The 67,962-nt window shown below is 48.9% G+C and overlaps 1 protein-coding gene across 1 annotated transcript; it reads right to left on the reverse strand.

Annotated features, from left to right (window-relative positions):
- Positions 1–24,679: 24,679 nt before the first annotated feature.
- SERINC2 (serine incorporator 2) lies at positions 24,680–60,680 on the reverse strand. Its single transcript, XM_015411695.1, has 10 exons — positions 60,537–60,680; positions 54,072–54,233; positions 53,059–53,246; positions 51,033–51,112; positions 45,616–45,753; positions 42,219–42,388; positions 39,223–39,313; positions 37,001–37,145; positions 34,101–34,313; positions 24,680–25,314 (listed from the first exon to the last, which is right to left on the reverse strand). The coding sequence occupies exons 1-10, from the start codon at positions 60,573–60,575 to the stop codon at positions 25,176–25,178; spliced, it is 1,365 nt and encodes a 454-aa protein (XP_015267181.1). The 5' UTR covers positions 60,576–60,680; the 3' UTR covers positions 24,680–25,175.
- Between the last annotated feature and the right edge of the window lie 7,282 nt (positions 60,681–67,962).

A 67,962-nucleotide genomic window follows, 5' to 3' on the forward strand; every position in this document is an offset into this window, starting at 1 on the left:
AATGGCCAGGCTTGTTGCAATGCTTTGCACCATGTGTTGGCATCCCCTGAAATCATGTCCCGTTGACCCTCCAGGAACGGCAAGGGAGAACTGTCATAACCGAATGCAGCTTTGAAAGGGGACATGCCAATGGAGGTGTGACACGTGTTATTGTAACAGTACTCAGCAAGAGGTAGTAAGTCACACCAGTCGTCCTGTTGGTAGTTAGTAAAACACCTTAATTATTGTTCCAACGTTTGGTTTACTCGTTCAGTCTGCCCGTCAGTCTCTGGGTGATAAGCACTACTCAGGCCCCTCTCCACCCCCATAATCTCCATCAGCTCCCTCCAGAACTTGGAGACAAATTGTGTACCCCTATCGGAGATCACCTTTTTAGGTAGAAGAGGGAGGTGTACAATGTTAGTGAAGAATGCTTTAGCCAGTGCTTTGGCAGTTGGGAGTGAGAGGAACGGCACAAAATGAGCCTGTTTTAAAAACAAGTCAACTACCACCCAGATGACCGTTTTGTTCTTGCTTGGTGGTAGGTCCGTGATAAAATCCATCAGTATTACTTCCCATGGTCTGTTGGGGGTAGGGAGGGGATGCAACAGTCCCGGTGGCTTTCCCCCCCTCGGCTTGCTCATAGCACACATTTGACAGGTTTGCACAAGCACAGTCAGGTAGTCAGGTCCTTTTGCATGTGCGGCAACCAGAACTGACGTTTGAGAAGCTGCAGTGCTTTTACAAATCCCAAGTGCCCTGCCAGTTTCGACCCATGTACCGCTTCCAGGATTTTACTCCGCAGTGTGATGGGCACATACAATTTACCGTCTTTATACCAGCACCCAAATTCTTTTATTTTCTTTAACAGGAGTGGCAAGTTCTGTAAAGGATCTTCAATCATAAACATTACATCATCAGCAAAGGCTCTATATTTATAAGAGAAACCCTTATTAGTTAAGCTTTTTATTGTTTTATCTTCTTTGATTTGTTTCAGCATTACTTCTAAGATCCATATAAACAGTAGCGGGGACAGAGGACACCCTTGTCTCATCCCCTTCTGTACTTTGAAATATTCAGTTATATCTGAGTTAATTACCAGTGCTGCTTTTCCTACCTGATTCTTTTAACTGGAGGTGCTGGGGATTGAACCTGCGACCTCTTGCATGCTCTGTCATAATCCCTCTTGCTAGGAAAGGTGCATGGCAAAATGGGCATTATCTCTAGTGCAGCATGCAACCTTGAGCTACAAGGAATGGCAGGATATGAATATTTTGATCAATAAAATAAAACTGTGTAGCTACACATTAATTTTGTATGGCACCATCACACTACAATGTGGCAACAAGGATCATTCTTCACCCATCACCATCCAAGTTCGTTCATGGTCCTGGCATAACCCAATCACACTGCCTGCCACATCCTGGCAAAACAGGATATTCGTGCATAGCACTTTGCTACAGTCAAGTAACTTCTTTGGTCCTTGCTTAACAGCGATAGCCAAAAGAAAACCCATGTGCTGCACAGTAAGGCAGGCTCATTAGACCTCATGGCCTGGAGACAGTCTGAAAAATCTATGGACCTGAGTACATCTCAAAGGCTTTTCCAGAGTGATTAACTTCATTTGCCACATGGCTATTCACTGAATTATTTTCCAAAATACACTTCTCTGTGATGGCTCCTTTCAAACTATTCTTGGGAACAGTCACATTTTTATCCCCCCCCCCCCAACCTCTGGACAGAAAAAAAGATTTCATAGGAGAAATGTTCACCAGTTACAGTGAATACATGTACAACCTGCCTGTACATGCATACATGTGTTTATAAGAGCCAACATGCATTCACTCTAAAAATCACACATTCCTGTCCTTGCGTTGACTGTAACATGAGAATTACTCAACACATGAGTAAAGAAAAATCAAATGCACATTATGCATTTAACATTCACTGTTAAACTTGTGAAGAGGGGCTAAATGATTTGCTCATGGTTGTATTTTGTATGCCATTCAAAGGCAACTGGGATTAAAACACTGATTCTCAAGAAGAGGGGATTGAATATTCACAGCGCATCGTTTCGCTTTCCAAAGGCTGAAAAATATAGCTTGGCTGAATAACTAGATGTCACCTTTGTAGGTCTGTTTTTCCTTGGAGGAACCTATGGCTCAATGGTAGAACATCTGTTTGGCATGTAGATGGCCCCGGCTTCAATCTATTCACTAGGTCCATGGATAGGTAGGGAATAATTAAAGGCTTTGATCCTAAGTGGCCTTTCTGCTCATAATGGGTATTTCCACTCATGGAAGAGAGAGAGGGCAATTTTTAACCCTCTTACTGCACCCCCTCTATATCCCCCACTTTGATCCCCATGGTGTTCCCGGGCCCCACACTGACTGGGGTAATAAAAAACTGCAGCAGGGTGGTGGAGAAGACACCATATATGCAGCTCTGCTAGGCTTACCAACAGAACAAATTTGGAGTCCAGTGGCAATGGTCTTAAAGTTGCCACTGGACTCTCAATTTGTCCTACTGCTTCAGACCAACCCGGCTGACCATCTGGAACTATCTTCATGGAAGGCTTACCAATGTTGAGGTAGGGCTTGGGGTTCTCCCAGAATTATAACTGATCTCCCCATGATAGAGATCCATTCCCCTCGTGGAAATCACAGCTTTGGAGTGCAGACTCTACAGTGTTCCATAGAGTCTAGGAAAAACAGAAGTCCTAGAGTGACATCACATTACAATCAAGCTTCCCCTTCCTACACGCAACCTTCCGGATCTCAAGGGATTTCCCCAAGTGGCAGTTGGGAACTTTACACACTGTTTAGGATCCTGCCCTTATGTAGCAACCCTGGTGGTCTCCCATCCAAGGACTAACCAGGGTCAACCCTGCTTAGCTTCTGAGATTTGACAAGATCAGGCTAGCCTGGGCCAGCCAGGTTCGGGTCCATGGCAGCACAGTTTGTCCCAAACAGGGATTTTCAAAAGTTTATAAATATACCCACAAATGGAGCCATGAGGGTACTGCTTGCTGGGGTTGTAGCCGACTCTGTACACATTCCAGGCCATCACTTATTTAGTGTCTCTTTCCATTTGTCAAAGACGGATGCTTGTTACCAATCATTTCAAAACCAATTTTTGCTGACATTGGTAAGTTAATAAAGAACTGACTGCCTGGGTATTGTGGGGGGGGGGGAGATGGAGAACCGTAATAGATTGTTCCACGCTTATGCCACCAATTGGATTAGGGCCATAATTCAGGCTTAATTAATTAACAAATTGGATGCTTCCAGCAAAATAAGGGCTGCAGACTCATAATCACCCATGCTTCAAGCCCCATCTGAATCCTTGCAGGGAAAAGTCGGCTCCCTGCTTTATGCATAAGTCATCATTGCTTCAGCGGACTTGATTTAGCCATAGGGCATAACGCAATTACCAAACAATAACCGTCTTTAAAACACAGTAAAGAGCCAGAGACGTAAAATGTAATATGCACGCTCAGCGTTAGGCAGCTTCATGTGTTCACATAGACTCATGTCGACTCCAGCGGTAAAGGAGCATGCGGACATCGACAGATCACATTTTAACCAGCCGAGGCTGAAACCTTTTGCTGTCATTTGCAAGGAGGGTCGCCAACCCTGTTGTGTAGTGGGTTAGCCACATGGAATAATTGCTGAGGAACGCATGATACACTGCACACTTTACTAGTACACAACACGCCCCCCCACCAACGGCTGACCGGCCGCTTATATACAGTCTGGGGAACCTCCCATTGGCCCATTCAAACCTCCTGCCAATCCCCTAGAGGCAGGGTGCAGGAGCCTGGTCCCCATTGTTCTCTGGACTCAAGCTCCGCTGTATCGCAGGCGCCCAGTGGCGGTCCGCGGACACAACATCCCTCCCCCCATGATCTGGACCCTCCCTAAATCTGATAATCTTTGAGGTGAGCCGGTGGCCGTCGTTCCCGTGATGAGCGTCTCGGTGCCGGCAGCGGATCGGGCGCGTCCCGGGCCCCCGCGGCTTGTCCAGACCCCGGTTGTGGAGCGGCCGCCGCAGGGCAGTTCGCAGGCTCTGCCACCCTAGGTTCCTGCTTGACGATGGGACCTGGAACGATGCCTGGCGGGGCGGATAGCGGGGGTTCCCACTCCCGCTCCGGCTCTTCTGAAGCTCTCGCCTCCGGGGTGTGTGTGTCCAGCTCCTCGTCCTGCAGTGGCAGCCGGCGCTGGCGCAAGTGGTCTACATGCTTGCGGAGGAGTTGGCCGTCTTCCGTCAATACCTCATAGGAGATGGGGCCCGTGGGGCGAATGATTCGGCCGGGAATCCCCTCTGGCCCCTTGCGGAAATTCCTGACATAGACAGGGTCCTCTGGAAAGAACCCCCAAGGTGCCTCACGCTGTTCCGTCAAGGGTTGTGACTCCGGGGCCCTGTCGGGGTGGAGTCGGTCCAGAAGGATTGTTGGTCGACGACCCATCAATAGTTCGGCCGGGCAGCGGCCGCTCACTGGGTTCGGGGCAGTCCTCTGCACCAGCAGATACCAGGCGATGCACGACTCCCAGTCCCCCTCCGTTATCCTGCTCAAGGCCTCCTTCGCTGATCGCACCATCCGCTCTGCTTGTCCGTTGGTGGCCGGGTGAAACGGTGGAGAGCGGATGTGTTCACTGTTCCCTCTAAGCTGAGTCGGTGTGAGCTAGCTCACAGTTTTTTAGCCTCTGGCTCACACATTTTTGTCTCAGCTCAGGAAGGACGGCTCCAGAGCAAACTAATTTATGCAGGAGTCAAATCGCTTGCTCACAACTTTAATGCCAGTAGCTCACAAAGTAGAATTTTTGCTCACGAGACTCCACAGCTTAGAGGGAGCATTGGATGTGTTTAATAAGATTCCATCGGAGGTAGGTCTGTCGAGACCCCCCCGCCGTGAATGCTGACCCGTTGTCGGACACTATGGAGTCTGGCAGGCCGTGGGTCGCAAATATCCTCCGTAGGGCCTGGATTGTTGCGGACGTGGCCGACACTGTGCTGATTTCCAGCCACTTTGAGTGCAAGTCCACGATTACGAGGAACAGTCGTCCTTGGAAGGGCCTTGGAAAGTCTATGTACAGCCTCAACCATGGCCTTCGGGTCGCCTCCCAGGATTGCAAGGGCACCTTCGGGGGACTGGGGCGGACCGCTTGGCATGTGGGGCAGCCTTTGACAAGGTTTTTGGCCTCTGCCTCGATACCCGGCCACCACATGTAGCTGCGGGCCAGGGCCTTCATTCGCACGATGCCTGGGTGAGCCTCATGCCAGTCCCGGAGGACCTGTTTGCGGAGGGCGCGAGATCCCACCACCCTATCTCCCCACAGCAAGCACCCCTTGTCTGCCGAGAGTTTGTATCGGTGGCTTTTGAAAGCGGTGAAGTCCTGCCCCTCTGGTTCCCCAGGCCACCCCCTCACCACCCAGCCGAGAACACGGGCGATAATGGGGTCCTTGGCGGAGTAGCGGGCGATGTCGGCGGCCTGCAGCGGGGTGACCGGAAGGTCCTCCAATTTTGAAATCACATAGGCCGGCACCGGATCCTCTTCTACGATGGGCAAAGGCAAGCAGCTCAAGGCGTCGGCATGACCCATGACCTTCCCGGGCCAGTGCTGCAGCGTAAACTCGTATCCCACAAGGAAAACAGACCACCGCAAGACCCGGGGTGAGAGGACTTGGGGCGTCCGGCGGTCCGTTGTGAACAGTCCGAGCAGGGGCTTATGGTCCGTGACAATGGTGAAGTGGCGGCCATAGACAAAGTCGTGGAATTTCTTCACGCCCGCCACGATCGCCAACCCCTCGCGGTCTGTCTGGGCGTAGTTCCTTTCCGCCACAGACAGGGTCCGCGAGTAGTACGCTACGGGCACCTCCCAGCCATCCGGGAGGTGGTGCGCCAACACCGCACCCACCCCATATGGCGACGCGTTGCAGGTCAGGACCACAGGCAACTGCTCATCAAAGTGGGCCAGCTGCGGGTTGGCGACGAGCAGAGCCTTGACCCCTTTTAACGCCACAGCCTCCCATGGCCCCCACTGCCATGGGGTCTGTCATGCCTGCCCCTGCTGATGTCATGCCTGCCTTTGCTGATGCCCCTGAACAGGCTCCTGAGGACCCTGAACAGGCTCCTGAGGACAGTACTGCAGCAGAAAGGCAAAGACTGGATCCTGTAGCTGAAAGCTATCTAAGTGGTGAGGAGGATAGAGCCTCCCAGGGAACACCTGCAAGGGATCAGTCTCTGCTGCAGCCCAGTAATTCATCATCAGACTCGCCTCCACCTGTAACCAGGCTCAGGAATGTAAGAAGACAACAGCTGAGAGAGCGAAGGCAGAATGCACACATGCGTGCCAGAAGATCTCTTAGCCCTGATTACTGACAGGATCCTGTCCTCACTCCTGGCTAGCTAATGAGTTGATTAGCTAGCACTGTATATATGCAAGTCTGTTGCCAGCAGTCATTTGTGCTGGCAACGTCGTTTGTTCAGGACCTGAATCCTTGCATCTCTGCTCTAGACCTTGTGGAATTCTTCTCGGCTTGATCCTCGGCTTTTGACCTTTGGCTTTGTTGACCCTGCGTTCATCTCTGACTCCTCTGGTATTGTTGTGATTTATGGACTTGAAACTTTGGTATGTCTGACCCTGCTTTTGGACTGTGATTTAAACCTGCTTGAACCTTGCTACCTGATTTGCCCGGCTTGACCTCGGACTGTTCCTGGACTTTTGCTTGCTTGTGTCACGCCCCCTGGTCCTGCCGTGACAGATTGCCAGCACCCACAACGCTCACACATCCCCACCATGGAAGACGGAGCAACCGGAGGTGTGGACCCCATGGAGGAAATGCTAGCACAGGTACAGCACTTAACTCAAGCTGTGATTGCTTTGCAACAACAGGCTGCTACAAATGCTGTTGCTGTAGCAAATGCTGGTACACCTCCCCCACGTTGCCCAATAAATCCTCCTGATCGTTTCGGTGGGAATGTTGATGAGTTCCAGGCATTCCTTGCCCAATGTAATCTGTATATTGAGCTCAGGGCTCGGGACTTTGTTTCTGAGAAGGCTAAAGTTTGTTTCATTTTAAGCCTCCTTAAAGGGCAAGCTGCCAAATGGGCCACGCCCTTGCTGGTGGGGAATTCTCCCTTACTATCTGACTTCCAGGCTTTCAAGGCTCATTTTGCCGCTGCTTATGCCAATCCTGTGAAAGCTGAAACAGCTAACCGCAAAATAAGGGCTCTTACTCAGCATAAAACCTCTGTCGCTCAGTACACCAATGAGTTCCAGCTGCTGGCTCAAGACCTGACATGGAATGAGGCAGCGTTTATTGACCAGTATACTGAAGGGCTGTCTGACGAAATTCTAGATGAACTTGCACGCAGTGAACGCCCTGACACTTTACAAGCCCTCATCCATCTCTGTCTCCGCATTGATGGGAGGTTACAGAGCCGCCGCCAAAACAGAAAAAAGGCTCTCGCCTTCCCCAGCAGAACCCTTCAGACCTTCCACCGGCCTTCCTCCCCCGGCTCCTCTCCACCTCCTGCAGGCACAGAGCCCATGCAACTTGGCACCGCTCGGCCCCGCCTTACTTCTGAGGAGAAGCTGAGACGGCGCACTCAACAGCTGTGTCTGTATTGTGGAGAAGCCGGGCATTTTGCCTCCAGCTGCCCTGCCAAGCAGAAGCGCTCACCACAACCGGCTCCACCGGTAAAAGAGCAGCCCCAAGCCTGACCGGACCCCCCGGTTTGGGGCCTATTCTGGGGTCCTCCAGTACTCCATACTCACCACAGACTCCCTTCCTGGTGCCAGTGCGGTTGCAACTCCCAGACAACCGCTGGCTCTTCATCCACGCCATGTTGGACTCAGGGGCCGCCTGTTGTTTCATGGACATTCTTTTTGCCAAAGAACACGGCGTTCCCCTTCAAGAGAAGGCAACCCCAGCGCTTGTAGAAGCCATTGATGGACGCCTGCTCCGCTCCGGACCCGTCGTCCAAGAAACCCAGCCACTCACCTTGTGGATACAGCAGCACCAGGAACAAATAACTTTCGACTTGGTGAGGATGCCGAGGTTTCCAGTCATCCTGGGTCTCTCCTGGCTGCGCCACAACAACCCTCAGGTAGACTGGGTACATCAGGAGCTCCAGTTCGGCACCAGTCCTGCACCCACGCCTTCCGTGGAAACGATGGTAGACACCCCGTCTTCAGCACCATCGCCAGAACCATCACCAGCTGCTTTGCTGCTGGGCGCTGCGGCTCCCGCTTTACCTGCCACCTATCAGGACTATGCAGACGTCTTTGACGAAAAGGAGGCAGACCAGCTACCCCCGCATCGGCCCTACGACTGTGCCATCAACCTCATCCCCGACGCTCCGTTACCCTCAGGCCGCCTTTACCCAATGGCAGAACCGGAGCTGGCTGCGCTGAGGGACTATTTGGACAAAAATCTGGCCAGAGGGTTTATTCGGCCCTCTACGTCTCCTCTGTCTTCCCCAGTCCTCTTTGTGAAAAAGAAGACAGGAGACCTCAGGCTCTGCAATGACTACAGGGCCCTGAACAAAATCACCATACGGGATAGGTACCCCCTCCCGTTGATCCCTGAGCTCATGGACCGTTTGCGGGGAGCTCAAATCTACACAAAGCTAGACCTGCGTGGCGCCTACAACCTGGTGAGAATCAAGGCAGGAGATGAATGGAAGACCGCCTTTGGTACCCGCTATGGCCAATATGAGCACTTGGTCATGCCCTTTGGCTTGACCAACGCCCCTGCAGTGTTCCAACGCTTTATGAATGACATCTTCCGTGACCTCCTCGACCGCTTCGTGGTAATTTATTTAGATGACATCCTGATCTTTTCCGCCACCGTGCCTCAACACATTGACCACGTAAGGCAAGTGTTGCACCGCCTGCGCACCCATGGACTCTATGCGAAACTAGAAAAATGCGAGTTTCATCGTAAGTCTGTTGAGTTCCTGGGGCATATTATCTCCCCTGAAGGCACGCTGATGGACCCCAAGAAGGTGGAAGCCATTCTCCAATGGCAGCCTCCCAAAAACCGGAAGGATGTTCAACGCCTCCTGGGGTTCTCCAACTACTACCGCCAATTTATACCCGCCTATGCCGACCTCACCAAGCCTCTGACCCGTCTCCTTCGCCTGAAGGAACCCTTCCGATGGACCCCGGAAGCTGACCAAGCCTTCGCCATTTTGAAGCAACGTTTTGCGACCGGCCCCCTCCTGCGATACCCTGACCCGAACCTTCCTTTTGTAGTGGAAGCTGATGCCTCTAGTGTGGCCTTAGGGGCCGTTCTATCCCAGAGAGCGGATCCCTCTCAGCCGTTGCAACCCTGTGCCTATTACTCCCGGCAACTCTCCTCAGCCGAACAGAACTACACCATCTGGGAAAGAGAGTTACTGGCCATCAAGACCGCCTTCGAGGTTTGGCGTCATCACCTCGAAGGGGCCCGTCATCCAGTACAGGTACTCACAGACCATCGCAACTTGGAGCACCTCCAAACCACTCGCCGGTTGAACCAGCGCCAGATTCGTTGGTCCCTCTTTTTCTCGCGGTTCAACTTCACGATTTCCTACATTCCACAGACGCAAAACCAAAAAGCCGACGCTCTGTCCCGCAAACCGGAATATACCCCAACGTCGAAAACGGAAGCACCTGACACCAGTATCCTACCACCTAACGTTTTCGCCGCAGCTCCCGAACCTGCATCCCTCGCTGAGGACATTCGGGCCAGTCAGGCTACAGACCCTTGGGCTCAACAACGCCTTCAGGAGGTACAACAAGGGGATTCCAAAGACCTAACGGTCAAAGACGGCGTACTCTATCATCGGGACCGGGTCTATGTTCCTCCCGGACCCCTGCGAGCCCGCATCCTGCGCCTCACCCACGATGCACCTCCAGCCGGACACTTCGGGCAACACAAAACCGCTCATCTGCTCACCCGAGACTTTTGGTGGCCCCGGGTTCGGGCCGACGTTGACCGGTATGTGAGCACGTGTGATGTCTGCCGCCGGGCCAAGGAGGTTCCTGCCAAGCCCTCCGGCCTCCTTCGTCCGCTCCCTGTCCCATCGAGCCCTTGGGAAATCATCTCGATGGACTTCATCGTCGATCTTCCCCGCTCACACGGACATTCTTGTATCTTTGTGGTGGTGGATCTCCTCACAAAGATGGCGCACTTCGTTCCTTGTCCGAAAATCCCCACCGGGCCGGAAACTGCCCAGCTCTACCTCCATCACATCTTCCGGCTACATGGGGCCCCAGCACAGATCATATCAGATCGAGGCCCGCAATTCTCTTCCCGCTTCTGGCAGGCATTGCACCAGGGACTGGGGACGGAGGTTCACCTGTCATCCGCGTACCATCCCCAAACCGACGGCCAGACGGAGAGAACGAATGCCACTCTTGAACAATATCTCCGCTGTTATACCACGTACCAACAAGACAACTGGTACTCCTTGTTACCTTTGGCCGAGTTCGCCTACAATAACGCGGTGCACTCGTCCATCCAAGTCACCCCATTCGCAGCCAATTATGGATATAACCCCCGCTTCTTCTTGCCCGTTGGACCCCCATCTGACGTTCCTGCTGCAGATGCCAGGATCCAAGAGCTCCATGCACTTCACGAGCTCCTTCGGGAGCAATTACAACATGCCAAGGAAGCCTATAAACGGGCAGCGGACCGCCACCGACAGGAAGGGACACCCCTGAAAGTCGGCGACCTCGTCTGGCTCTCCACCCGGTACCTCCGCGCTCCTGGCCGCTGTGCCAAGCTCAACGCTCGCTTCATTGGGCCCTACAAAATAGACGCCCAGATCAACCCTGTAGCCTTCCGTCTTGTTCTACCAGATCATCTCAGGATTCACCCCGTATTCCATCGATCCCTCCTGCAATTGACAGCTCCTCCGGACCCGAACCGGGACACTCCACCAGCACCCCCACCTCCTGTCATGATCGATGACGAGGAGGAATACGAGGTGCAGCAGGTCCTCGATTCCCGCCTTCATAGGGGTGTCCTGCAGTACTTGGTGGACTGGAAGGGCTATGGTCCTGACGATCGATCCTGGGAACCTGCCTCTCACCTGCATGCCCCGGACTTGGTCCGGCACTTTCATACAGCCTACCCGGACAAACCTGGCCCTTTCGATGAGGGGGGGCCTGAGGGGGGGGATAGTGTCATGCCTGCCCCTGCTGATGTCATGCCTGCCTTTGCTGATGCCCCTGAACAGGCTCCTGAGGACCCTGAACAGGCTCCTGAGGACAGTACTGCAGCAGAAAGGCAAAGACTGGATCCTGTAGCTGAAAGCTATCTAAGTGGTGAGGAGGATAGAGCCTCCCAGGGAACACCTGCAAGGGATCAGTCTCTGCTGCAGCCCAGTAATTCATCATCAGACTCGCCTCCACCTGTAACCATGCTCAGGAATGTAAGAAGACAACAGCTGAGAGAGCGAAGGCAGAATGCACGCATGCGTGCCAGAAGATCTCTTAGCCCTGATTACTGACAGGATCCTGTCCTCACTCCTGGCTAGCTAATGAGTTGATTAGCTAGCACTGTATATATGCAAGTCTGTTGCCAGCAGTCATTTGTGCTGGCAACGTCGTTTGTTCAGGACCTGAATCCTTGCATCTCTGCTCCAGACCTTGTGGAATTCTTCTCGGCTTGATCCTCGGCTTTTGACCTTTGGCTTTGTTGACCCTGCATTCATCTCTGACTCCTCTGGTATTGTTGTGATTTATGGACTTGAAACTTTGGTATGTCTGACCCTGCTTTTGGACTGTGATTTAAACCTGCTTGAACCTTGCTACCTGATTTGCCCGGCTTGACCTCGGACTGTTCCTGGACTTTTGCTTGCTTGTGTCACGCCCCCTGGTCCTGCCGTGACAGGGTCTGTTTATCGAGGAGACGGTGGAGGGGCTCCGCTACCGCCGCCTTGTGGGGTAGAAACACGTGGCAGAAGTTCAGGAGCCCTAAGAACACCTGGAGCTCCTGCTTCAATTTGGGTGCCGGCGCCTCCACGATGGCCTTCACCTTGTCGCGGGCGGGGTGGAGGCCGGACGCGTCGATGGTGAACCCTAGGAAGTACACCAATGGCACCCCCAGCAAGCACTTCTCCCTCTTGACCTTTAACCCAGTGTCGCGAAACCGTTGGAGGACGGCGCGGAGTCAGTCCACGAATTCAGTTGGCGAGGCGGCGGCGATCAAAACATCGTCGAAAAATGGGGTGACTCCAGGAATCCCTTTCAGAAGAGAGTCCATTAAACACTGGAACAGTCCCGGAGCTACACTCACTCCAAATTGACCTTAAACGCCCCCCGATGTGTCACTATCGTCTGTGCCTCCGCCGTGGCCTCATCTACCGGCAGCTGCTGATATGCCTGGACCAGATCCAATTTCCCAAAAATTTTGGCGCCTGCGAGGGTTGCTAACACGTAGCTGACAACTGGGACTGGATAAGGGTGGTACTGTAGGGCCCAGTTAATTGTGCATTTATAGTCCGCACAGATGCGGACGGACCCGTTGGGCTTGACGACCGTTATGATAGGCGTTTCCCATTTCACATTCGCCACCGGTTCCAAGATTCCCTGGGCGACCAATTTATCTAACTCTGCATCTATCGTCGGTTTGACCGACAAGGGCACATTCTCATAGCGCAGTCTTACAGGGGCTATTTTGGGGTCAAGCTGCAGCGACACAGGAGGGCCCGTATATTTACCCAGGGCCCCGCCGAAAACGGAGGGAAATTCTTGGCACACAGCCTGGAAATCGTTCGGGGCACACATCTGGATTCCCCCAATCGTGATGCCCAGGGCTTTGAACCAGGCTCAGCCCAATAAGCTGACCAGGTCCCCTTTCACCACTATTAAGTCCAGGTAGCCCTTGAACCCCTTATATTGTACCCAGAAACTGCCGACTCCCTTAATGGGCACACTATTTCTCTGAAAGTCCATGAGAGTCAGTGGGGACGGGCGTAAACGGGGGCCCCCCTTAGGGCACAGTCTTTTTAAGGTGGCCTCCGAGATGATGGAGGCCGCAGAGCCTGAATCAAACTCCATCGTACAGGGGGACCCTTCTATCAGCACTTGGACCTGTATTCTGGGGACTGAGGGTTGGCCTGGGAGGCGCAGTACCTGATCAGCGATGTGGTAGAGGTCCTCGGAGTGCCCAGCATCTTCAAAATGAGCAGACACTTGTCTCCGCTGGGGTAGCTGCGCCTCCTGTGTCTGCGCCTCCTGTGTCGCTGCAGCTTAGAGCAGCACACGCAAGCGATGACCCCGGTCCGTCCACAGTTTCGGCAGATCGCGTCACGGAACTGGCATGACTTCCTCTCGTGCTTCTCCCCACAGCTTGTGCAGTCGGCAGCTGCGGCGCGGGGTCTTTCTTGCCCTTGCGAGCGACGCTTGGGGCCTGCGTACGCTCGGTGGACCTCTCGCTCCTCAGGGTCGTCCGGCTCGACCTGCAGGGCCACGGTCGTGGCAGGGTGCGACCGCTCCCAGGTGATGGCGGTGGATAGGGCAGAGGCGAGGGTGACGGTCTCCGCTTCAATAATCCACCGCTTGAGCTTCTCCTCCCTTAATCCCACGATGAAGCGGTCCCGGAGGGCCTCGTCTAAGTTCGCCCCAAACTTACAGTCTGCGGCCAGATGGCAGAGCTCCGTGAGGAACTCCGCGACTGTCTTCCGGGCGAGCTGGCTCTGGTTGTAGAACACCAGTCAACAGGTCATCTCTGATGGCTTCGGAGCATAGTGGTCTTGCCAATCTGGTCAAAGGAGCAGGCATCGAGGTCCGTCGGGGACAGCAAGTGTTCGGCTAGGGACATGATGGCGATTCCACAGGAGGCAAGGAGGAAGCCTCTCTTTTGTGCGTCGTCCGTCACCTTGTACAAGGCTAGCGCGGACTTTACGCCTCGTACCCATTCACTCCAATCTTGCGGGCGAGCTGTGTTGAAGGGCGGCAGCAGGCCTGGTCCGGACACGGTTGCCATCGTGCACGTCGGGGCTGGCGGTGCAGAATCAGCTTCTCCTGCTGTCTCGCTCATCGGTCAGTGGTGGAGTGGCGTGCTTTTAGTCGCCGCTTGGTGGCTGGCTGGCTTAGCGGCTGAATCCCATCCTCGTCGCCACTGTTGTGTAGTGGGTTAGCCACATGGAAGAATTGCTGAGGAACGCATGATACACTGCACACTTTACTAGTACACAACACGCACCCCCACCAACGGCCGACCGGCCGCTTATATACAGTCTGGGGAACCTCCCATTGGCCCATTCAAACCTCCTGCCAATGTCCCATTGGTTCCCCTAGAGGCAGGGTGCAGGAGCCTGGTCCCCATTGTTCTCTGGACTCAAGCTCCGCTGTATCACAGGTGCCCAGTGGCGGTCCGCGGACACAACAAACCCCCAGGGGGACACCTGGAGATCAGTTCCCCTGGAGAAAATGGCTGCTTTGGAGGGTGGACTCCATGGCATTATACCCTGCTTAAGTCCCTCCCCAAACCCTGCCTAACCCCCCAAATCGCCAGGTATTTCTCCCCAAACCCTGCCTAACCCCCCAAATCCCCAGGTATTTCTCATCCTAGAGCCAGCAACCCTGTCAGCACTTTTCAAAAGCTCTCTTTTAGTTGTCAAGGTAGGAACTATAACCATGCTGGCACTGTAATTGGGAAGGTGAATGAGTGGCAGGGGACAACCACAGTTGTCACAAAACCACAAATAGTATAATTTATCCCACCGCCCTTCCAGGGAGCTCAAGGTGGCAGGAAGCACTGTTTGCACGTTTTCATTTTATCCATACAACCATGCTGTGAGGTAGGTCAAACAGAGCTAACTGGCCCAAGTTTAACCAGTGGCTTTCGCAGCACAATGGGGATTGAAATCCAGATCCTAGTTCAACATTCTCTAGCCCAGGGGTACCCAACACAGTTGAGCCTATGGGCACTTCCAGAATTTTAAGAAAGGGCAGTGTGCACCCCCACAAAACGGCTGTTATGTACACTTGCCAGATTACTAGTTGTGGATTGCCTGCCATCATGATGCTCTAGGCATTCCCCTACGCTCTATGGTTTCTACCATAAAGACCAGGGAATTCTTAGACCATTGTGATGTCGCTTCCCACCCCCAATTTGCTCCCACAGGAGTGACAAGTTGACCTGGCAAGTTCTATGGGAGGTGGGACCAGTCACAAAATGGCTCTCATGAGGTGAAGCAATTATATTGAAGGGGGGGGGACAGCTATTTTTGAATGCAAATGACTTCTGGGGTTTTCTGAAGCATCTCATGCTCCATTGAGATGGAAGAAAGTCAGGAGTGGTGTTCTGGGAAAAAGCAAGCAGGTACCAGGAAACACATCGGTGGGTACCATGCAGGCCCGTAGCTGGGATTTTGTGGCTTGTGGGGCAATTCTTTTTCTGGTGGGGCTGAAGTTCTCAGTGCAGAAAGAAAAGCCATTTAGCCAATAGAAAGCTGTTACCAGGATAGATCTCTAAACTGCAAGCTGTCAACCTCTTTAGATGACAGTTCTCAGCTGCTGCAAGTTAATCACTCCTGCCAGCCTGAGCAACAATTCTGAGAACAAGCTGGCAGGTGGGGGTGATGACTTCTATAGTCAAGAAAGCTAACACTTAGGCAGGAAAACTCTCTTAAAGGAGACCAATTCCTTGACCCAGAGTTAGACGGGATCCTGGAGGTCACCTACTCCAACCCCCTTGCTCAGTGCAGGAATTAGTCAGCTACAGCACCCCACTGCTTACAGGAGCATACGCCTTTAAAAATGTTTTTAAATGACTGAAAAAAGCATTTACAGGAGAAATTCTTGTGGGGCTGTCCCTTTAAGAAAGGGGACACAGCCCCCGAAAGCCCTACCATAGCTACGGGCCTGGTACCATGGAACCCACGGGTGCAACAGTTTGGGGAACACTTCAGCCATTCCACCACACTGGCCGTCTGGACAGCTAAAAAAAAATCACAATGCTCCATCCAGTGCAGCTTTCTCAGCCAAAGGAAACTAAAACCACTAGTGCTATTTATGGGTTTCACTGACCTTCCACTTTAACATCCCAAAAGAACTGAGTCAGTGAGACAGCGACCAGCTCCTTTTTAGATTAATCTCCACCCCACCTCCAATTTTAGGTAAGAGAAGATTTTATTTATTTTCCAAATAAAGCAAGTAGCTTTTTTTAAAAAAGAAAAAAGAAAAAAACCAAACATCTTATCGGCCAAACCATGACAGAATATTCTTCCGCGTGCTATTTTAGTAACACACACATGAGCGAGTTGCCATCCAGATGCTTACATTTTTATTAGTACCACCAGATCTTTTAAAGTAATCCGGTAGCTATAGGAAGATAGCTTCCGTTCTTGTCTCATGCACATAGGAACAATTACCCCATGTGTCTTTATACTGCCATGTGGAAAGAAAATTTTTAGAGCCAATGGGTCAAATAAGTTGGAGAGGTTTGCTCTGAAGATGTTTTAACATGAATACTTGGACAGCTTTTGCTTGACAGTTTGGTGTAGTGGTTAAGAGTGTGGGCTCTAATCTGGGAGAACTGGGTTTGATTCCCCATGCCTTCACATGCAGCAGCTGGTGTGACCTTGGGTCAGTCACAAGCTCTCTCGGAGCTGTTCTCCTAAGAGCCGTCCTCGAAAGAGCTCTCTCAGCCCCACCTACCTCACAGGGGCTGTGGAGACACACACTAAATAATCCACTTTCAGTGCATTTTCCAACTGGATTTTACTGCGTGAACTTGCAAAATCCCGTTGGAAAGTGCATTGAAAGTGGATTGTTTAGTGTGTTTGACCTCAGCCAAAGTCTCTGTTGTGGGGAGGGGAAGGGAACGGAAAGGAGATTGTAAACTGCTCTGAGACGCCAAGTGAAAGGCGGGCTATAAATCCAATTTCTTCTTCCTCTTCCTCTTCCTCTTCTCAGGATAGGCCAGAACCAAGACCAATTAGATCAGCTTCTCTGGGCAGGAGACAGGAATGGCTAAGCACAAGATAAAATGGCCAACTCCCAGGTAGGGCCTGGAGTTTTCCTGGAATTACAACTGATCGCCAGACAACAGAGATGTTATGGATGGGGACTGGAACATCCCAGGACTGTTTCTACCAGAGACTGGCTGAACTTGGAGCTCTGGAACAATAGCCCACCAGGACTCTGGAGGTGGCCAATGAGGAATTAATGGTTCTGACAATGGCCTATCGTTGGTAGCTGTTTGGGGAAGTGGGTGGAGTTGCATGCTATTTAAACAAGGCAGTTGCCTTGGCTTTTTGCTCTTTGTTCTTGCTGAATCACTAATAAAGGAGAACTGATCACTAAGCTTGGGGTCAGCCCATCCATGCAACCCAGTATTTAGCAAGAGATCAGCACCCATGGAGGAAATGACAAATTAAAAGGTTGGACTTTATGGTGTACGATAAAGATAGGGCTGCCAGCTCTGGGTTAGGAAATACCTGGAGTTTGGGGGTGCGAAGCTTGAAGAGGCCATGGTTTGGGGAGGGGAAGGATGTGAATGGGGTATAACGCCATAGAGTCCATTTTCCAAAGCATCCATTTTCTCTAGGTGAACTGATCTCTACGTGAGCCAGTTTGCTAGGTGAGCCAGTTTGGTGTAGTGGTTAGGAGCGTGGACTCTAATCTGGGAGAACCAGGTTTGTTTCCCCACTCCTCCACATGCAGCTGCTGGGTGACCTTGGGCAAGCCACAGTTCTCTCAGAGCTGTTCTATCATGAGGAGCTCTTAAAGAGCTCTCTCAGCCCCACCTACTTCACAGGGTATCTGTTGTGGGGACAGCAAGGGAAGGAGACTGTAAGATGCTCCTCTTCCCTGTTGCCTGGAGTTCAGAAGTAATAGCAGGAGATCTCCAGCCATCACCTAGAGGCTGGTGATGCTATATAAAGGCTAGGAGAAACAGAAGTCCTAGAGTGACATCACATCCCTGCCGAGCTCCTTCCCCTTCCAAACTCCACCCACCCAAGACACTGCCCTCGAATCTCCAGGAATTTCCGAAGTCAGAGTAGACAACCCTACACAGGGACAGGGCAAACAGAAGGGCAAACAGAAGGTCACATCCCATAAACCATTGGGGCTGCATCATTCTGGATTAAAAATTCCCAAAAGCAGAACGGAACTTTCCTTCCCCCCCCCCCAGCAGATCACTGATCGCCATGAAATGCTTTTCCTGAGGGACAGGGGGACCCCGAGGAAAGACATGACTGGGGGCTGCACTGGGGAGGGGGAATTGTGAATATATTCTGGAACCAACCTATCAGTAGGACCAGAAGGTCAAGTCTGAGAAGCCACAGTGGGACTGGAGAAAGGAGACATAGCTGAGGACAGACAATACCTGTGAGACTGCGAACTGCTGCCAACTCCATTGTTAAAGAGCACACAATTTTTGAGAAAGTACATTTTGTGTGGTTTTTGTTCAGATACTCCCTAGAGCCATTTCAGGTCACGAAAACGGTACGTGGGGAAGGTTTAAGCCTCGTGGGGTTGCCAGCTCTGGGTTGGGAAATTCCTGGAGATTTAGGAGTGGAGCCTGGGGAGGGTGAGGTCTGGGGAGAGTATAATACTATACAGTCCAAAGTAGTCATTTTCTCCAGGAGAATCAATCTCTGTAAGTCCATAGAGCACTTGTAATTCCAGGAGATCTCCAGGCTCTTCCTGGGGGCTGGCAACCCTGTGACCACACATGCCACAGTCCCAACGCGAATTGAGCCCACTTGCACCCAGACATTCTCTCCTGAGGGCAGAATTCCCAGGGTCCATCAGATTCACAGGGCCCAGGTCAAACAATGTGGAATATGGCACTTGGTAACATGTGAATTGGTCCTTGGGGTTTGAGATGCTGTGGATTTGACTGGCATGAGTCACACAAGTCTTGCTTCCCCCTCTGCTTTCTCATTCAGGAGATTCCCGTGTAAGTTAAGGCACATTTCTGGGTAGCACTGAGCTGTGCTCCTGAGGAAAAGTCAATGGGGGTGGGGGTGGGGAGAGAATCCCTGAGCTATGTCCCCTTCCTTGAAATCAAAGTGAAAGAAACTGGACCGGTGTTATATACTGGACTATGAACTACATACTAAGCTTCAGCCCTTGCTCCATAGAAGCCCAGTATCCTGGTCTGACAGTTCTCATTGGCTGCTCCTGACAGCAGGCCAATCAAAGCAAAGCAGTGTGCTTGGAGGAAAAGCATTTTATTGGTCTTATTTGTGTAAACATGATTGGTTCTTGCCGTTCTACTGGCTGTGGTTTCCCCAGCCCGGGATGTTTAAAAGGAGCTCTGGCTCCTATGGTTTTCTGGTGTTGAATCGTTCTTGTTAATAAAGTTGAAATCACTTGGTTAAGAGCTACCTGAGTCTGATTCACTTCACTGGTGACGAGGATACTGGGCTTCTATGGAGCAAGGGCTGAAGCTTAGTATGTAGTTCATAGTCCAGTACATAACAACTGGACATATGGCTGCCTTATAAATCCATGTTAGCTCAAGGCTACCAAAGCCGGACCAAGATTCCCTCTGGGCCACACACAATCTTGACCCAACCCAGACATCATATGATAACTGTATGATTTGTCTGACTTCATGGCGCCCCCTAGGTGACCAGAGCTTGTTTCCCGCCGGCTCTTGTTCCTCCTCGCTGGATTCCCCTTCGTCTTCCTCGGGCGAAGCTTGGAAGGCTCTGGCGAACTTGGGCCGTCCCGTCGCTTTCTTCCCCGGGGTCGGTGCGCAGGTCTTGGAGGTCTCCCGTTTCTCCCACTGAGTCTTCTGGCCACAATCTGCTGCAAAGTGGCCCCGTTCCCCACATTTCAGGCACAGCCCTTGTCGCATCCGTTGCTCCCGGGTGACATCTACCTGGCGTGCCGGCTTGGGTTTCGGAGGGGGATTAGGGGTTGCTTTCCCTCCCCCTGCTGCTAAATCCAGACGGAGGGTCTGCAGTCAATTTTCCGCGCTCTCTGCTTCCTGGATCCACGCTAGCAGAGACACTGGGTCTACCGACCGTAACACCGTTTCTCGAATCTCCGGGTTCAAGCCCACACGGAACATCTCGGCTAGGATGTGCTCTGGCCAGTTTTGCAGCTTAGACGCGTGGAGTTTAAACTCGGCAGCATACTCTCTGACGGTCTTTTTCCCTTGCTTCAGAGTGCGCAAATAGGCTCGTGCCCGCGGGCCTGCATTCACATCTTCGAATTGGTTCGCAGGGCCCACATGAAAGCATGCATGTCTCTAAGCTTGGGGCCCCCCAAGTTGTGCAGGCTCACATACCAAGTGGCCACGGCGACCACATCGATCCAGCTGCTATCATCGAGGAACAGGTACCCTGAGCGGTCGAGGAACTTTCGTACTCGTACCACGAAGTAGGCCAGCTCTTTGGGGTTTCCGTCAAATGTAGCTTCGATCAAGTCTTTGGGACGTTGGTTCACCGGTTGCCTTGGCGCTGGTGCCTCGCGGGGCAGGGGTGCATGCCGAGGTGCTTGGCCATCCGGCACCCCAAGGGGAACCTGTTGTCCCCGATCAGGCGGTTGCTGACCGGGCGGTTTCTGCCCCCCCCCCGCCCTGTCGGCCGGGTGCAACCTCTCCCACATTTCTTCGAAGGTTCGCATGACCATATCGGGTAGAGTAGTCATTATCTCTTCCACAGTTTGTTGGAGCTGACGGACGTTTCGGTCCATGGCCTCGATTCTCTCTATCACCGTCTCATCAGGGGTAGGTCAGATCTCCTTGCCCCTTCTCCGCTCCGTCACCCACGATGGGACCGACGGCTCCTCGGATTCGACTCCCAGGGCCTCCAGGCCCGAGTCTCCCCAACCTCTATCATAGATGCTGTCTCGTAATCTAGCTCCCTGGTGTGAATACGTCTCCCTGGTAGTCGCGGCATCGAACTGGCTCCAACTCTGGCGGTGGCGCGGTACGGGGCCCCTTGCGGAGTCAGGAACGCCGGCTCCTGTTTCGGGACGGCCCCTCGTCCCGGGGTATACAGCGGTGGCGCCGTGGTGACCGGTACAGATGCCGAAGTTTCCGGGGAATCCTCCCCGTGGTCGGACTCCTCACTTTCGGAATCTGGTGGAGATTTCTCCGGGTTGGTTTTCCCCTCGCCTTCGCTCATATCGGAGTTGATAGATGCGTAGGGATGAGGAAAAATGGATTCTGAACAGAATGTCAGACCCCACAGCAGGCAATGAAGTACGCACTTGCAGGAAGGTTTTACTTTATTGAAGCCATGAAGTACTTAGAACAGATTCTCTGTTCAGAATACCACGATGTGCGTTGCAAGGTAGGATAAAGAAGGTTCATAATCACACTAGCCAATAGATATGGTTCCCGCCTACGCGCAGGATGCCAACCGCAAGCCCAAACCCTGTGAAGCAACGGTTCTAATAAGTTAAACAATTATTCTATTCCCACACTACTGCTCATTAAAGACTAAGCAAAGCCGCCTGCATTTCACCACCTGTGGCCTTGGCCAGATAACGGTACATCAAAGCGATACTAGCGTTCATGGAAGGGAATGCAGATTAATGAAAAGATGAGTGCATGGGAGGCAGGGTAGACATGCGCATAAGAGGCTAACTACAGAGGGGAGACGGAGGGGGGGGGTTCAATCCATAATGCACATACAGACAACACCCTTTGGCAGCTTGCTGACAGTGCCATGGTGCCCACAGGCACCTCACTGGGGTCCCCCACTGTAAGGGCTCCAAGGCCAGAGGCATTCAGAGGTGGATTGCCATTGCCTGCCTCTGTACAGAGACCCTGGACATCCTTCGTGGTCTCCCAATCCAAGTAGTAACCAGGACCGACCCGGCTTAGCTTCTGAGATCAGGCTAGCTTGGGCCGATACAGGCTCCATTGCAAAGCTTAAATGCTGCCATCTAAGTTAGGTGATTTTGCAAACGAAGCCCATCGCAGCTCCATGGGGCAGTTTAAAGAGGGGAGACAGCATGCGTGGAGGCTGCGGTCCTTCTGCCCCACACGGCCTGCTCACAAGGAGAAGGAATCGCAGCTGAGTCTGGGAGGCACAAAACTCCACTCGAATATCCGACCCAAAGCCCTTGTGTCGCCTACCGGCAAGCGCGAGAACTTCGGTTGCGGCCCAAGTGTACTCTGTTCTTTTGACCGCAGGTCTCCAACAGCCTCCCTCCTCCTCCTGTCTCTTCTCTTTAAAAACAAAAGTCAATGAGAGACAATAAAACAGTGGATTAAGTCCAATTAGTGGGCAAAGGGGATGATGTCACCGCGTCTGCCTGCCCGAGAGCCGCGGAAAGGCAGTAATCCACTTATTACCTTTTACGGCAACCAGATCAGAAGGTACACACATCATAAAAGGCCCTTGATAAATAAATTGCTTCGCGGAGCCACTTCAGCAACGAGCCTCAAGCAGGAGAAGGAGTCGCGCAGGGCAGGCTGTTTCCCGAGTGGGCAGGTGGAGGGCCAATCTCAACCAGGAAGCCACCTGAACTGATGCCTGATCAGATCAGGGAGGGGGTGGGAATGGAGCGCAGAGCCTGCGGCTGCACCTTGACTGGGACGATATATGGCCTTCTTTCCAGGGTCATAAGCAGGGCAGGCAAGACTCTTTTGGCCACTTCCTGCTTCTGCTCAAATATTCCCTTTGATTGTGAGAAACGAATCCACCAACCTTCATTTCCCACAATCTTTTTTTTCCCTTACGATTTCTTCTTTCTTAAAAGCTAGGGGGGGGGGGGGAGATCCTAATTGCATATATGTCGATGGTGTTTGAACTGCTTGCACCTGTCTAGGCAGAAAGAGCTGGGGCCTACACGGGGGTGTGGGGGGGGAGATCATCTCTGTATTTGGGCAGCAATGAAGAAGGCAAATTCAGTGCCAGGAGTAATAGAAAAGAGAAATAGGGGATTGCAAAAATGAAGGCTAGAGTAGCACTCTCTACAAAAGGAAAACAGAGCTGGAGGAGGTGTAGGAAAAAAGAAATCCAGCTGCTTCAGTAGTTGGTAACTTCCATTTTTAGGAAATGGCTAAACCATTCTTAAGCTTCAAAAAAGAGATTGTAGGGGGAGGGGCCATGGATCAACAGTAAAACATCTGCTTGGCATGCAGAGGGCTCCAGGTTCAAATCTCAGCAGCTCCAGATAAAAGAATCAGGCAGTACATGATGGGAAAGGCCTCAGCCTGAGATCCTGCAGAGCTCCTGCCAGTCTGATACTGACCTAGATGCACCCAGGGTCTGATTCAGTATAAGGAAGCTTCCTGTGTTCACGTGTATACAGCTATTTGCAGAGAATAGGAGACCTATTGCTCTTTCTCCCCCATAATACTAAAACTTGGGAGCACCCAGTGAAGGAGATGGGTAGTAAAAGTTCAGGACAGAATGAAGGAAGTAATGAAGTGCTTCTGCATCTAGCACACAAAGACTGACTTCTGGAACTCATTGCCACAAGATGTGATGATGGCAAGCAGCTTTTAAAAAAGGTGTCTACAGATCCGTGGAGGCCTGCCAACTGCTATTAGCCATGGATACTAAATGGAACCTCCATGTTCAGATGTAGTATAGCTCCAACTGGGAGTCAGCAAGAGGAGAGAGCTATCACGCTCCATACCTTTGAGCATTCAGAGGCACTGGGCTGGCTGCCCGTGTGCTAATGATGCAGAGAGACTTTTCTTACAAAGTTGGTTCCTTGGATACGGCTCCTTCCACTATATTGAAAGATACCATGAACTGCAACAATCTGTTCCACTTCACACTACCCAAAGGGAACCTCAAGGCATAGGAACTGCATCCGCTACCCATGGGTTTTGGGGGGGGGGGGGGTAGGGGGGTTAGAAAAGAAACCTTAGCAAACCGTTTACACCAAGAGACCAATTCCTTGTTCTGCATAGACAGGTGGTGCCCTCTAGTGTTCAGTGAAGGGAAAGTCAAAAACAGTGTTCAAGTTTAAGTTCCCCAGAACTCTTGCTGGGCTGAGAGATGATTGGGTAGCACTGCCTTGTGTTGAGAAAAAGCCAGAAGCCCAGTCCTTTTCCAACCCCCCCCCCACTCCTTTTTTGGTCATCCAGCACCTATGGGGCTAAAAGGAACGTAAGAGAATGATGCTCCATTCCCTCCAGTGTAGTCACAATTGGGGGATGGAAGACAGAGTTCAGGAGCCGGCAACAAAACTGGAGCGTTCTATTGGTTCTATGCCCAGAGGTGTATTAAAAACCCTGACCCCCCCCCCTCAATCCCTCATATACTGGGTCCGTCAGAGCCAAACTTTCTCAATTTCCAAATAATTACAGCCATGTGAGTCTGTAGTAGCAAACCCCAGGACTCCAGTGGCACTTTAAAGACTAGCAAAGATTAAAAAACGTATTTCACTTTCAGTGCATTTGGCAACTGGATTTTCCTGTGTGAAATGGTCAAACCCCATTGCAAACAATCACTAAAGTGCACTGAAAATGGATTTAAAGTGCACATGACACTACCACACACATGCACACAAGAAACAACTTTCAATACACTTTAGCAATCTTTCACAAGTGGATTTTGCTGTTTCACACAGTAAAATCCAGTTGCAAAATGCCTTGAAAGTACTTGATTTCGTGTGCATGAAAGTGCCGTTCAAGGAGTCTTGTTTTGCTTCATTTCCAAATGCAACATTTGCTTATGGTAAGTCAAAGCTAATCCCCACAACCAGAATTGAGCCTCATTGCCCGAGCAGTGCTAATTGAAGTTTGACACTCAAAAGTTGTCTGTTTATTTCAATATTTCTCCCCCCGTACCCCATTTAAAGTCAAGTATCAAAAGGTACACAGGTAAAAGGCTTCCGGGCAAAAGGCATATCGGTATAAGAGAGTTAGTTTAAGACAGCTACATTTTAAAATGATTCTTCAGAACATTCTTCAGAAATAAAGACAGTGCAGAACATTATGGGTTTCCTTAATTATTCCATAACATGTTCCGAAGGTCACTGCCAACAGTGACAAACAACTCCTTCCTATTATATTTTCTTAACCATCCAGCATTTCACACAAGCAACAGAAAATCCCTTTTTGGCATCACTTTCCTTAGAAATAAAAACCAAGGGTGGTAAAAAAGGCACAAGTCTGAATGCAGAAGAACAGGATGACGGCAGCAGCTCCAATGCCCACAGGGACCAAAGAGCCCAGATCTAATTTCAAGGCTCCTCCTTGTGGCTTCCACCTTGCAGCAAGACCTCTTTTGCTGGCGAAGTGTTTGGGGATGTCTTTCAGTGGAAATCTCTGTCTGGCAGCACAATGGGGGCAATCAGCGTCCACGTGTAGAGGAGGAGCCCAGCCCAGCTGGATGAGATCTTCACCCAGACTGCAGTCCACGGACTGGTGAGTTCCTGGTGATGTTCGTCAGGTCTGGGGAGGGAAGAAGAGAGAAACAGTATATGATTTCAGCCCTGATCTGGATAGCCCAGGCAAGCCCAGTTTTGTCAGATATTGGAAACTAAGCAGGGCCAACCCTGGCAAGTACTTGGACCGGAGACCTCCAAGGAATACCAGGGCTGGGACGCAGAGGCAGGCAATAGCAAGCCACCTCTCTGAAACATCCAAGCCCCACTAGGGGTCGCCACATGTCAACCATGACTTCCAAGCATGCACACGGACACAAAATGCTCACCAAAAAAAGAAAGATGATATTTGTTTCATCTTTTTAAGACAGCTCAGCAGCAGCCTTCTCCTGTGTCTATTTATACCCCATTTCACTTGCCAGTGGGAACATTAAGTGGCTTGCAACATTGTTCTTCCCTCCTACACTTTACCTGAACAACAACCTTGTGAAGGAGGTTAGGCTGAGAGAGTGAGATTGGCCTGAGTCACCCAGTGGCTTACAACACAGCTCTTCCCTCCTCTACTCCATCCGAACAATCTCGAGAGGCAGATTGGGCTGAAGAGAAGAAGAGAAGAGATTGGATTTATACCCCGCCCTTCACTACCCAAAGGTGTCTCAGAGTGGCTTACAAACTCCTTTCCCTTCCCCTCCCCACAACAGACACCCTGGGAGGTAGGTGGGGCTGAGAGAACTCTGACACAAACGGCTCTTTTTCAAGGACAGCTGTGCCAGAGCTTGTGACTGACCCAAGGTCAAATCAGCAGGTGCAAGTGGAGGAGCGGGGAATCAAACCCGGTTCTCCCAGATTAGAGTCCGCACACTTAACCACTACACCAAACTGGCTACACCAAACTGAGAGGGAGGAACTTGGCACAAGGTCATCAAGCTGCTTACAACACTGTTCTCCCTTCCTCCACTTTATCCTAACAACCACCTTGTGAGGTAGGTTAGGGTGAGAGAGGGTGATTGATCTGAGGTCACCTAGCACGCTCCCATAACACAGGGGGGGTTGTATCTAGGTCTCACCGGATTCTAGCCTGACACTCTAATGACATCATCATATGGGGTCTATAAATGTAAGTAAGAGACATCAACATTCAGGATGGACCCCTGACCTGAATAGCCCAGGAGAGCCCGATCTCGTAAGCTAAGCAGGGTCGACTCTGGCAAGTACTTGGATGGGAGACCTCCTTGGGATACCAGAGGTAGGAGGCAGATGCAGGTTTTATTCAGCCACCTCTCTGAATATCCTCCAGGCCCCAGAAGGGGTCAGTCGCCAGAAGTCACCATGACTTCCAGGTGCGCATGCACACACACACAAAATTCAGGATGGACACAAAGGAAGTACTTCTTCAGGTAGTGCATAATTTGTGGGACTTCCTATCACAAAAATACAGCCGCTAGCTCAGATGGCTAAAGGGGCACTGGGGAGGAACTACATAAATACAAAGGATAGGTCTATAAGTGCCTACAGCATGTTCCCCAGAACAGGGACAGTATAGCTGTTCTGACTTACCCCCATCAAGAGGTGAATGGCAGTGTTTCTCACCAGGTGGAGTTTCTGAACCATTTCCAAGGTCAGTCTCCCATATAGCATCCTCTAGCAGTCTAGCAGTCACCTAAGCATGCGTGACAGTGGCCAGGCCTTCTCTCTTGCACTGGCTCTTCCTGTCCATCATCACTCACACACTTCCTTCTCTACTACCCGCGTCCTTTGGGATTTGTTCCGCTGCCATTCACCTAACCATCTTGCTCATACTGGTGGCAAGCAGGAACTGAAATCTTGTCACAACACAGCTGCTTTACAACATTCTTCCAATGCTTTTTTTGGGGCACATTTCTTTGTACGAGCGTGCCACTGAGTGCATTTGACACATAGTAAGGAAAACCCTGAGGGAGCAATTTCAAGAGAAGAGCACCCCATTTATATGCTGCTTGAATCAGAGAGAAAAAAATCCCAATTCAAAACAGCCTGCCACTAAATGCAACACGGGATGTGTACCTAAATCCGTCTCCACTATTCTTGGTGGTGGTCAAAAGCGCCATCAAGTTGCAACCCACTTCTGGCAACCCCTGGTGGGATTTTCAAGGCAAGAGATGTTTGCCACTGCCTTCCTTGGTGGTCTCCAGTGTTCCCTCTAAGCTGAGTCAGAGTGAGCCAGCTCAGTTTTTTAGCCTCTGGCTCACACATTTTTGTCTTAGCTCAGGAAGGATGGGGGTCCAGAGCAAACTAATTTATTCAGTAGCCAAACTGCCCGCTCACAACTTTAATGCCAGTAGCTCACAAAGTAGAATTTTTGCTCACAAGACTCCACAGCTTAAGAGGGTCCAAAGGTGGTCTCCCATCCAAATACTAACTAGGGATAACCAGGGCTTTTTTTTGTAGAAAAAGCCCAGCAGGAACTTATTAGCATATTAGGCCACACCCTGACAGCACAGCTCATTCACATATTAGGCCACACCCCCATGTTACCAGAAGTGTGGTCATCCAGCCACACCCACCTATTGCTTCTTATTCTCTTTACCCAGGGCTTTTTGCATGTTAGGCCACATACCCCTAATTGTAGCCAATCCTAATGAGTTTCTGCTGTTGAGTGTGGCCTATTATGCTAATGAGTCCCTGCTGGGCGTGGCCAACTTGGGAGCCAGCCGGAACTCCGTTCCTGTGTGTTCCTGCCCAAAAATAGCCCTGGGGATAACTCTGATTAGCTTCCATGATCTGATGAGATTGGGCTAGCCTGGGTGATCCAGGTCAGGGCATACTTGGTTACTAGAGGCCCCCCCAAATCAGAGAAAGTAGATGTTTAAAACTACTCAAAATTCCAATGCAAAGCATCTCCCTAAAGGTATTCTGCAGTGTCAAGGTGTGGGGGGGGGGGAGAAAGCACAATTAATACTGGTGCATCCTCTCCTTTGGTTCAGTTCAAACATCACACACAAACCCATGGTTTCATCAAGCTTTGGTTTGTGAGATCATCTGAATGCATATGCCGCTCCATGAACAATGGTTCGTTCAGGTTCACCTATAGTCAAGAGCAGGTCAGTTTTACTAACCAACAGAGTCTTCGTGATGATTTCACGGAATGTCCTGGTTGACACCTAGCTTACTTCCTGGCAGGGATGTCCCAAAAGTCTACAGAGAGAAAGCACTGAAACAAGCATTTGTCAATGCAAGCCAGGAATTGAGTGGTTATCTGCAAGCTGAACCCTAGTCTTAGAAACAAGCAAATCACAGTTAAAATAAACCCTGGTTTAGCACGATCATTTAGGCATCTGTACGCCACTTTTCTCCAAAACTGGAAACTGAAAGCAACTATAATTTATGCAACTCAAGAGGGAAAATATACAGTTCCAATCCCTCCAATGGTCCTAGATCCACTGGACAGCTGACTCACAGTCACATATTGTCAGCCACGTTCCCTCTTTGGCTTGCGCCAAAAAGCTTGTGCCTCTGGCCACGCCCAGACTAAAGTGCCAGTGCAGGATTACAGCTGAACATCAGGACAAAAGTAATGACTACTGGGGAATTACAGAACTCTAAGGTTTACGATGAAGAAATTGAAAATTGTTCAAGATTTTCTATTCCTTGGCTCCATCATCAACCAAAAGGGAGGCTGCAAGCAAGAAATCAGAAGGAGATTGAGACTGGGAAGGGCAGCCAGGGAGGAGCTAGAAAAGATCCCTTAAGTTTAAGTATGTGTCACTGGAGACCAAGATCACATGATAATTCATACAACAGTGTTCCCCATTACTACGTACGGGTGTAAAAGCTGGACAGTGAAGAAAGCAGACAGGAAGAAAATAGATTCATTTGAAATGTGGTGTTGGAAAAGAGTTTTACGGATACCATGGACCACTAAAGACACAAATAAGTGAGTACTAGATTAAATTGAGCCTGGACTCTCCCTAGAAGCTAAAATGACTAAACTGAGGCTATTGTACTTTGATCATGTTCTGAGAAGACAAGAGTCACTGGAAAAGACAATAGTGCTAGGAACAGTTGAAGGCAGCAGGAAAAGAGGAAGACCCAACAGGAGATGGACTGACTCAATCAAGGCAGCCACAAAGGCCCTCAGACTGCAAGACCTGGGCAAGGTTGTTAATGACAGGGTGTTTTGGAGGTCATTAATTCATAGCATCACTATAGGTTGGAAGCAACTTGATGGCACTTAAACACACACAAACAGGAAGCAGACTTAATAGCCCAGTCTAGCCAAATCTTGTCAGATCTCAGAACCAAAGCAGGTTCAGCCCTGGTTAGTACTCAGATGGGAGACCACCAAGGAAGACAGGCTGCTAGGCAGAGGACAACAATGGTAAACCATCTCTGCTCATTTCTTGCCTTGAAAACCTCAGGAGGTGGAACTTCATGGGGTCACAAGGAGTCAGTCACAACTTGATGGCACACTACCATTAAACAAGAAGAGATTCAAAAGCTCAGCTTGAATGTTCCACAGCTGGTGGAGTTCTTCCCAAACTTTCCTTCCCCACAATCAGCATCACCTTGCTCCCTTGGGCAGGGTCAGAGGAACAGATGTTCACACCAACAGCCACTGTACTTTTATATAAGCACAGTGGCTAAGAGAATGAGCTGCAATCTGGGAACAACCTGGGGTTTGTGACAAGGACTCAACCAGATTTGCTTTGGGCTCCTGTGCTCCCTTCCCTTCCTTTCAAAGAGCTTACGGACTTCCTGACATGAGCCCCAATTCTGTCAAGTCTGAATGTGGGTGCAAACTAGTGTTTGCCAAATGGCATTTCCTTCTTTCTCACAAACTGGGATTCTAAACCTGGTTACTGGGAAAGTAACAAATTCCCATTAATGTGAGTGTGTCAATATGTCACAACAAAAAGGTGTCAGGCTGAAGACTTCCCAAATCTCTGAGCAGCATGCAAGGGGAGGGTGGAAGCCAAAGGTAACTATGGTTGAGCATACCATAAACACACACCAGTTTGCAGGCGATGTCTGAATAGAGCCTTATTTCAGTCCAACAAGGCCAGTCTCAAATAACTACATCTGCCTTAGCTGCACAGAAGTTCCCTTTACTGCTCAGTTATTTGCTGCTTTACTGGCTCAGTTATTTTTGTCCGTGCAATATTTACAGGTAGATTTTTTTGGGCGCTTCCTCACAAGTAATCTAACATACAGAGACCATGAAGTGCCCACTCACTGGCATCTCCCAAGTTTTCCCAGTTAATTTAATTTTTTATTTTTATGAAGGGGATTATCACCGGAAGAGAGAGCAAAGCAGCCTCGCCTGTTCTAGCCAAGATGCATTCTCACACTTTCCCTTCCTGCCCCTTTGGCAACCATCCGCTCTCTGTGGGACTCTGCCCATAGATGGCCAACCTTTCCCTATGCTGGCTGCCTCTATGCTAGCCATTCAAAGCCTGGCATGGGAGGGGAGGTGGGGAGAGAGCGAAACAGTTTAAGCTTGTGGCCCCAAACCAACAGAACACTGGAGCTAGCTGCCAGTTTCCCATGTGCTGCCAAGCTCGCTAAGAGACAAGAGCAAATGCTTTGTGGCTCTGGCACATTTGCAGGAGGAATGCGGCAGCAAAGTCATGCGCTATAAATAGCCAGGTGCTCACAGCAGTGAGAAAGGCCTAGCTACAGCTAAAGGTGCAGACATACCAGGATCCAGGCAGGTCGTTCCGGCTTTGAAAAACCCAAACCATGCCCCTCTGGAACCGCTCAGGAGGAAATGCCCTTGAGCACTGTGAGCCCTCTGCCCCCCTAAAGTGAGTTCATCCAAGGAGATGGCCTTTCGCTCTCCTCCTCAAAGCATGGCCTAGCAAAACTGCCGCTCCATGTTCGTTGCCTAGGCAACAGCAGAGGGTAAAGCTGAACACCACAAGCCTAAAAAAAGGAGTAACTCAGTATGCAGCTTGCACCTTGGACGTTTAGGGGGCACATTGCACAGGATCCCACCCACCATGATATTTAGAAGTGTCTGACTGGGGCGGGGGAAGAACATGGGTTCAAATCTCCCCATAATTATTACAAGTGTCTGACTAGGACTGGGATGGGGGGAGGAACAGCAAGGGCTCAGATCCTACCCTTGCCATGTAAGCACATGGAATGACTTTGGGCCAGCCACGGTGGTCTCTCTCTCTCTCTCTGTCTCTCCTGAGCCTACCTCACAGGGCTGCTGTGTGGATTAAAATGGAATGGAGGGATTTCCTAGGAGGAAGAGTGGGACAAAAATGCAACAATCCACAGAAAATTCTCTCCTCAGCTGCTGTTGGGACCAAACCGACAAGGTGGTTTTTACTCAGGCAGACATGTTGTCCTTACTTATCTCTTAGCATGTGACAGAAATGTGGCCTGGCTAGGAAAAAATATGGTCTCACAAGAAGCTCTCTTGATTCCTTAAATCAAAAGAAAAATCATATGATGGGGAGATAAATAGCCTTATGGGGGTAACAGAACCTGCCACTTTAATAGGGGTGATACCGAAATAAACTTCCCTGGTTCTCTAGCCCCCAAACAGCCATCGTTCCCAGGGCAAAGGAGATGTCTACACACCGGATACTCCTGAGGACACCACGTTAGACTTCTCTGCAACCATCAAGTGGGACAGGATGTTCCCCACAGGGATGTGAATTTCTATTTTCACACAATTTGTACCCCACCTGCTCAGAAGTGCTCCAGAAAGCTACCAGGAATTAAATAACCATGGTAAAACAATCCAAACCACTCAAATTATTTTTTAAAAGTTCCAAACCACAAACCCCACCAAAACAATCACAAAAACCAGTGTTTCCCCCTCCCTCTCTCAAGAAAAAAAAAGCCAACACTAGTGGACTGCAAAACAAAACAAATCCCTTTTTCTATTAATCGATAATCCTTGGGGAAGGGAAATGTCTTTTTGGGGGGTGGGGGAGTCAGTGGAACAAGAAGGATAAGGCCAGCCTCAAACAGACTAGTCTACTGGTTTTCAAAGTACCACGTTTGAGATGCGGAAAAACTGGATGAGGGCCAGTAAACTTCAGCATAATCCTGCTGTGACGGATGTGTTGCCAGTTGATAAAAGGGTCTGATCAGAAAGCTGTTCAGCTGGTTTTGGACAGAACTGGATTCCCCAAGACGGAACAGGCTTGTAGCCTGGAGGTGCTACGTGATCAGAGCCCATGGATGGATGAGTCTCACATATAGCACACACAGCACCTCTGACCAGCTCAGGCTGGGCTTCTCCTTCAGAAAAATAATTTTGCCATAGTTACCCATGCACAAGTCATAACAGGGTCAGAGGACACCTACAAAGATGGTTTGGAAGCTTCAGCCAATCCAAGTGGGATGGCAGTACTGCTGGAAGGCACTGATAAGAAATGCATCATTCTTAGATGAACTCCACTGGCTGCCTGTTCTTTTCAAGGCCTGATTTAAAGCCTGGTTCTTATTCTTAAAGCCCCAAAGCAGCCTAAGAACCTTATAAGAAGTGCCTACACCCACTAGTGCCTGACCAGAAATTAAGAACAGCATCAGAGCTCTGGATCTCCCAAGAGAAGCAGGGGCTTCTCCACAGTGGCACCTACCTTACGCAACACTCTTCTCAGGAGTCAAACTGGATCAGTTTCCCTCATTTACATCCCATCTTTCTCTCCAACACACATCCAAAGCAGTTTACATCATTCTTTTCTCAATTTTATCAAGAGGTAGGTTAGGCTAGCCCCAGGTCACCAGGTGAGTTCCATGGAGCTCCAGCCCAGATCTCCCAGATCCTGGTCTGACCCTCTTATCTATTACACTACACTGGCTCTAGATTGACGGTGTACGACATTTTCATTTTTAGATTAAATTTTCATTTTTAAAGTTTTTGCTGCTGTCTTAGTTTTATAGCACTACATTGTTTATTATTATTTGAAAAAAAAAATAGATTCATTTACCACCCCGGTAACATATGGAGACGGTATGCAGATACACTGATATACAAAGGAATGCAGTTTTAGAACACTGTTCAGGAGGAATTTAAGCCTTTCCAAGCCAGATACATAAGGAAAGCAAACCCAGAGCACAGGCAGCCGTGATAAAATATTAAACCAAGTTCTGTGCTGAAGTTTTACAGAATAACCTCTCCTCCCTCATACTGAGTTACCAACTGCTGTTTCTAGTTCCTACATCCTAAACAAAGATGGATTTCAAGAATATCCATGTCGGATCAGCCTCTCTCCCACAACACACACTGTATGAACAGAGAAGTCAGATCTCCAGAGTCCCCCCCCCCCGATTGACACAAGCCAGACTGTGGTCATTTCACAATACTATTCCCCCCCCCCACCCCACACTTTGGTTGCTTCTTGGCCCAGACTGCCTGTATGTTTCCAATAATGGGGCAAACTGAAATCTAACTTATTACTAAAATAAGCACCAATTCAGGGGTGGGGGATTAAATGCCTCACTTCCTACCCCAGCCATTATTAGCAAAAATAGGATTGCCAACCTCCAGGTAAGGTCTGGAGATCTCCTGCAAATACAACCATCTCCAGACTACAGAGAGCAATTCCCCCATACAAAATGGCTACTATGGAGCATTGATTCTATTGCACTATACCTGCTGAGTTCCCTCCCCAAACCGCACCCCTCAAGGCTCCACCCCCAAATCTCCAGGAATTTCCCAGCATGAGGCACAAAGCTCATGCTGTGGACTCAAGAGACTGCCTGACAGCAGAACTGCAGCATGAAGCCTCCTCTCTTTCCACTACAGAATTCTTATGCCATATCCTATGTCCAGACCCCTTCCCACTGTCCTGGACTGTCCAGCTCCAGCTCCTTCACAGCAAAGGACATGCACGCAGTGGCCAAACACACCTGTACCAGTTGGTGAGGGTCATCATGATGTAGAGGGAGGCCAAGAGGAGGCAGATGTGGAAGAAGGTGTAGTTGTAAGACACTCCGTCCTCCTCGTTGTCATAAGCCCGGTGTACCCCGTCTTCCAAGGCTGGGGTGTTCCCGTTCAGCATCGCTGGGCTCTCCTCTGTCAGCATCATCTTATTCACCTGTGCGTGATCGGAGGACCGGATGCTGGTGGTAAACAGAGAAAAGTTACATCCACACACCTCCTTATCTTGTATATTTTCCCCCGTTTGTCCTAGAACATTGAAACCCAACACATTTTATCCATCGAGATTCATGGGGCAGGTAACTTTCAGGTGGATAGCTGGACTAGTAGGCAAACAAAGTCCAAGTCCAGTAGCATCTTAAAGACCAACAAAATTTTCTAGGGTATTTAACTCATGGAAGCTTATGTCTGCCCTGACCTGGATAGCCCAGGCTAACCCGATCTCATCCGATCTCGGAAGCTAAGTAGGGTTGACCATGGAGACTACCAAGGAATACCAGGGTCATAACTTGGACATAGGCAATGGCAAACCACCTCTGAACATAGTATGGAATGGAATGGTACAGCATAGCCCAGTCTCATCAGACCTGGGAAGCTAAGCAGGGTCGGTACTTGGATAAGGGACCGCCAAGGAAGGCTCTGCAGAGGAAGACAATTGCAAACCCCCTCTGATTCTCACTTGCCTTGAAAGCCCCTCGCTGGGGGTAAGTCACTTGTGACTTGACGGCACATACATACATAAAAGACTAGGCACACAGACAGTTTTTGCACAGAGTAACATTCAGTCACTAGCTGCAGGCTGATGTGGTAACAGCCTCCATTCTGGCTGACCATCTCAGTGAGAACAACTAAGCCAAAGCCCCACTGGAAACAATGGGAATAAGGTTGTCTACCTCCAGGAGAGGGCTGGAGATCTCCTGGAATAATAACTGATCTCCAGACTACAGAGTTCAATTTTTATTCATTCATTCATTCATGCAATTTATACCCCGCCCTCCCCTGGAGAAAAGGGTGGCTTTGGAGGGTGGACTGTATGGCCTTATACCCCACTGAGGTCCATCCCCTCCCCACACCCCACCTTCCCCAGCTCCGCCCCCAAGTCTCCAAGAATTTCACAGCTCAGAGTTGGCAACCATAAATGGAACTGAAGAACAGAGTTTGGAGCCCATTGAAATCAGAAAAGCTGTGCGGCTGTCTGAAACCCAGCCAACTTCCCTATTTTTCCTTAAACTGCCCCCATGTAAGCAATGCTGCATTTGCTTGCTTGAAAATATGTGACATTTCTAAAAATTAAAGAAAAAAAATCCTTAGGGAGGAATTTACATCTCATTACCACCAGAGGGAGAGTGGAAGCTATCCTGAGATAACTTGGTACCTCCTGTGGAGACCACTCAGCAGGCTCCCCTGTTCACTTGGCACAAGAACACTTTCAACGGTGCCTCTTATTTTCTCCCAGCATTCACTGCGGCCCCTTCCACATGAGAGGGGCCAGGCCCCCTGCTGTGGAACTATTATCAGCAATCAGCCAAACAGGAGGCACAGCTTGGATTCTGACCATCGCCCACAGCCGAGGTTCTCATCACAGCTGCGTTCCAGAAAGCCATGAAGGGCGCTCAGCCTTTGTGGGAGCAGCTTTTTGAAAAGCAGCTCTCTCACATGGCTGCAATCATGCTAAAAAACGGCCAAGCTGCCTTGGTGAATTAGGCCATTCGCCCAACTTGTCTTGTCTACTCGACTGGCAGTGGATCTCCAGGGTTCTCAGGCCAAGAAAGGCCCTTTCCTCAGATCTCGGGAGCTAAGCAGGGTCCACTCTGGCAAGTCCTTGGGTGGGAGACCGCCTTGGAAGGCCAGAGGCGGGAGGCCGGGGCAGGCTTTATTCAGGCCCCCAGTAGGGATCAGTCATCAGAGGTCGCTGTGACTTCCAAGGGCACACACGCACACATATTTTAAAAATACCAAAAAAAAGGTCCTTCCTACTACTGCCTATGTACGATACTCTAACTGGGGATGCCACACAGACGGTACCTGGGACCTTCTGTTTGCAAAGTGTGTGCTCTGCTGAAGAGCCAACACCTCTTCCCAAAACCTCTGCACATATGAGCACATGTGGAGCACCTTCCCTGTGAGGAAAGGCTGAAGAGACTGGGACTTCTCAGCTTAGAGAAGAGATGACTAAAGGGATGACATGATAGAGGGTTATAAAATTATGCAAGGGATGGAGAGAGCTGGCAAAGAGAACTTTTTCTCCCTCTCCCAGTTACTAGAACTCGAGGGCCTTCAATGAAGCGGTTGGGCAGTAGATTCAGGACAGACAAAAGGAAAGACTTCTTTGCGCAGTGAGTGATTAAAATGTGGAAATCGCTGCCAGAGAATGTAGTGATGGGCCACAGACAGCTTTAAAAGGGGATTAGACAGATTCATGGAGGAGAGGTCTATCAGTGGCTGCTAGCCATGGTGGCTAAAGGGAACCTCCACATTCAGAGGCAGTAAACCTCTGAACAGCAGAGCCAGGAGACAACATCAAGGGATGGCCTCAGCTCTATGCCCTGCTCGTTGGACCTCCAGAGGAATTGGTTGGCCACGGTGTCAGACATGATGCCGGGCTGGATGGACCACTGGTCTGATCCAGCAGGGTTCTTCTTCTGTTCTTATGATTTACGCTTTGACCTGGCTTGCTCAATAAAACCTACTCAACTGGAAGTGGCCCATACAGGGCTTCAGGCAGAGACGGTAACCCATCACCTGCGACCAGGTATCCTTGTGGACAGCCCACAGGTGCTCTATGACCGAGCCCCAGCCCTTACCCAAATGTAGTTTAGGTTTGACATTCCACAGAATGGAAGCTGTCCCGGAGAACAGAGATTCTCACCTTATGAAGAGCGTGCAAAGGACAAATATCACCAATCCCACAATGCTCGGAGCATCCCACCATTGTGTCATCAGTCCACCATCTGACACAGCTGTTGTGTTGCTGTTCTCCACTCGTACCAAAAGGGTTGGGTTACAATACTTGTCTACGAGGAACAAGACCAAGAAATCAAAAAACGATTACACCTGAAGAACCAACCACCATGTCCCTGCCCACAGCCCTGCAAGCAGCCTGGTTCATTTTTTATTTCTGCCTCCTCTTCCTTCAAAGAGCTCAAAATTGCATACACAGTGGGAAAAACATCTGTTTCACTCACAGAAAGTCACAGGTTTAATCCCCACCATCTCCCAAAGGCAGGACCTCAAGTTTCAAGCACTGAGGAAGAACATCCAGTGCCCAAAAATTTAGCAAATGCAGTAGACAGGAAGTGCAGCCAAGCCCAGAGATGATAGCAGCACATCGGCCAAATCCAAACATGAGGGAAACAGAAGCTGGAAAAGGAGCGTAGAAGGATGGATAGAAATGCCATCATGCCTCCAAGTGAACTGCCATGGGTTCTACAACAAATGTATACACAGTGATGGAGAATTAAGTTCACCATTGTGCAGGGGGTCATGGGATGGACTAGGACTGTGAAGCTCCGGAATCACACCTCCACTGTACCCTGAAGCTTACAAGAGGAGGGGAGGATGTGGGACAATCTCTGCTGGAGAAGCAGAATTTAAAAAAATAAATGTAATTGACCTGGATAGCCCGGGATAGCCCAAGCTTGTCAGGTTTCAGAAGCTAAGTAGGGTCACCCTAGTCGGACTTTGGATGGGAGGCCACCAAGGAAGTCCAGGCAGGGCAAACCACCTCTGTTCATCTCTTGCCTTAAAACCCTGCAGCATCACCGTAAGACGGCTGCAATGGTGCAGCAGTAAACACTTTCAGGCAGCCTGAATAGCCCTGACCAGCCTGATCTAGTCAGAGCGTGGAAGCTAAATAGGTTCTGCCCTAGTGACTACTTGGACAGGAGACCACCAAGGAAGGCTGGGATTGCTATGCAGAGGGAGGCAACAACAAACAACCTCTGCTTTCATCTCTTGCCTTCAAAACCCCATAGTCTTAGGGTTGCTATGAACTTGTTGTCAATTTGGTATAGTGGTTAGGAGTGCAGACTCTAATCTGGGAGAACCGGGATTGATTCCCCACTCCTCCACATGCAGCTGCTGGTGTGACCTTGGGTCAGTTACAAGTTCTCTCAGGAGTTGTTCTCAAGAGAGCTCTCTCAGCCCCACCTATTTCACAGGGCGTCTGTTGTGGGGAGGGGGAGGGAAAAGAGATTGTAAGCCACTCGGAGACTCCTTCATGTAGTGAAGGGTGGGATATAAATCCAATCTCCTCTTCTTCTTGACAGCACACAACTCTTTATTAAACAAAAAAAACCCTTGTGCCCAGATTATATACCCTATAACTCCACCGACTCTTTGAGTTGCACAGTTCAAAAAAAGAACTGGAAAACACAATCAGTGATCTTCTAGCATCTCTTGTCATCTGGCCCTTAAGAGCGCAAGACCCAACGGTTGCTGGAGGCTGCTTTGGCAGAGGCTTATTTAGAAAACTGTTGTGCCACCCCCTCCAGAGAACCTCCTCTAGGAGTCTGGTGGTGGCAACGAAGATGAGAGGGTGCTGTCAAGTCACAATTCACTCATGGTGACCCCGAGACAATTGGATTTCTCTAGGCGAGAGCTGAGCGGAGGGGGGCTGCCATTGCCTGCCTCTGCCTAGCAACCCCAGGCCTCCTTGGTGGTCTCCCATCCAAGCACTGACCAGGGATGACCCTGCTTAGCTTCCAAGATCTGATGAGATCAGGCTAGTTGGGGCTACATATTAAGTTAACTGTCAAAAACCCAGCATTAAAACATCTAACTAGAGTCTCATAAAACTGTCTATGCCAGAAGCAGATTATAAAAATAATATTAAAGAACAACTTCATCGTTGAAAATATGGGTTTAATAAAAAGAAAAAAAAAATGCTTTGGCCTAATGCCCAAAATAGGGTAGGTGCCAGGGAAGCCCTCAAGGGGGAGGAAATCCAGAAGGCAAGGTGCCGCTGCTGAAAAAGCCCTGCCCACTAAGGCTTGGTGGCTTTGCAGTTTGACCACAGCCTCCAAACATGGCCCCAGCGGATACAAAGGAACAAAGAAAGGGATCCTGAAGGGCAGGTTGATGGAAACTTACTTGGCACATTGGCGAGGGCTGACCAGGTGACAAACATGGTGTAGAGGGTGATGATGGAAGCCTGCAGCAGGCCGGAGTGGGGCTGAGCATCCTGTGGAGAAGAGCAGGCCCCATTAGAACCCTGGGCCAGCCCCAGCACAGTCCGACATTCTGTTTAAAGAGGAACACTGAGCTCAACTAGCGATGGAGCCTATTTCAAGGAAAATCCCACCCTGCTTTTCCTTTTGCCCACAAACTCCAGGAAAATCAAACTGTATATACAGTGTGGTGACAATCAACCCTGCCCATCTGTCTGGAAATTATATCAGCATGTCCCTGGCCTTTGGGCAAAACTCTATGGTTAACCATAGAGCTTTGCCCAAAGGCCAGAGCATCCCTGACAACACATCCTGGCACATGGGGAGTCATGACAGCATGTCTCCAGCAACATCAGTATGTCACCGCCAATTACATGGCTGGGGAAGCACCCCTTCCCCCACAAAGGAAATCTCCTGCCAGATGCCAGGGTGACCTGGCACACTTAACCCTGCCCACAGAGGCCAGAGTCAGCAGGATAATTCCCATCTCCCACAGCTGTGTGGCTAAGAGACCTAAAAAGCAAATTTAAAATCAAACTTTCCTCCTGCCTGCCACTTAGCCAAAAAACCAACCACCCTCATCATCTTTTTGAGGTTGCCACAGGCTTCTCCTGGAAGACCAGTCTTGGAATAACCAAACTTGCATGTCTGACTGACCCTTATTCTACTATCCACGGATGTGGGGACCCCTCAAGCCAAGTCCGAACACTGGTCTGTCAAGGCGAGTGCTGTCTGTTCTGATTGGCAACTGCTCTCCAGGTCTCTGCCTTTTACATCATGTATGACCCGAAGTGGAGATGCCAGGGATTGACCTCGGGACCTTCTGTGTGCCAAGCTAATGCCCTGTCACTGAGTCACAACTCCTCAGCTGGAAGGGAAAGCTGCTCCAGACCTCATCGAGGGCCCCTGCTGCAAAGCAATGCCTGCCTCAGTAGCCGCAGGAGGCAAGACATGTTACCCACATGGCCTATTTAGGGTTGTAGACTTGAAGCAGTATCTGGATGGCTGTGAAGCCTTCGCACACGAAGCAGCCACATAGTATGACTTGCTTCTGGTCTTGCCAGGACCTGACCACGTGCTTCAAAAGCCAGGGTTTGCCAAAGCCAGCTGCCAGCCTTACACACACAGCTCTGAAGATCTACACAGCCTTTATTAGCAAGCTACTCCTGCCATGTGATAAATTAAACCCCACTGTTGGTAACAAGCACAGGCTGTTACCCACTGCAATTTGAGATGACCCTTTTTTCAGTAGAGATCACTCTTTTTTTAATCCCAACCTCTGAAAATGTCTGGATTCTTCAAAATAGACTTCGAAATCTTGGGGATGAGAAGTTTTTGTTTCAGTGTTTTCTAAACACTCCAATATACTTTCTTGAGTTTATCTGACTCTTCAATTTCAGAAGGCAGGGATACACTATCATGTACCCAAAATCCTTCTCTAAACACACCAGGGAACATTCCACTCTTTAGAGCTATCTCCTTTTTCAACTGGGCAGGGACTTTCTGCTCTCTAACTAGAAGATCTATCCTTTTCCTGGCCCGAATGGGGGTGTATTCACGGATCCACTCCTCCTTGCCAGCCTTCCCAGTCCTCAGTCAGTGTAAAAAACTCAGTTCTCCTCAGCAGTCAGTTCCCAAGTCTTTCTGCTCAACTGACTCTAATCAATCAAATCCCTTTAAGCAGCCTATCACTCAAGACTGAGGCATTAACCCTTCACAGTCCTTCACATGTTTACACAGCACTTATGAGCTTTTAAAGTGCAGTCCATCACAGCACATTTAAAGTAGCAAAAAAATTCCGAGCAACAGCTCATGAAGCTGAGCTCTGCCTGCTCCCCAGACAGAGAAGGCACTATGGCAAACTCTATTTTGTTGTTCTGATCCCATTACATTTTATTTATATAGCACTTCTCACAAGCACCTCATTAATGTTCACTACTATGTGTGGTGGATCATTCCACCATTTAGAAAACAATAAAGAGCATAAGGAACCAAGCTCATGTGGTATAGCCCTGCTCAGCCTCTACCACTCCAGATGACAAGTAAGGCGTCCACATGACCAAAGGCTCCCACATCGCAAACAACTCCATGCCTGGGGGAAGCTAGAAAGTGAAGGAGGAGATATAGAAACAAAGCTGGAAGGTACCTCAAGGGTCATCTAGTCCAACCCCCTGAACAATGTAGGATTATACTAGTTCTCTCCCTGATGCACTGGTTTTTCTATAAGCAGAGAATATTTAATATGAGAGACTAAGCACAATAAAACAGGCAAGTCTGTCAGGCTACATTAAAGGAATGCAGGTTCACTTCTACATTATATCTGCCTAATAAGCTGCCTTGCCCTGACCTGGGTGTCCCAGACTAGCCAAATCTCATCAGATCTTGGAAGCTAAGCAGGGTTGGCCCTGGTTGGTACTTGGATGGGAGACCATTAAGAAAGTCCAGGGCTGTTTGCAGAAGCAGGCAATGGCAAACCACCTCTGACCCTCTCCTGCCTTGAAATCCTTATGGTGTTGCTGTACGTTAGCTGCAGTTTGACGGCACTTTCCACCACCAATAAACTGCCTCAGAAGCCAAGCAACTATACTACCAGAAAACACCATCATTCACATCATAAGGCTACGACCATTAGGGGTTGAACACATCTGGGTACCTCAAAAGTCTCATAGTACTCGTTCTCTATAGTTGCACAACAGTAGCAGCTCTGACCTCTGGTAAGACCACCAACAGGTGGGTCCATCCCTAGACATTTCAGAAGTCAAGACAGGGGAGAGTCCTCCAACATTCCTGTCACCACAAAACAAAAAGACCACTTAAAAGAGAGAAACTCAAGTGGTCAAAACTCCCACAAGGCCACCAAAGGCAACTGAATGTCAAAATTCCACCTGACGATAAGACAGGATCTCAGCGGTCCCTTACCTGGATCTTGGGCAAGATGGACAGCACAGAGACCACAACGCAGAAGATGAGGTTGAGGCTGATCAGCACCTTGTTTTCTGTACAGTTATCTGGCTTCGTATAATACACATAGAGGAGAACCACAGCTGCGATGGAGACGGCATAGAAGAGGAAGGTGAAGAAGAAGAGGGCTGGTAAAGAGAAAGAGAGATATTAGCAGTTAAAAGAAAAGTCTTAGCAGAGTGTCTAAAAAACCAGGGTTAACAGCCAAGGACAGTTCGCATGGTTGTCCCTGTTACAAACCCACCCTGGGTCTGCATCTTCTTACATGCGTATTGCAGGTCTACATGCACGCAAAGGGATCTTTTAAATGCTTTTAAGAAGAAACTGGGGGTGGTGCATGCCCCTCTCCCCCCCTGCAAGACTTAAAGGGTCCTTCAGCTAATCGGCGGGGAGCACGTGGCCCGTTGATCAGCTGGAGGGCCCTTAAAATCTTGCAGGCGGGGAGGGAGAGGGGAGCACGCCACCCCCATTCATTATGGCAAATAATGGCAGCCCCACCAGAAGAAAAATTGCCCCACAAGCCACAAAATCCTGGCTATGGGCCTGGTAGGATCTGAATCACAGTCTACTTTCTTAACCGGGAAAGAAGCTTTATTACAAAAGATTAAGCTAGAGGATATACATGTAAAATAGCTGCCGTGTCTAGGGGTCACAGATCTAAGGAAAAGAATAGGAAAAAATTAAGTCTAGCTAAGTTACAATATACGACAGTTACCTCTGGGAGAGCACACACAACCCACAACCCCTCCTGCCCCATCGCAGAGGAGCCTGGGTCACAGTGTATGGTCTCAGCATCTGGGCAAAGCGTTTGAACCAAGAACAAAGGAAAATTCTACCTTTTAGACCTTCCTGCCTCCTTTGATGGCAACCCTCCCCAATCCAGATTGAGGGCTTGTGCCCCTCATGGGAAATATCCCCAAACTCTTCTCCAATCAGGTTACATGTCACACAGCACACACCTCCACACCCCAGGCCATGTTTTATAGCATCTTCCATCCTGTACCCCCAGAAGGTAAGCAAATTATTACCTCCAAGCGGAAACCCTCCTCCTGCCTCTCCAACCTTCTGGTGCATTTCAATTCCCTATCCCTTGTGAAAATGAACCGTTGTCATGGTCTCAGGGATTCTCCAATGTGCTTCACAGCACCCAATATCTCTGCATTCACAGCAGTCCCCTCCTCCACTTTATTCTCATAAGCATCCTGTGAGGTAGGTTACACTGAGTGACAGCAACCAGCCAAGTGAACTTCATGGCGCAGGAGCAGTTTGAACCCAGGTTTCCCTGATCCTGCTTCAACCACTACACTGTGCTGCCTTCCCCAATCATCTCAGCTGTTTTAAAGAAGCAGCAGCGGATCTGGGCCAGTCACTTGCTTTGAGACATCTTCTGAGGCCCTGCTTTGGTTGCCCTGCCATCTGAGGCTGGATGGCTGGTGACCCAAGAAAGGGCCTTCTTGGGGGCAGCACCAAAACTTGGGAAACTCCCCTCCAGGGATATTCATCTGTCTCCCTCTATTGGTATCTTCTGCCAGCAGGCAAATACTTTTTTGTTTCTTTTGGCATACCCCTGTAAGGAAATGCCTTTTTCCTTTGAAATGAACAAAACCTTCACTCTGAGTTTTAAAAGTTTCCCCCCCCTCTCTGGGCAGAAGAATTCACCTCAATTGCTTTCCAGACTTACCTCAGCCCATCTTCATACAAATGCTAATAGGTCTAGACAACTGGATAGTCAAGCTTCCTCCCCTCAGGACAAGATCTCTGACCTGATCTGGTCAGTGGGTGTGGAAACTCAGGGGAGAAAGGAAGAAGCACTCTTTTGGGCTGGGTCCAGATTTCTTAACTGAGGTCTGGAGGAGGCAGCCGTTTAACCATGTGCTGTCCTGGAGAACTGAAGGAAGCTTCAAGGTAACGGTGAGACTGTAGAGATCTGTAAGTTCCTAAGCTAAGGAGCCTGTCCTATATTTTAACACCCAATAGGCCATGTATAGAGAGAGGGACAGAGGAATTGCATGTTATCCATTTTTTTTGAATCCCTTGCTCAATCTGGTGCTGTGCTAAAACTATGCTTTGTGAACAATTTTTTTAACTAAATACTTTATAACTTTTTATGCTGGGAGTGGTTTTGATGCTGAGAGCCAGTTTGATGTAGTGGTTAAATGTGCGGACTCTAATCTGGGAGAACTGGGTTTGATTCCCCACTCCTCCACTTGCACCTGGCTGGATGACCTTGGGCAAGCCATAACTCTGGCACAGCTGTTCTCGAAAAAGAGCAGTTTCTGTCAAGAGTTCTCTCAGCCCCACCTACCTCACAGGGTGTCTGTTGTGGGGAGGGGAAGGAGTTTGTAAGCCGTTCTGAGACACCTTTGGGTAGTGAAGGGCGGGGTATAAATCCAATCTCTTCTTCTTCTTCTTCTTCTCTGTACCACATATACCTCCACAGTCTCAATCACGCTATTTTAAATGGAGCGCCAGGGGGAAGGCAGGCAGTTGGCAAGTGGCCATTCCTCCAGGCGTGCACAAGGCAGTAAACTGTCTCCATGGTGACCAAGCGCTGGGCAGAGGGACACACAGAGGCAAGGCCTCACAATGTGGAATGGAAGCTGGGAGTCCTGACCCACCCAGTGGGCAATTCCTGCAAAGGTCCGGTGGTGGCGGTGGATTACCGGAGAGGTAGAAAAGCCTCTCCAGGTGTTGGGAGAACCTTGGAGGGCAGGGTGGAACAGGGCCTGCCAGACGGAGCTGGCCCATTCCACCACGCCCCCAATAACAATGATTGGCCCTCCTCCCTGGGTCGGGTGTTGTTCATGCGTTTTTATTGAATTATTTTATCATTTTAAGTGTTTTTACATACACTGCCTTGGGGACTCTGATCAGGCAAAAAGGTGCCAAGAAAAAATGTTTTAAATAAATACATAATAACCCACCTCATGGGGATGGTAATGAAGACAAAATGGAGGAGAGGAAAACGATGTGAGCTGCGTTGGGTCCCCATTGGAGAGAAAGGCAGGTTATAAATGAAGTAAATAAAGTCATATCACTCATATAAATAAAATATCCCACTTACTTAAATTGAAGGGCAGAAGGAAATAGGGGAAAGAGAGGCCCAGTGCTGGAGAGAACACAGAAAAAATGGAAGTGCACAGCTACATAGATGAGAAGGGGTTTGGGGAAAGAAGCCTGTCTGTCTGCACCACATTTACATTATATCCCACCGCTCTGCAACAACAGAATCTCCAAGGCAGCTTACATAAAATGGAACGAACAACCAAGGTGAGACTAACAGGTCAACTGTCCAATCCCAACCAAGCAGCAGAGCCCAGCTTGACAGCATGGCTAATTGGCATTCAATACAGACCTGTGTACCAGGATTTGGAATTGCCTTCATCCGCGTTGTGCAGCCAAACCTGACTCCAGGAGTGTGCAAAGTCTATCAGCAGGATAAGCTGGATGAGGATGAACAGGAAAGAGCCAACCACTCCAAAGTAGAACCAAACTCAAATTTAAAAAAGAGAGAGAAAGAGAGAGATGTGAGAATGTATTATTACAGGAAGTTCCACATGGGTCACCATGTTAAGGCCAAACTAAGAGAGAAATTCTCTTACACCCAAGCTGGGTCTTAGAACTAATTCCCTGAGCACTGCAGGGATCCAATTCAGAATTATGATGCAGGGTGAGAAAAGGTTTCAGACATCTCCCCCATTTTACCAACATGTTGGGGAGCTTTATGCATAATGTGGGCTGCATGAGCACCCCCCCCCAACAAGGTAAAACACCCCCAGACACAATTCAGTTTGGGAAAACGGCACAGAGGGGAAGGTCCTAGCCCCCTCCCCCCATGATTCCGATGGGAACTGGGCCCTGCACTCTTGGGTAGTTAACGTCTATCTCATCCAGTGAGAGTCGGGTCAGAGGAACACCAAACCCATGTCTAGTTGTAGCAAAAGTAAACAAAAGTCAAGTAGCATCTTCAAGGCTAGCTGCAATCTGTTCCAGTATAAGCTTTGAGAAACTCTGACTCCTGGAAGCTTATGCTGGAGAAAAGCCAGGGAAACCCCAGGAAGTACATGAATGCATTACAATGCTGCGGAGAAAAAAATCAATTTCCCAACATGGAGCCCGGAACACTTTTTTTTTTTTTTGCTGTCACATCAGAGCTGACTTATGATGACCCCGTAGAGTTTTCAAGGCAAGACACATTCAGAGCTGGTTTGCCATTGCCTGCCTCCACGTAGCAACCCTGGACGTCCCTGGTGATCTCACATCCAAGTACTGACCGGGGCCGACCCTGCTTAACTTCTGAGATCTGTCAAGATCAGGCTAGCCTGGGCCGTCAGGGCCAGGACACATAACCCGTGTGGAATGCCCACAGTTTGAGAACCACTGCCCTAATGCCATCATACATCCCAGACCAGTTACAGAGAGATTTTCAGACACATCCACAAGTAAGAAGTTGGGGGTTCAACAGGATTTCCAGAAGTCACCCTGCTCAGCATCTCCACAGAGGGAACACTGGATTCACCATGCAGATTATTACTCAACAGACAGCCACAGAAACAAAGGTGGGCTACTGAATCCAACTGGAACTATCCCAGACAAGCAGTAGAATTAGGACAGACCAACTTGACAGAAGTCAGTAGGGAAGAGTAAACTTAACAAAAGGGTCACCTCAGCTTCTGTTTCCCTGTCTCTCTGCAAGCTTCTTTGCTTGCGTATTGCTCCAATTCCAGCAATGTGAAGCGTACATGAAGAATCTAGCCATGATCTCCATTTCCTGCTGGCCCTGTTTGGTTTTAAATTACATCCTTTATTGCAGATTGAAAGTGAAGCCTCAAGGGGACCAACTGGGGACTTATTAAATCCTGCATGCTGCTTTTCAAGCCCAGTGGGTAGCAAGCACATACCCTCCATCCGAGGCCACTTGATGCTGCAGAATGTGCCTGGATTTTCTTGTTTTCCCATTTTGAAGGAGTAGCAAAAATCCTGACAAAGGTTAGACTGAAGCATTTCTGAGGAAGCCGTAGCTCAGTGGCAGAGCGTCTGTTTTGCAAGCAGAAGGTCCCAGGTTCAACCCCAGTCAGAAGGATCAGGTAGCAGGTGAGGGGAAAGACCTTGACCTGAGACCCAGGAGAGCCACTGCCAGTCAAAGTAGACAATAGTGACCTTGACAGATCAGGGATCTGATTCTGTATTAGGCAGCTTCATGTATTCAAAGTAATCTCTGGTAACAGGGGCTCGGAGAGTCTCAAGGGACTGAACAGCTACTGCCCATCAGAGTAGATGTGCCAATGGTGTGACTCAAAAGCCCTGTACACTTAACACAACCAGACAAAAGGGCCAACACATGCAGAGGGTTGGATGGAAACAAGCTGGTCCTATGTTCCACTCACCACCAAGCTGCCTCTGTCCCCATTTTATGAACTCTCACTGTATGTGGGCACAGCACTGGTAGGCGCATAGGCTCCACTCCTGTGGAACATTTGTGTGTGTTTTGGGGGGGGAGGCTGTATTTTTCATGTGTGTGTGCGTTGCACACACCTGGAAGTCATGGTGACCTCTGGTGACTGACCCCTACCAGGGGCCTGGAGGATATTCAGAGAGGTGGCTGAATAAAGCCTGCCCCTGCCTCCCGATTGCTGGTATTCCAAGGAGGACTCCCTTCCGAGTACCTGCCAGAGTCAACCCTGCTTAGCTTCCGAGATCTGACGAGACTGGGCTTGCCTGGGCTATCCAGGTCAGGGCAGAACATTTGTTCTTGGCGGCTGCCATTCACAGTGTGGAGCTTTTGCAAGCCCAGATCCCACAAATGGAATGGCTGTGCCCAAGTACAGGTGAATGCAGACAGGAGGAACAGGGCCATGGGTTACAGGGCTCAATTTAAGGTACTGGCTATTACGTGCAAAGCCTTGGACCCTCATATCTGCAAGGCTGTTTCTCCCCCATGCACTGACCCATGAACTGACATGACAACTTCGTTCACCTGAGCAAGGTCTTCTGCTGGTGTCAACCTGCTAATGGGTGGAATCAATAACTACCCATAAAGGTGCCTCCTCTGTTGTGGCCCCCAACTTATGGAATGGCCTGCCTGAGGAGGTCAGGGTGGCTCCTGCCCTCCTGGCTTTCAAAAAACTATGCAACACTGAAGTATTCAATAGAGCTTTTCGTCAAAGCCAAAAGAGTTGCACTGTACCAAATTATTTACAAAGTTACTTAGATAAGTTATTAGGGGCCATGGTCTATGTTACAGTGTTTAGCTTACTGAAACTAGGATCCTACCATGAAATTTTGTATCATTTTGGATGCCACATTGAGACTTAGGCTTACTTTTGCTTCAGTTCTGGTTTTAGATTTCTGATTGGTTTAACAAACCGAATTCTGTTTACTGCTTACTTGTTTACTGGATACCCCACCCTATCGATTGCATTGACTCAGTCTGTGTAGTCTACCTTGAGTCCAAGTGAGAAGGGCAGACTATAAATGACTTAAATAAAAAAGTGCACTAGGTTGTAGGCGTGGCCAGTGTTCACGCTCTTACTATGTCGTAGTGCACTGGCCATGAACACAGATATGTTATGTGCACCAGGCCAGTATAAGGCAGCTTCATAGTGGAATTTACTGCATACCCACTAGGGATGGGCATGAACCAGGAAAATGGAGGTTCGTGATTTGTGGGTTCTCACGAACCATGAACCTTCACAAACCTTCCCAGTTAACAAATCAGTTTGTGGTTCGTGAGGTTCAGTTCCCTCTCTTTCTGCTGGCGGCAGCTTCCCGATGCCAACAGAATGGAAAGCGGGAAAGATCTTGCAAAAGCCATTTAAAAGGAATGTTCTCCTTAAATGGCTTTTGCAAGCAGGCACTGTGCACAAGTGAATTCCAAGCAGCGAGTTCACCTAAAAGTTTAAATGTTGCAAGAGCCATTTAAAGTTTAAATGGCTTTTGCAAGCAGGTGCCACGCGCACATCAAGTCCAAGCAGCAAGTTCACCACTTTTGCAAGCCATTTCAGCTATCCCTTTTGCTCTCCCCTACTTCCCACAATGAACCCCAAGAACCTCTGAAATCACATGGAGTGTCGTGGATAGGGATGGGCACAAACCTCTGGTTTGTTACCCACAAACTGGTGATGTTTGTCATAAAATTAGGTTTGTGACGAGGCTCGTGCCCATCTCTACTCTCTGCCTTCTATCAAATCAGATCCTTGGGCTACCAAGGTCAACCTTGTCTTCTCTGACTGCCAGTGGGTCTCTCCAGTGATCCTTTCCACCAGAGACTGAACCTGAACTTGGGACCTTCTGCATGCAAAGCAGGTGCTGTACCACTGAGCTATGGCCATATCCCATAGACATTTAGGGAATCAAAAACAAAAGGAATCGTTTTCCTCAGTTCTTCAGATCTACTTGTTTGAAGACCAAGGGTATGTGCGGATCGTACCCCTACTCTTCTACTCCACTGAGTGAAGTCTGAATCCTAAGGAACCTTCATCAAACTTGTACAGGAACAGCTTCTGGAAGGATGATTCAACCTACCCCAGGACGAGCTATGTAGACACCAAGTATTTTTAATAAAAACATTTACAGATTCAACTGGAGAAACTGCTATTAAGTGTTTCTCACTAGGACTGAGTAACCAAAAGCCTTCTAGCAGTGCACAAATTGGGGAGGGGCTGTGGCTCAGTGGCAGAGCATCTGCTTGGCAAAAAGAAGGCCCCAGGTTCCATCCCTGGCATCTCTGGTTAAAGGATCTGGTAGTAGGTGATGTGAAAGACCTCTGCCTAAGATCCTGGGAAGCAGCTGCCAGTCTGAGTAGACAATACCGACTTGGATGGGCCAAGGGTCTGATTAAGGCAACTTCATGTGTTCATTGAAGTTCACACAGCAGCGCTGCAGAGCAAGGGCCAGTTTGGTATAGTCGTTAGGGGCACAGACTCTAATCTGGAAGAGCCGGGTTTGATTCCCCACTCCTCCACATACAGCCAGCTGGGTGACCTTGGGTCAGTCACAAGTTCTCTCAGAGCTGTTATCTCACAAGCAGTCCTCGAAAGAGCTCTCTCAGCCCCACCTACCTCACAGGGTGTCAGTTGTGGGGAGGGGAAGGGAAAGAAGACTGTAAGCCACTCTGAAACTCTAAGTGAAGGGCAGGGTATAAATCCAATCTCTTCTTCATATGTACACTTCATGTGCTATACAGAATCAAGCCTCGGCAAAGTAGCTGACTCTTTAACAAGAAGGGATTGCTTCACAGCTAAAGGGAACAAGAGGCTCAGCCCCATATTAGGAGGGTGCCTTTCAGTCTTTTCACAGCAAATCCACCCAGTACAGGGTCCACCAGCCCTTCAGCAAACCGACAATGGACACCAATTAATCACGAACCGACAGCAGGTATCAGGGGCAATGACTTAACCGTCTGCTCTTTTTGTTCACCTTTCAGAAGGAAGTGCCCAAGGCCCACCACTCATGAGAAAGCACTATACAAATCCCACAGATGCATTCAATTTGGAACCAGGACAAAATTCCTTCCTGCTACCGCAAGCATTAAAAAACTGGGAAAGAGATTGCAAGACGATGCATTGAATGTCCGGAAGCAAAAGAGGATCCTGGACACAGCTATTAACTGCCAGAAGGAAAGACTTCCGGGTCTGGCAACAGCCCACCCTCCTTCCTGGCAGAAAGCACCCAGCCCTACTTTACACAGAAGGGTAAACACAATGACTTGGCATCACAGCAGTATTGCACGTATCAGTGCTCAGTCACAAGTTTTAATGTTGCTTCATTTACCAGATGTGAACGATCCATCGGGGATGTAGAAGGCCCCCACGGTTATTCCAATCAGGATCAGAAACTTGAAGAACCAGAACCTGGAGTTGACAAGAAGAGAAAAGGTCATTCTCCAGTTCAGACATTGCCTCTGAGCACATGAGACGGCCTTTGGCGAGCCAACTCGCTCACAACCTTACCCTCTGAACAGCAAAAGGGAGACAGCGCTCCTTGCCTACCTTATAGGGTCCATGCAAGAGTGGGTCACTGGGAACCAGCATGGTGTAGTAGTCAGAGCACCTGATTAGGACTGGTGAGATCTGGGAACAAACCCCAACTCTGCCATATAAAACCGACAGGGTAACCTTGGGCCAGTCACTCACACTCTCACCCTAACCAACCTTACAGGGCTGTTATGAGGATAAAGCAAAGGAAGGGAGGGAATCCTGTATGCTTCCTTGATCTTCATGGAGGAAAGGGAAGGTAGAAGTGCACAATATATATACATATGCACTCACACACAAACAAACAAACATAAAGCTACACCAATGCTAAACATCATGTTGCCTTAAGACAGCCACATGGAAACATCAAAGAACCACTGCTTCTTTGCATCAACATCAGAATGAGTCCTTCAAGTGACAGCTGGCAGCATAGCTGAACCCAAGCCAGGGCGGCCCTGAGCATCTTTGCATTTCTAATGCCCAAGAACATCAAGGGCCAATGAGAGCCTTGCAGTCTTTCTCCGGCACACTCAGAGAAAAAAAGAAAGCTTGGTCAGGGAGGAAAAGCTGCTGCTGCCAAAAGTTAGACAAGGATTTTATTTGGAGAGGTGATTTATTCCTGTCTCATTTGCATCTATTTCCGGAAAGGAACGAAGACATCTAACACCCGCTGTTGCCTGGTTGCAGAGATCAGCCTTCAGGTTTTGCAGCTGAAGCAATACATCAGTGGCCTGGCTCTACAGACTGTGCAGAGCAGAAAGTTAGACCGCAGCTCCTCAAACTGCTGAAACTCAAACACTATCCAGAGTTTGCCAGCAGGAATAGCTCGGGAATGTTACTTTTCTTTGACACGACTTACAGCACTCCAAGATACCGGACTAGACAGATCACTGGTGTGATCCAGCAGGGCTCTTAAGTACATATGACAGCTGAACCTCAGAAGCACAAGCAGAAAGAAGCAGGAAAGTTGCCATTTACATATCACAGCTCAGTTCATGCTGCATAGGATGCAAGTGGTCCCTGGTGTGCCTGCAGCTGGATCAGTACTGCATTCACCCAATACCAATTGGTCTGTAGAGAAGAAAGAGGGTCCAGAAGACACTTTGACTGTGGGCATTGATAAGGGAGTGACAGGGACAAAACTCAAGGGTGGCAGTCACCATGGGGTCCATGGAGTTGGGCAAGTCATGTTGATTTATTTTCACATGATGCTCGAGTTGGGTTTGGGACTGAGGTACTACCAGAGAGAATTCTGGTAGGACCATGTTAGTTCTTGATAGTCCTGACTGACTCTTTTAGGGATGTCTGCATCTTCCTTTTGTTCCCAGTTTGGCGTAGTGTAATGTAGAGAGCCAATTTGGTGTAGTGGTTAAGGGCAGCAGACTCTAATCTGGAGAACTGTGTTTGATTCCCCACTTCTCCACAGGAAGCCAGCTGGGTGTCCATGGGTCAGTCACAGTTCTCTCAGCCAAAACAACAACAACAACCAACCTAGCTTGTCACAAAAAAAAGAGAGTTTCATGCTGCCAGATAGTCTTTAGATCTCCTGGCTAGACTGTTCTTAGATTCTTTTAATTCTGTCGTATTCTATTTTATTGTATATTACAGTCACTACATTTATTGAGTTCACTTGTGTAACCTGCCCTGAGTCTGCTTGCAGGGAGGGCAGAATATAAAGAAAACAAAAACAAACAAATACTGCACCCACTGCCAAATGATGATGATTATTAATTATTCCCATCCCTTCCTTCTAAAGGGACACGAACCCTTTGGATTCACACAGAGTGCCTAAAATAGGGTGCCCTCAGGACTAGCCACCTCACCCGTTCTGTATCGATGCCCGTGGATCTTTGCTGCTCCGTACACAGATCATCATCAAGGCAAACAGGAAGAAGAAAGCTGCTGTTGCAAAGCACATGCGGTACACAGATTTATGACCCAGGAAGGATTTGCAGTTGACTTTCCCATCTGTGCCCAGAATCGAAGCGCCTCCTTCACAGAACCCAGGAAGCTGGAAGATCGATAAACAACATCAAGACGGCCCTTAGATATTGCTTGCTTCTTTCTTAAGTGTTCAACAGCACTGATGAACAAGTCAGACTTCACCCACCCCTAGAAGTTAAAAGGGGTGTGCACGAAAAAAAAACCAAGCCTGAAAAATATCGGTATATTATATTGGTATAAAATATCAGCTTTTATTTGGGAGCACCTTATTGGCCGGCTGAATCAGATTAGGGAATCCGATTCGGTTTAACAAATACCCAAAAAATACTGATAAGGTATTTTTCGGGTATTTTTTCAATTTGGCAAAGCTGAATTCACACTCCCAGAAGTTAACAGTGGTGTAACTTACACAGGATGTCGCCAGGACAGACGAACCTCCCCATGCAATCTTGCATGCCCCCAGTGTCTCATTTAAACTCACAGGAACAGACCTGCCTGCTAATCCATCAACCCTTCTTACACTGTGGCCAACCAGTTGCCCTGAAGGACCAACGAACAGGGCTTACAAGTCAGGGTCATTCCTTGATGTTGCCTCTACTAAGCCACTAGGGGAACAATCTAATTATACATGCAACATTAGAATGCCAGTGCAATGCTATGTTATGGATTTCTGGCATGCTAACATTGCATGTACAGTGACTAGAGTCCACTGAAACAAGACAGTAGGTACATGAAGCTTCCTCAGGGTCAAGTCCTTCCCCACCCCTTGCATTACCAAAGTGAAGCTGGATTAGGCGGAAGTTCTATAAATAGACATGGCCTATTTCATCCAGTTTCTTCTGGGATTTCTTGCTTGTTGGGGATGTGGGAAAATGAGTAAGATATTAGTTACCTTGTGGAGTTCAGCCTCTACTCCAGGAATGATCATGATAATCGAGACCAAGGTGCCCAGGAACAGGAACAAGGTGAAACACAGCCGGGTTATGGTGGAGTTCTTTGTAGAAGGGCAGCAGCCACATAAGAGGCAAGGGGCTGAGCCGCAGAGGCATGACACCTGGCACAGAAAGAACAAAGGTGAACAGCCATTGGGAGCTCATTGGAGGACCCCACAGGAATAACCAATAAAGGTTTTGCTCAGTTTCTGAAGTTCCACCCCATGTTACAATCCCATTCCTGGCTTTCATGCTGGAGGCTCTAGAGAATGAACTGAGATCACATAAACTGATGTTTCACAGATTCTCAGCCAGCTTGGTAATAAGCAAAAGCTAAAAGCCATAGTTCCAGAGGACAAACCATGCAAGATTCCAGCTATTGAGATAGATTCAGGTGGGTAGCCGTGTTGGTCTGAAGCAACAGAACAAAGTTTGAGTCCAGTGGCACCTTTAAGACCAACAAAGTTTTATTCAAGGTATCAGCTTTCATGCACATGCACACTTCTTTAGAGACATTAAAATGGAAGCTACCAGTCCATACATATAGGCAGAGGGTAGACAATGCATAGGTCAAAATAAATTTGCTGCTCACCCTGTACCTATAGGTAGGGACTAGAAGCTTCCATTTCAATGTATTTGAAGAAGTGTGCTTGCACACGAAAGCAGATACCTTGAATAAAACTTTGCTGGTCTTAAAGGTGCCACTGGACTCATTTTTTCCCCAGCTATTAAGTTTAAGATGTTTATATCTTCCTTCAGAGTAGAGACATCCAAGGTGACGCACAAATTATAACAAATAATAAAAAAGGTTTGTGTAACAATTAGAATAAGAACTGACCACATTAGAGATTCTGCATCATGTATCAACCCAGAAGTAGAGCAAGGAGCAGGACATGAGGGCAACTAAACTTTTTTTAAAAACAAACCACTCTCCAAAACCAAGGCCTTTTCTGTGGGTGGCCCCACAGAAAAGGCTCTGGTTCTGGTAACAATACACCCAGGCTGGAAACACCCAGAGAAAAGCCTCCTAGGGTTATCTTAATGTGCAGGAAGACTCAGATGGGAGACGGAAGGCGTTCAGATACCATAAGAAACTAGGATACAATAGGTGAAGTCCTCAGATTTTCAACTTTCATTTTTCAAAAAGCTATTGCATTTCCTGCTCAAAGACAACTACTTAAAAGATATGATCAAAACTTATGCCAGCGATATTTTTGTTTCCCAAATACGGTCATCAAGAGGAACTGAGTGCAAACTGACCTTTAGGGAAGAAGGGGTGTAAGTGTTGCACACGCAAACATATACAATTCTTGCTCCCCAAAATGAAACTTCATTTCAAGAGGTCTCAAAGCAAGAAATCGATGCTTATTCCCAAGAAAAAAGTAAACCGTTATTTTTCAAAGCACTTTCCCTAAGTGTTTCAAACCATTATCTATCCATTATCTCAGAACCAACATCTGCCTGCACCAGGAGGGAGAGAAAGCTTTGGCTGGGCTTCAAACGACAGATTTGCAGTGTTACGCCCACCCACACTCAACAGCCTTCCTTGTGTGAAGTAGAGAACCAACATACACATGGCTCCCTGCAGCACTGAAATGGGTCAAGAGACAGCTCTACCACTCGATCCTGCTGCATGTGTAAACTGGGCCTCTGTCAACAATCTTGTAACTTAAGGAAGGCTAGTACACATCACCTGAATGCCCCAGGCTAGCCTGATCTCATCAGATTGCAGACACTAAGCAAGGTCAGCCCTGGTTAATACTTGGGTGGGAAACCACCAAGAAGACAACAAAGAGATTGGATTTGTACCCCGCCCTTCACTACCAGAAGGAGTCTCAGAGTGACTTACAATCTCCTTTCCCTTCCTCTCCCCACAATAGATACCCTGTGAGCAGTGTTCCCTCTAAACTGAGTTAGTGTGAGCTAGCTCACAGTTTTTCAGCCTCCGGCTCACACATTTTTGTCTTGGCTCAGGAAGGAGGGCTCCAGAACACACTAATCTATGCAGTAGCCAAATCACCTGCTCACAACTTTAATGCCAGTAGCTCACAAAGTAGAATTTTGGCTCACAGGACTCTATAGCTTAGAGGGAACATTGCCTGTGAGGTAGGTGGGGCTGAGAGAGCTCTCCTAAGAACTGCTATTGAGAGAACAGCTCTGAGAGAATTTGTGACTCACCCAAGGTAACGCCAGTGGCTGCATGTGGCGGAGTGGGGAATCAAACCCGGTCCATGCTCCTAACCACTACACCAAACTGGCTCAATGGTCTCTATGCAGAGGTATGCAATCAGGGCTGCCCCTCCCCTCCCTTGCCTAAACAGGGTGGGCTGAGGCGACACTGCTGCGACTCTGCATGGCAGCGACGGAGACTGGCTTCCAGGCGCGCTCCTCCAGGGACTCCATGCTGCTCCAGTCTCCAGCGGGCCCCCTGCCAGGCTCCGCCCTCCTTCCTGTGTGGCTCTGCCCCGTTCCGCACTCTGGTGCCAGCCTCAGGCAGCAGAGCCCCCCTGCTGCATCCCACGCTCGCTCGCTGGCTGCCGTGTGCCCGCCGAGGCCATGTTGGGCAAGGACTACATGCTGGCCATCATCCTGGTCAACTGCAACGGCCGCCCCCAGCATGGGAAGGGGGGGCTCAGTTGGCGCCCTTCCCAGGAGGAAAGCAAGCAAGCAGCCGGGCTGAGGCCACCCCCAGCAGTGCCCGTTCCCTTCTTCCTTCTTCTTCTTTCTTGGGGCTGTCCTTTTGGGTTGGGGGGCACACCGGGGGGGGGACCAGAAAATTGGTGGGCGCCAGATGGTAGCCTCGCCTAGTGTACAAAAAAACCTGGAGCCGGCCCTGTATGCAATGCCTGCCCATAGCCAGGATTTCATGGTTTGCAAGGCAAATTTTTTTCTGGTGGGGCTGCCATTATTTGTCGTGGACGGGGCCTCACTGTCTTGTCAATTACAGCTGAGCCAAGCCACGCCAGTCCGAGGCTGAGCCAAGTCCCAAGGTCGGGTCTGTTTGGCTGCTGCAAGACGCAGGAGTGCATGCCTTTTAAAACACATTTTTAAATGTTTTTAAAATAATTTTTAAAACATTTTAGGAAGGAAATCTTATGAGGCCAGCACTTTAAGGAAGGGGGCAGAGCCCCAAATAGCCCCGCCATAGCTACAGACCTGATGCCACCTCTGAATGCCTCCTGCCTTGAAACCCCTAAGTCAGCTTGACAGCACTTTCCACCCCCACCAGTACACACGAAGCTACCTCCTACCAAGTCTTTGCTCCATCAAGATCAGCACTGTCAGACTGCTGTCTGCTTTGCCAGAGTCTCACCGGGTCCTCTGCACCAGGTTTTATCATTTATCATAGCCAATACTGAACTGAGCCCTGGAGTGTGGATCAAAAAAATCTACACAATGGGGCCAGGGAGAGGCATGGGGGATTTTCTATGAACCTCAAGGTTTGCAGGAAAATCTAAAACCTAAAATAAATGCATGGGGGGGGTTAACTCCCTAAAAAACAGCAACACCAATCTCTGTAACTTAAAGAGATGAATGCCCAGTGGGGAGGGGATGCAAGAGGAAAATAAAATAGAATCTCTTATCAGAATCAGTTTATTGTATGTGGCCATAGGCCTTCACAATATCACTCCCAGAGAGTTTGTGCATAACATATGATTAAAAAAAATTAACCCGTATAAAACATATAAAACCTGTTAAAACTACCTCAGCCTATAATATTTAAATCTGATAAGACCTTTTAAGAACACTCACTTAGTTGCAATGGCACTATTTGATTTCTTTGCTCTAACTTTTCTCGCAGCCAAGGCAAAGACAGCCAGTCTTGAAGAGATGAAGGGGTCCTCATCTGAGAGCATAAAGGCCATCTTATTGGGAAAATAAAAATTCCCTATCATGATTTTATGATGCATGTTGATTGTTATGCTTTTTTCAGTTGCAAACCCTCCAATTCATGATCCATTGCCTAGGGCCAAATATTAAGTGTTGGTGGTTACATTAAAGTTCTGTATCTGGTCCATTACCCTTTTTCCAAAACCATCCTTAGCCTCCTCAATTCATTAAAAAGCACACCACATGATAGAATTACTGGCATCCTCTTGTGTGGAAGAGTCCTTTCCATTACCTAATGGGCTTCCATGTTAATGGATGAATTAGTACTGAAATCCTTATGACCAACTCAGGAAAATATGGTACACACCCTTTTATGCTGCATAGTTCTAGTGTTGCAAAAGAGTTGATTGTTACAGAGGCTATACAAGTTCCTCTGCATTACAAGATGACTCCTCTTCCCTACGTCATCTGACTGAGGCTGAGATCCTGTGCATATTTCCTGTCACAATTCAGGGGCACTTGCAGCCTATGATGCAAGGCCCAAGAGCACTCAGCAGGACCTCCTGATGAGTAGACATGGCTAGGATTTGGCTACACAGCAGTAGTCCATGACCTTCATCCATGGAGACTTCCAAGTAAAACAGGCATTAGCTCAGTACAAGTCCCATTAAGGTTAATGGGACTTACGTCCAAGCATATGTAAGAATGAAGATTAGAATGTAAGAGCTGTCCTCCAGAATCAAACTAATTGTTCATTTCGCTCAACAGTGGCTAACCAGATGCCCACAAGCCAGGACCCTTGCCCGCTAACTGCTGTCCAGCACCAGGCAAACAGATCCGGACTAGATCACTCCATCCAGAATCATAGCCAGTGATAGGTGGGTTTTTCACCTTGCACATCCATCTACTCACATCTCATGGAACTGAGTTCCACAAGTCAACAGACCAAGGTGTGCTAGATTCCAGTCCACCTTAGAGGCCAACGGGATGTGACGTTATACAGCTTAAAACATTCTGTGGGAAAATTACACTTGCTCCCCAAAAGTAAACAATGATGGGTATTAAAGGGAAAGAATATTTTCTGCATGCCTGATCTTACTGGAACTAGAAAGCACTGATCTGATACATGGACAGAAAGCACACACCGATACATGGACAGAAGGACTCTCAGACCCGGCAGCCCAAGAAAAAGCAACACTCAGAGCTGACCCTGTAACAAGATTTACTGGTATTTGGTCAGAACTCCAAGAAAGGGTGTATGTCTGACGCATGGTTTACCTTCACTTCCTTCTTCTCTAACCTTAAGCCCACAGTTTTAGTTGTCCAAGGAGGGTGTGGAAGTTTTGCCCTTTAATTTTAGAAATACTTCAGTAGAGAAAAAATGAATTACAAAAGAGGACCATGACTCGAAGAAATTTATCCACAAACTCAGGACAAGCCAGGATTCTTTGGCCCCGCTTTCCAAGCAGCACCGTGACTGTTATTTCAAAGCTGAAACCACAACTTGCTAAAGAGTAACTTGCTATTTGTGTGCAAACAGTTGCATAAAAGGCAAAATGCTCCAAAGTACAACAAAGATCAGTCTCATACCACACTATTTTTTTTAAAGACTGGGGTTTTTTTTAACTATTCTGATTCCCTACAGCAGCCCCAATTTGGAAACAAGGTCAAAAGTTCTCCAAACACTTCCAGGCTGTTACCTGTAACATTTCAAGGCAGCCAGGGTATTGAGGCCCAGCGCATGTGGCCAACCCTGTCCCTTCTCCTCCAGCCCCCGGTTTTACCTTTCAGGAAATGGACGGGCAGAGAAGGCATGGCAATGTTGCACAGAGGAGTTGGCACATACGCAACACCACAACTACCAGTGAGATATTCTTATTTCCATTTACGATATGTAATGTCAAAATGTTCCTGCTTTGCAGAGGAGAAGAAACAATAGATGGGTACACTAACCTATAATAGTTTTCTTTCCTAGCCTACATTTATTACATATACAGAATCAGTGTTCATGCTACTTTTCTTTCTTTGGAGCATTTGGGAAAAACCAGATTAAAAACCATTTTAAATAACTTGTAGAAATTGTGCACGGTCACCTCTTGTTTCTCCACCTCTATTTTTTCCCGGGGCTTCTTTAGTTCTCTTTAAAAGGAACTGTTCCGTACAGTAAAGGAGCTGCGGGTCCCGTTCCCTCAATAACAGACTAGCCAAGTCATTTGAAGCAGCGCTTTCCAAAGAAGCTTTTTTTAAAAAAGTGCTGGCCTTCTCCAGAGTAAAAAGAAAACCCAAACAGGGCTGGAGAAGGAGAGACAGGGACTGCGTGAAGGTGAGCGATTAAAAGGAAAAGGGGGTCGAAGTAACGCTTGAGCAGAATACACTTGGGGTCCCTCCGCCCCGGAGCCTCCCCCGCCCCACCACCCCCACACAAGGCTGCGGTCCAGCTCTTAAAGAGCAATGACAAAGGCGGACCGGGGGAAGAGGAGAGCTATCCGCGCCCCCCCTCAACACAAGAGACGCTGGAAAGACACCCCCCCGCCGCCGCCCTGAGCCCCAGCACCTATTCCCACCCCTCCGGCGCTTCACCAGCGGCCACTCACGCAGCTGAGCAAAGAGCAGACTCCCAAACACGCTCCCATGATGCTGCCAAGGCCGCCGCCTCCCCAACTCCGCCGGACTTCGCGGAAAAGAAGGCTACAAAAGTTGGCTCCTTTCCGCCTCTCCCGGGGCTGGCTGGCTGGCTGGCTGGCTTCTTGCCGAGGCTGCTCGGGGTTGCTCGGCACCTTCCGCCTTCTCCCCCCCCCCTTCGGTTCTTTCCGCCAACACTCGAGCCCGAGAGCTACGCCCACCCAGCCCTGACTGGACTAGCCCGCCTGGGCGCGGCACACCTGGTTGGCCAGGAGGGGTGGAGGCTGCGGGGAAGCGCGCAGGTGCAAAGGGGGCGGGGAAAGCGGGAGGGCTCTCCCTCGAAGGCTCTGCGCGTCCTGTGGGCTGGGCGTTCATTAACCGGGACGGTGCAATTCGCGGCGGCCCCACCTTGGAGGGTCTGGTGACGTCATGGGGACTTGGCGCATCAGGGAGGGGAGATGACAAAAGGAGCGCATCTCTTGCGCAAAGGCTGCAGGTTGTTGTTGGTTTTCCCCTCTTCTTCGGTTTACAGGCAACTCTTTGGCCGCTGGGGTGTGTCTCCGCAAGCTGCAACTGGGAAAGCACAGGTTCTTTGTAGTTGGCCCTCCTTTCTGATGGCAGAATAATAAACACTCTTGGCCTGCAATCGCGCACACGAAATAATCCACTTTCAATGCACTTTTGGTTTGGATTTTGCCAGTTCACATAATGAACTCCAGTTGGGAAGTGTATTGAAAGTGGATTGTTTCATGTGTCCGATTGCAGCCTTGTTGTTTCTTTGTAAGTGTCTTGACCTGGCTAGCCCAGGTTAGCCCTATCAAGTAAGATCTCGGAAGCTAGGCAGGGTCATTGGCCCTGATATACTTGGATGGGCGACCACCAAGGAAGTCCAGGGTCGCTAGATGTAGGTAGGCAATGGCAAATCACCTCTGAGCATCTCTTGCCTTGGAATCTGTATGTGGTTGACCTACGTCGGTGTACAGTGTAACGCTGCCAACTCTGGCTCCAGAGATTCGTGGAGATTTGGGTGTTAGTACCTGGGGGGACTTGGTGAGGGGAAACTCTGTAGGGATGCAGTATGGTGTGTGGGGGGGTGTAATATAGCCAGGAGATCTGAAGATTGTCTGGCAGCCTGAATAGCACTTTTTTTTGTGGTGAGCTAGGTTTATTTTTTGGGCTGAGAGAACTGTGACTGGCCCAAAGTCTTCAAGTGGAGGAGTGAGGAATCGAACCCTGCTCTCAAGATTAGAGTCTGCTGCTCTTAATTGCCAATGCCACTTCTTGAAGGTGCTGTTTCTCTCCAGGAGATGATTGCTGTAGTCTGGAGATAAACTGTAAATCTGGGTGGATTCCAGACATTTCAGAGGCTGGTAGCTCTAGTACAGGATACAGTTGATTTTTTTTATATACATAGGTTGTTACATTTGTGTGGTTTAACACTGCCCCCCCCCCCATTTATCCAGGTATTGTCCCTTGGTTTCATTTGTAGAGTCCACGTGGGAGTCAGTTTGGTGTAATGGTTAGAAGTGAGGACTCTAATCTGGGAGAACCAGGTTTGATTTCACAGCAGCCACATGCAGCTGCTGGTGTGACCTTGGGTCAGTCACAAGCTCTCTCAGAGCTGTTCTCTCACAAGCAGTTCTTGAGAGAGCTCTCTCAGCTCCACCTACCTCACAGGGTGTCTGTTGTGGGGAGGGGAAGGGAAAGGAGATTGTAAACTACTCTGAGAAACCTTCAGGTAGTGAAGGGTGGGGTATAAAACCAATCTCTTCTTCTTCTACTTTATTTTTTTTCTTACAAACAGGTGTGCATATGTACATGCAGGATTTGCATTCACTGTAGCTTGTGAAGTGGACTAGCCTCTGTATAGGTGTGTGTATATGTTTACATATACATGTTGCCGATTGATGTGTGTTTATATGCTTATATATATTGCCGTCAGGTCACAGCTGACTTATGGTGACCCTGTAGGGGTTTCAAGGCAAGAGACAAGTAGAGGTGATTTGCCATTGCCTGCCTCTGCGTAGCAACCCCAGACTTCCTTGGTGGTCTCTCCATCCAAATATTAACCAGGGCTGACTCTGCTTGGCTTCTGAGATCTGATGAGATTGAGCTAGCCTGGGCTATCAAGGTCAAGACATACACACCGGTAAAAAATAAAAATGAACAAGATTTGAAAAAGAGTGTGTGTTTTTCCCAGCCAGTTGGGGGTTGTGGAAACACTTTTGTGGTGCAGAATGGCTGGCTGTGAATTGAAGGGGAGGGGGGAGCCGGCAGCTTTTGTTCAAGATAAATGCATCCTGCCACTTTATCTCCCTTGCAGCCAAGTTCTCATGATGTCACTTGGCATTCCAGGCTGGGGAATCAGTTAACTGCATTTTATCGCTGCTAGGAAACTATACTCTCAGGGGGTGCATTCACACATGCTTGGATATTGTGCTAGAGCAATCGTTCGCATCTGGATTTTCCTCTGTGGACAGGCCAATTGAATGGCAATTGACTGATACTGTGCAATATTCAGCTCTGGGTCATTGTGGTCTAGATAAAATTTTTAAGTGATGTACACCAAGAAGGGAATAATTCCAGAGGTGTACCTTTGGCAGTTGGTGGCTTCACAAATAAATAGAAGTCTAGTGGCGCCTTAAAGACCGACTCTGTTCCAGCACTGGGTTTCATGGACTGGATTCCACTTCATCAGATGCCTTATACTGAATCAGACCCTCGGTCCATCAAGGTCAGTATTTCCAACTCAGACGTGTCCAGAGGAGGGCCACTAAGATGGGGGGAGGTCTGAAGACCAAGCTGTATGAGGAAAGGTTGAAGGAGCTGGGTGTCTTTAGCCTGGAGAAGAAATGATTGAGAGGTGATACGTTAGCCAACTTCAAGTATTTAAAGGGCTGTCATATAGAGGATGGAGTTACCCCAGAAGTTCAGAACAGAATAAACGGGTTGAAATTAAATCAAAGGAGTTTTTGGCTAAACATTAGGAAGAGCTTCCTGACAGAACAGTTCCTCAGTGCTTCCTCAGGAGGTGGTGGGATCTCCTTCTTTGGAGGTTTTTAAGCAGAGGCTAGATGGCCATCCGACAGCAATGCTGATTCCGTGACTCACTATGAATTTAGATAGTTCATGAGAGAGAGGGCAGGAAGAGATGAGTCAGAGTTGGCTCTTGTGGCCCTTTCTTAGGTGCCCAGGGTAATGCCGATTGCCATTTTGGGGCCAGGAAGGAATTTTCCTCCAGACCGGATTGGCCCAGGGATCCTGGAGGTTTACTTCCCTCTAGGCATAGAGCAGGGGTCACTGGAGGAGTGGGGCAGTGTAGCTGTGAATTTCCTACATTGTGCAGGGGGTTGGACTAGATGACCCTTGGAATCCCTTCCAGCTCTGTGTTTATATGACTGGCAGTGGCTCTCCAGGGTCTCAGGCAGAGGTCTTTCACATCACCTATGACCTGATGCTTTTAAGTGGAGATGCCAGGGATTGCACCTGGGACCTTCTGCATCCCAAGAAGATGCTTTACCACTAAGCCATAGCTCCTGCATCTCTCCAGGGCCTCAAGCTGAGGTCTTTCACACCACTTACCATCTCTCCAGGGTTTCAGGCTGAGGTCTTTCACACCACCACTGCCTGGTCCTTTTAAATGGGGATTTGCTGGGGATTGAACCTGAGATCTTCTGAACACAAACCAGAGGCTCTTCCACTGAATCCCATCCTATTCCACTGATTGAAATGTAATTATGTAAGATTCAAATATAATCTAAAAGAGTACAGAGACTGTTCACAACTGGGTATTTCTGTAGTTTGGCTTAGCTAATTATAGTAATGACCACTTTATTTAGATTGTTATCTTGGGTAACTGCACACACACACTAACTCTTCTGAAACTGGGGTCATGAATGTAGACTCTGTCAGTTTCAATAAGAGTAGATTATAAGAAGTGGTTCCTAAGGTGAGGTGCTGTGGTTCAGCAACAGAAAATCTGCTTGGCATGCAGAAGGTCCCCAGTTCAATCCCCTGTCATTTCCAGTTAAAATAGGTAGTAGGTGATGTGAAAGACCTCTGCCTAAGACCCTGGAGAGGTGCTGCCAGTCTGAGTAGATGATACTGAATTTGAGGGACCAAGGGAACAGTATATGTTCATGACAGAAGTTCAAAATTTTGTTAGCTTTCATTGGAGTTTGTAAGCTAATAGGTAAGCTTTTGGGTCACACTAAATTCTTCAAAGAAGACATCTCTATCCAGTACTTAGCATACCCTACAACATGAGGTATACCTTCCTACAGAAACCATCTGCGTTGGTGAAGGCAAAAGATAGAAGAGACCCCCACACTTCTGCAGGAGTATACCACATATCCTGCAGTTGTGGACAGGTTTACATTGGGACCACACAACGTAGCATCCAGAGAAGAATAAACAAACATGAAAGACACTGCAGACTTGGCCAACCTGAAAAAACAGCAGTGGCTGAACATAGCCTAACTCAGACAGGACACAGTATCTTATTCCAAGACACTGAAATGCTGGACAACACATCCAATTACCATGTCAGATTACACAGGGAAGCCACTGAACACAATTTCAACAGGAAAGAAGAGAGTTTAAAAATAAATAGGGCATGGTTTCCAGTCCTGAAAAACACAAAATGCTCTACATTTTACAACACTACAGATAAGATCAGAATTTCAATAGCCAATCCATATGCAAAAGAACCTCCTCAGGAAAGCTCCTTTATTAACATGTCACCGCCTGGGGAACTCCTACAAGATTATGACTCAGCCCTACCCCACCTTCCTGAGTAGATATAAATTACCTGCCTACCATTTTTCTTCTCACATCAACACAGAGAGTACTCCATCTTTCTGTGTTATACCTCTGAGGAGGCTAGTCACAGCTGCTTGCAAAACGTCAGGTCCTTCAGTGCCAAGACCACGGCCATACAGCCTGGAAAATCTACAACAGCTAACATCTGTATTGGGTTTGGGACCCATGCCAGGGCTTTTTTAGCAACTCTCCCCAAACTTTGGTCCTCCTCCCCTGTGAGGTGAGATTGCTGCTGTCCCTACAGGAATTCCAGTTGGAGACATTTTTATTCCAGAAAGCTCTGGGTTGAAAGAGGGAAGTTGCAGGCTCGGTTATTCTCTGTGCCTGCTGTGTTTTCAATTTTGGATCCTGTTTGAAACTGTTGCAAGCTAAAAAAATACCATTGCTGTCAAATTGGGTTTGTTAATGCTTTGTTAGCCACCGGGAGAATCGTAAAGGGACACGAGCAGGTTATAAATACCCTTAGCCAAAGAAAACATCTCACAGAAGGAAACAAGGACTCATCTATGTGATTTTTAATGCTCCTGTTCTTGAAGGAAAAACCAGCTCCTGTGGAGTTCAGTTACTTTTGTTGAAGGTTCTTCTCTGCCTGCTACTGGAGTAAGGGAGCAAACTTAAGCAGTCCTGTCCCCTTTTATGTAATGGAGCTTACTCCCCGAAAGTGTTCTTGGAATTGCGCTGTATATGAATTCATGGATCCTGACACAAGTTCTGTTAGTCACCTGATCAAACAAATTATCTTTTTTTAAAAAATAAAAATAAAAATCCAAATTAACTTTATTTTTTCAAGATGGAAAAAGATAAAGCTACAGCACCAATGGATTTTTAAATAAGTGGGGCATAGTGGTGAGAGCAGGGGTCCCCCAGCCTTTTTGATCCTATGGACACCTTTGGGATTCTGCAAAGCTGGCTGAAAAGAAGCCCTGCTGGATAACAGCCCCACATAGTTGCCACCTTTATTGCTTGTTTATTGGCCACTGGAATCCATGCCATGGTAACACTGAGACTAGACTACTGTAATGGACCATACTAAGGTCTCCCCTCCATCATCTTAGAGACTCCAGTTGGTGCGGAATGCCTCAGCTTGGTTATTATCAGCAGATAGGCGGGCCCATGCATATTAGCCTCGTTCTGCAGTCATACTATTGGCTGCCCATACACATGAAGCTGCCTTATACTGAATCAGGCCCTTAGTCCATCGATATTGTCTACAGACTGGCAACGGCTCTCCAGGGTGTCAAGCAGAGATATTTCCCATCACCTACTGCCTGGTTCTTTAAACTGCAGATGCCTGGGATTGAACCTGGGACATTCTGGATGCCAAGGAGATGCTCTACCAGTGAGCTGTGGCCACCTCATCAGTTACTGGGTTCAATTCAAGGTTATTGGCTATCACATACAAAACCCTTCACTGCCTCTCCATGACAGCTTCACTCATCTGATTAGGGCCTTTTGCAGGTGCCATCCGGCAGATGGGCAAGAGCAACAACTGCATGTACCCGTGCATTCTCTGTTCTGCCCCCCACCTCAGGGAATGGCTCCCACTCGCCTGACATTTCACAAACTCTGCAAACCTGAATTCTTCAAGAGGGCATTTTTGCAAAGTTAATAGGGCTTTATTGTAATGGAATGCTTCAGGAAGAATGCTTTAATAAAGGGAAAGACTGTGAATTGTATACTGTGTGTACTATCGGTTGTTGTATGTATTATCGTATTATTGTTTAACTAGGAATAAGGCCCGTTGTGGAAATAAATACAACGAGATCTAGAAAGAGGCTCTGGGAGAGTACTCTGGCTTCGGGCAAACAGTGTCAGTTTGCTGCGGTGACCTCAGCAGGGTATAATGACAGAGTTCACTGTTTTCTCCAGAGGAACTGATCTCTGCTACCTGAAGAGCAGTTGTAATTTTGAGTGATCTCTAGCCCTCACCTGTAGATTGGCAACAATTGTTACCCAGGTCAAAACTGCTGGTTTGGAGGGTGGAGTCTATGGCATTGTACCTGTCTGAGGTTCCACCCCTCCTCAAACCTCACCCTCTTCTGGCTCCATCCCTCAAATCTCCAGGAATTTCCTATCTGGAGCTGGCAACCCTATCAGGACTGGCCCCAATGTGTTTTCTCCCAAAGGCCAAAATAGGTGACAGGACCAAGCTTAGTTGCCTACCAACAGGCACTGAGGGGAAAGTAGGGTTGCCAGCTCTAAGGAGGGAAATACCTGGAGATTTGGGGGGTGGATCCTGTGGAGGGCAGCATTGGGCAGGGGGGCGGGGCGGAAGGACTCAGCAGGTATAATGTCATAGGGTCTACCATCCAAAGCAGCCATTTTCTCCAGGGGAACTGATCTATGTCATCTGGAAATCAATTGTAACAGCGGGAGATCTCCAGGTCCCACCTGGAGATTGGCAACCCTAGGTGAAGGTCAGCTGCACAGCTGGGGGTTGAAGAGAATGGTTTGATGGCTGCTGGGCCAAGATTGGCAACAATAGTTCCCCAGGAGCAAATGGTTGGTTTGGAGGGTGGAGTCTATGGCACTGTACCTGTCTGAGGTCCCCCTCTCCAGGCTCCACTCCTCAAATCT

Source organism: Gekko japonicus, unplaced genomic scaffold (genome assembly GCF_001447785.1).
Source record: "Gekko japonicus isolate JY-2015 unplaced genomic scaffold, Gekko_japonicus_V1.1 scaffold112, whole genome shotgun sequence".
NCBI lineage: Eukaryota > Metazoa > Chordata > Lepidosauria > Squamata > Gekkonidae > Gekko > Gekko japonicus.

Bases quoted from the DNA above. Each gene is read 5' to 3' on its own strand.
- SERINC2 (XM_015411695.1), bottom strand. From the start codon at position 60,575: ATGGGAGCGTGTTTGGGAGTCTGCTCTTTGCTCAGCTGC. The intron at 39,314-42,218 runs GTAAGGGACCGC...TCTTCTCCACAG, and splicing joins CCATCTTGCCCAAGATCCAG to GATGCTCAGCCCCACTCCGG. The intron at 25,315-34,100 runs GTGTGTTTGGCC...TTCCCTCCCCAG, and splicing joins ACCCTCACCAACTGGTACAG to ACCTGACGAACATCACCAGG.